The sequence below is a fragment of the Clarias gariepinus genome, chromosome 1, assembly GCF_024256425.1.
Source record: "Clarias gariepinus isolate MV-2021 ecotype Netherlands chromosome 1, CGAR_prim_01v2, whole genome shotgun sequence".
In the NCBI taxonomy this organism is placed as follows: Eukaryota; Metazoa; Chordata; class Actinopteri; order Siluriformes; family Clariidae; genus Clarias; species Clarias gariepinus.
This window is the reverse complement of record NC_071100.1, coordinates 32,480,001-32,536,111: the sequence shown is the minus strand read 5'-3', so window position 1 is coordinate 32,536,111 and position 56,111 is coordinate 32,480,001. Positions and strand designations below refer to the sequence as shown.

General features: G+C 36.4%; 3 protein-coding genes across 3 annotated transcripts; 2 read left to right on the top strand and 1 right to left on the bottom strand.

The window, feature by feature from the left end:
• Positions 1-17,796: 17,796 nt before the first annotated feature.
• Positions 17,797-21,362, top strand: serpine1 (serpin peptidase inhibitor, clade E (nexin, plasminogen activator inhibitor type 1), member 1). The gene is made up of 9 exons (XM_053496683.1): positions 17,797-17,914; positions 18,712-18,953; positions 19,057-19,281; positions 19,522-19,716; positions 19,866-20,064; positions 20,157-20,257; positions 20,360-20,446; positions 20,537-20,620; positions 20,713-21,362. Exons 1-9 carry the CDS (start codon positions 17,841-17,843, stop codon positions 20,757-20,759), a joined length of 1,254 nt encoding a protein of 417 aa, XP_053352658.1. The 5' UTR covers positions 17,797-17,840; the 3' UTR covers positions 20,760-21,362.
• An 819-nt stretch (positions 21,363-22,181) lies between these two features.
• On the top strand, positions 22,182-31,425 carry ap1s1 (adaptor related protein complex 1 subunit sigma 1). The gene is made up of 5 exons (XM_053500987.1): positions 22,182-22,359; positions 26,564-26,742; positions 28,791-28,899; positions 29,126-29,263; positions 30,221-31,425. Exons 1-5 carry the CDS (start codon positions 22,357-22,359, stop codon positions 30,266-30,268), a joined length of 477 nt encoding a protein of 158 aa, XP_053356962.1. The 5' UTR covers positions 22,182-22,356; the 3' UTR covers positions 30,269-31,425.
• Positions 31,426-43,487: 12,062 nt separating this feature from the next.
• On the bottom strand, positions 43,488-48,591 carry vgf (VGF nerve growth factor inducible). Its single transcript, XM_053478862.1, has 2 exons — positions 48,403-48,591; positions 43,488-46,764 (listed from the first exon to the last, which is right to left on the bottom strand). The coding sequence occupies exon 2, from the start codon at positions 46,730-46,732 to the stop codon at positions 44,777-44,779; it is 1,956 nt and encodes a 651-aa protein (XP_053334837.1). The 5' UTR covers positions 46,733-46,764; positions 48,403-48,591; the 3' UTR covers positions 43,488-44,776.
• Between the last annotated feature and the right edge of the window lie 7,520 nt (positions 48,592-56,111).

The window sequence follows — 56,111 nt, the reverse complement described above, 5'->3', positions numbered from 1 at the left end:
GCACAGGACATTCAAGGCATACGTTTCCTGTGTTGTTCATTGCAATGTTTTCCATGGGTATCCTTAGCTGAGGAGGTTTGGAAAATAGTCTCTTCCTCATTTTTTCTGTATTATTTAAAAGAAATAAAATTGCCTGTCCGAAGTTCAACTTTTAATCGTTCTTCTTAAATCTAATAAAACAGCTTTTTTTGTGTTATATATAGTAGTTTTTGTGTTAAGGTTGTGGCAGGTTTGATGCTAAATCTCACAGTGTTTCATCACAGTTCGGTTACAGGCCTGACCTATAAGTTCTTACCCTAGAGTAAGAACACCAAAAAAATAAGAGATTGTCATGGTATATACATAGCATCCTATATCAATTCTGTCTGTAAAACTTTACAAAAATGAACATTATAAAGAGTTTTTCCAGAAAAAATAACCCTTTAGGTTGCTAGATGGAAAAAGTATAAAACTGCTATTATTTCATATTTGACTCATTACTGACATGTGGTTTCTTATCAGCGACTTTGCATGATACATTGAAAGTGATTGTCAGGCATGCATGACTGCTCAGATTTAAGTTTTTCTATTTCAAATTAGGTATTTCTTCTGAAATCTTATTAAAATGGGTTTTTACTGTGCTTGTGGTTCTTTAACACAATCAAAAAGGAGTGCTAAAGATACTACAGCTGTGCTAATATTTAGTACAGCATGACCTCAAGTGTAATGTTGCTTTTATACAACAGTTCTACAAATGTCTTATCAACAGATTATAATTTCTTTGTTTATTTAGTCAGTAATTTTGCTCTGCCAACACATATCCTTCTTCGACTGGTCAAACTAACACTCCATGAATGGTGGAGCTGGTGACCATGGTGGCGCTAATGCTAATATTGATAACATTCACAAGACATTAGGACATTTGTTTATACTGTATATATACTTCTGAGATATCTATAGCTAAATGTCCTAATGAACCCTGTGCTAGTTTCTAGTTATTGCCCATCACTGGAAGAGTTTGTGACAGTTAGATGCAGACCTTTTTTATTTTTAATATATTATTTTTATTTAATTCACCACTGTTTTTATTATCGGAGTGTACATCCCACCTAGCGCTAATGCTAAGGAAACGCTATGGGAACTGTATACAAAGATCAGTGAACTGCAAAATACTGGACTGAAAATGGACTGTTTATTGTTGCTGGAGATTTCACCATGCAAATCTCAAGTCAGTGCTTTCTAGATTCCATCAGTATGTGGACTTTGCAACGAGAGGGGGAAACACGCTGGATCTTGTTTACACAAACATCCCCGGCGCATATCGAGCAGAGCACCGCCCCCACCTCGGCTACTCAGACCACATCTCTGTTATGCTAATTCCAGCATACAGACCACTCGTCAGGTGTTCAAAACCGGTTCTAAAGCAGGTGAAAACCTAGCCAGCAGGAGCCATCTCTCCTCTTCAGGACTGTTTTGAGAACACTGACTGGAACATGTTTAGGGAGGCTGCAACTTACAGCGACTTCACTGACTTGAAGGAGTACACGTCATCAGTGACCAGCTACATCAACAAGTGCACCGATGACGTCACTGTCTCCAAGAACATCATCTCACGTCCCAAACCGTGGATTACTGCGGATGTGCGTTTTTTTTCTGAGGACCCGAGACTCTGCCTTCAAAGCGGGAGACAAGGTGGCCCTTGGAAGAGCAAGGGCCAAACTTTCTCGGACCATCAGAGAATCCACAGAATCAGAGAATCTTCGCACACGCCCAGAGAATCCACAACCACTTCAGAGACAGCGGCGTCACACGGCGCATGTGGCAGGGCTTACAAGCCGGACTACATCACCTGCCTGTGACGGTGACGGCTCCCTCCCGGATGTGTGAACAACTTCTACGCTCGGTTTGACAGGCAGAATGAGGTAGCGGCGAGGAGGACCACCCCTCCTTCGAACGACTCACTACAGCTGCTGTGAGGAAAACTCTACGCAGAGTCAATCCACGTAAAGCTGCTGGACCAGACAACATCCCAGGCAGAGTGCTCAGAGAATGTGCTGAACAGCTGGCAGTTGTTCTCACTGACATCTTACATTTACATTTAGGCATTTGGCAGACGCTCTTATCCAGAGTGACTTACAAAAAGTGCTTTAATGTTTACATCATTGGATACACACTTACACTGGGTTAACTAGGTTAATAACTAAGTGCCATTAGTCCAACACAACTGGAAAGAGTTTTTTTTTTTTTTTTATCATTTAAAGATAGTCAAAGTCTCTGCTGTACGGACATCTAGAGGAAGTTCATTCCACCACCTAGGTGCCAGAACAGAAAAGAGCCTGGATGAATGCCGCCCTCGATCCCTGAGAGATGGTAGGATGAGGCGAGCAGTGCTGAAGGATCGGAGGGAATGTGGTGCAGTGCGTGGTGTAATTAGCGCAGAGAGGTAAGTGGATGCTGGGCCATTTTTAGCTTTGTAGGCAAGCATCAGTGTTTTGAATTTGATGCGGGCAGCTACAGAAAGCCAGTGCAGGGAGCGGAGGAGTGAGGTGGTGTGGGAGAACTTGGGAAGGTTAAAAAACGAGACGTGCTGCTGCATTCTGAATCAGTTGCAGGGGAATCGTGGACAGAGGCAGGCCTGCCAGGAGTGAGTTGCAGTAGTCCAGATTTGAAATAACAAGGGACTGAACAAGCACCTGAGTAGCCTGTGAAGAAAGAAATGGGCAAATTCTTCTGATATTGTAAAGAAGAAATCGACAAGAGCGAGTAAGGTTAGTGTTGTGTGGGGAAAATGACAAATGATTGTCCACGGTTACCCCAAGATTGCGGGCGGTGGCTGAAGGAGTGATTTGGTTGTTGTCCAGGGATATCACAAGGTTATGACCTGGGGATGAGTCACAAGGGATAAACAACAGGTCGGTTTTACTGAGATTGAGCTTCAGCTGATGAGCAGCCATCCAGAATGAGATGTCTGCCAGACATGCTGAGATCCGGGTGGAAACCTGAGTGTCAGAGGGAGGAAAAGAGAGAACAAGTTGGGTGTCGTCTGCATAAGAATGGTATGAAAATCCATGCGACGATATGACCTTACCAAGAGACCGGGTATAGAGGGAGAACAGAAGAGGACCAAGTAATGAGCCCTGCGGGACACCAGTAGAGTCTACGTTGGGCAGATGTAGATCCCCTCCATGTTACCTCATATAACCTATCTTCTAGGTAAGAAGCAAACCATTGCCACGCTGTTCCACAAATTCCAAGGCTTGTAAGAATAGATAATAAAATCTTGTGGTTGACCATGTCAAATGCAGCTGACAGGTCCAGGAGGATGAGGACTCTGGGACTCTGAGGATGATCTTCAACATCTCTCTGAGCAGCGCCGTCGTTCCCACGTGCTTCAGGGCCACCATCATCGTCCCTGTGCCCAAGAAGTCTACTGTGTCCTGTCTCAATGACTACCGTCCCGTTGCACTTACACCCACCATCATGAAGTGCTTCGAGCGGCTCGTCATTAGACACATCAAGGCCCTACTGCCCCCTCACTGGACCCACTGCAATTTGCGTACCGTCCTAACCGCTCAACGGACGACGCCATCTCCACTACACTCCATCTTGCCCTCATACACTTGGACAAGAAGGACACGTACGTTCGAAGGCTGTACATAGATTTCAGCCCAGCATTCAACACTATCATCCCCCAACAACTGATTGGGAAGCTGAGCCTGTTGGGCCTGAACACCTCCCTTTGCAACTGGATCCTGGACTTTCTGACCGGAAGGCCTCAGTCAGTAGGATCGGGAATTGCACCTCCAGCACCACCACACTGAGCACCGGGGCCCCACAAGGCTGTGTGCTCAGTCCCCTGCTGTTCACACTGCTGACTCACGACTCTGTAGTAACACACAGTTCGAATCACATCATTAAGTTCGCTGATGACACGACAGTGGTGGGTCTCATTAGCAAGAATGATGAGTCAGGAAGTGAGAGGCTAACGGACTGGTGTAATGACAACAACCTGTCTCTGAATGTTGACAAAACAAAGGAGATGGTTGTTGACTTCAGGAGGACACGGGGCGACCATTCTCCGTTAAGCATCAACGGCTCCTCTGTGGAGATCGTCCAAAACACCAAATTCCTGGGTGTCCACCTGGAGAAGGGCCTCAGCTGGTCCCTCAACACCAGCTCCCTGCACAAGAAAGCCCAACAGCGTCTCTTCTTTCTGAGAAGACTGGGGAAGAACCAGCTTCCACCACCGGTCCTGACCACCTTTTATAGAGGGACTATCGAGAGCATCCTGAGCGGCTGGATCACTGTCTGGTTTGGGAATTGTGCCATATCGGACCGCTAGACCCTACAGCGGATAGTGAGGACAGCAGAGAAGATCATCGGGGTCTCTCTCCCCTCTATTGAAGACATCTACACCACATGCTGCATCCGCAAAGCCACCAGCACTGTGGCTGATCGGACACACCCCTCTGACACACACTTCACACTCCTGCCATCTGGAAAAAGGTACCGAAGCATTCGGGCACACACATCCAGACTGTGCAACAGCTTTTTTCCACAAGCCATCCGTCTCCTCAACAAAAAGGGACTGGACTGATAAACACACACACACACACACACACATACACAAACACATACTTTTTGCACAAATTCCTCAATTCTTGCTGCTCTGTTAAGGAATGTTTACTGTTTCTCCACTACCTCAACACCATATTTTATGTTCTGGTATGTCGTGGTTGTCGCATTGTCCCTTTGTTGTTGCTCATTTGCACATTTGCACATACACTTTATGTTGTCTGTAAAACCTGTAGATAGTCTTCCTTAGTTAGTTAGTTTTTGTTAATTTATGTTGTAATTTATGTTAGGACTATCTGTCTTGTCTCTGCTAGCCAGCTAACTAGGCCACTTAGTTAGCTAGTTTAGTTTCTCTGTTAATTTATGTTTTAAGTTTATGTTGCATGTAGCACCTTGGTCCTGGAGGAACATTGTTTAGTTTCACTGTGTACTAACTGTATATGGTTGAAGTGACAATAAAGCCTACTAGAACTAATGCTGGAATGCTGTTTATCACCCCTCATGGAATTCCTCTCTTCCATTCAGATTACTCAGTCTGAGCTAACTTTTGCACAATTTATGTTAACACATATGGATAAAAACTAAATTTGGGTCAATTTAGTTGTTTTATGTTCAGTTGAAACAACACATATAAGTTAAGCACTGTATTGAAGTCATTAAAGGAATTTATCCACAGGCTCCACGATCAGATAAAAAATAATTAGAAAGTTCAAATTAAAATAGTAGTTTACTTATGATTTGTAGGTTTGTACATTCATGCTGGTGAACGTTGTTTCCTTAAAAGGGACATTACTGCATAAACCTTCCTTTGTTGTTCCTGGAACAGCATTCCTTTCATCCAACCACTACCACTAATGCCAACAATCTGTGCCCAAGACTCCTTCACTTCTGCGCTACTTCAATTTTCCAGTCAGATTCTCTGCAGAACACCTGGTACAGCTCTGCATTCAGTTTATAAATTAAAAATTTAAATTACATTAAAGTTACAATAGAATTATGTTAGATGCTGACAACATTTTATGCCCAAAACAAGTATTTATTTAATATGTGTAATTATCTTAAATTACCTAAATGCTTTAAAGTGTTCCCACCAAAACATACAGTTTTACAGATAAACAAACCATAGTGGTTTATTAAAAAAGCATATTTTGTTAAATGACCCCCAAAACACTGAAGTACTGTATGTAAAGAATGAACAAATAATGGATAGAATGCAGAGTTTAATTGAATGCAGAGTTCTTCCTAGTTGGAAAATGATACATTTTAGAAGAATGTAAGCAGCTCAGGAATGGAAGCAAAAGGAGATGAATACTAATGATGTCAGATGCTACTGGCTTGGTAAAAGGAATGTTGTTCCAGAACATGCATTATTTGACAATAATCACACTTCAGTCAGTATTGGATTTAAGCTAAGTTATCATGAGCTTTGTTTCTGTAATGCTTTTTTGTGAAAGTCTTCTGGAACTGCCATTGTATAAGCTGGGCTACTGGGATAAGCATGCATTTACATATAAACTAAACTATATGGCTATATGGAGAATTGACTCACAGGACTGAGGTTTTATGGGAGAGTAGAAACACATGGAAACATTTGATGCATGACATCTGTGAAGATTGCCAGTCATCCAGGTTGGGTTATCTGGAAGTTGAGTCATGTTAACTGGACTTCTTAGTTTAGTAAAAACGTTTCACTACTCATGAAGTGAAACTCAAGTAGCTTCTTCAGACTACTATGTCCAGTTGACATGACTCAACTTCCAGATATTTGACACAGAACTATGTCAAAATTTTCAATAATGGAAATAAAGCAATACAGTTACATTACAACCAACAGGACATCCATCCACAATGCACAAATGCACTAGATGCAAACCTACAGAATCAGTAAGGCTGCCCTGAAGTGTATGGCAACATCCAGAAATATTTGCCATCTACTTGTCACTTCTTGCACGTAATAGAAAAAAAGCATCTAAGTTGGTCTAGATGACCCAAAACCATGTGCCAAAATGTATTATGGTTTTATTAGTGCAATAGTTGGGCATTATTATTATGGACTGCTTCTCTTTAGCTGGGACTTATCTTATAGCGTCTCTGTTAGACAGCTAATGATGGAGAAAATGTTTCACTTTCAAGCACAATAATGTCCCAAAGCACAAATCCTAGTTGACAAAGGAATGGCTTGAATGGTTATGGTTTTGCAATAGACCAGTCAGAGCCCAGACCCAAACCGTTTTAAAAGCTTGTGGACGAGCTTAAAGAGGGCTGTGCACATGCAAACCCCATATCTATCTGTTAGATCTAGACATCATAAAATTTGAAAAAATAAATTTATGCTTTCTTAAATGATTTGTAGCTATTTCTTTAATAAAATAATTACACAACACACAATATTTTCACCTGAAATCATATTATAAATGTTACCTTTTTGGCAAACCTGAATAATTTTTTTAATTTATGACATGTTTTAAATGGTTTAGGGCTTTACTTTTAACCTAAGTTACACATAAAACAAGAAAACTAAATTTATATTAGAGGACTTTACATCGAAATGTATCATTAGCATATTGTACAAACATACAGTATTAGAGAAAACAATTAATTTCTTTTAGCAGTGACAACAAAAATGTGGTTAAATGTTCAAAATTCATAAACTTTCTAAACTAAGGTAAAACTAAAAACACAAGAAGTATGTGTGCATACTCAGTAGTAGGCCTTATTGAACTTCTATATTTTTCACGCCCCCTAAATAAAGTACAGATTATTTTTCTCACTCAATTTTAATTTTAAAAAATGTACAAATGAACCTGAATCTTGAAAATTATTACCTTATAAACATACACACATGACTTTTTGAAACATTATATTCATTTGTGTTACAACTGAAACACTGGCCAATTTTAGTGTTGGAGGTTTTTTGGCTAAATTTGACCAGCCTGATGGCCAATCTTTATTGATTGCACATTCCACCAGTAAGAGCAAAGTGTGTTTATTAATTTACACAAAAGACATGATGCACACATGCATATTCCAATTGACATGCGGGAAACCCAATTCACGTGCACGAAAAAAAATATTCACAAAAAAATCCTTGTGCACAAAATAAATATATATATTTATAATATACGTTTCACAAAAGCAAAACACAATTCACAGATGTAAAACTGTGTACAAACTTTTTGAATGTTTAAAATTCATGAGTGTATCATGGACTGTGAATGTGAAAATTGTTTTGCCTGTGTGAATATCCCTGGATTTGTGTGTATAGACTTTTGAGACTTTGCTGGCAGCAACATGGGTCACTCGTACTCTTTAGCCAATCAGATGCGACCTCACCATTCAACCAATCAGGGGCGCTGTAAAGGAGGGGTAAATGATGACGATTCTGGGGGCCCATGACTGAGAGGGTGCTGATTGTAAAAATTATTAACTTAAAATTATTCTATTTGCTATTTCCTGGTGTCAAAAAATGTGTTTGTTTAGGAAACACAATTGTCTGTGAGCCCCTCTCCCCCTCTCGATTATCATAAAATGGTTTAGTCCACCCAAATTGTATCCAGGCAACAGCTTGACTTCACTTATTGTGCCGGCAGAAGTGAAAATGCCTCAAAAATCGGGAAGCCAAAAATGGAAAGAGAAAAAAAAAAGACAAGTGAAAGAAGCAAAGGGTCGACAGTATGTTACCCAATATTTCAGAAGAAAAGGTGGGTTTGTAAGTAAGACTAAATTGTTAGTGGACCGCCCGTGTGACAATGATCGTAGCCTACGGCCTTGTTCGTTCTAGTAGTAAAGATAATTACCCTAAGTTTAAATGTTGCGGTTAAAAAGACTGCTGGTGGCCGTTCTAGTATTAAAAGTGCATGATAAGGAAACTCAATTTTCTCCCCATGTTAGATCAAGAAAACGCTGGTAAAAATAACAATACACAGTTTTAGTTAAACGTTCAATGCAGTCAAACGCACTTTGTGAAAATCATGCCTCATTCCAAACAGAGTCAAATGAACCAGCAGCAGCAACTGGTCCGGCTGTCTCCCAACCCCTAACTTCAGCATCCCGTGAATCAGCCCCTGCGCTCCCACATGAAGAAGAAGGTAAGCGGCTATTAGTATTAGTTTAATGTGCAGTATTACAGAGGACAAATTACGTTGATATATAAGAATGATAGTCAAAATCCCATGAAAGCGCATGATTTTATGTAAATTAGTATGAAAAAAGTCTCAGCTGTGATGGGGGCCCTGTCAAGATTCTTTTCATGGGGCCCAAAATCCTTAGCAGCGCCCCTGCAACCAATCACAGCCCCCCAGAAGCGCAGCACTCAAGTAGCTCAGCTTTGCGCAATCTGAGTTAATTATAACGAAAATTAAGCTTTACCTACTCGTACCAAGATGCACGTGTAAGTTATTATGTAATAGTAGTAATAGTAGTAATAGTATTTCATAATGTTTCATTCATGAACTTTGCTGAAAATAACACAGCTAACCACTTTATCATCTTTCTAAACACTTCACCCTCATTACATGTTTGTCAGAGTTTTTCATTTTCAAATGAAATAATGCAATAACTCAGCAAAATAAAAATAGCATGTGACTGACTATAGTCTTTACAATTTAAGTGTGGTGAATTGATCATTAATTATGACTTACTAAACTGGTGTTTGGTACAGTAGGTTCATTTGAACTTACAGTGGCATGTTGTACTTTATGTAGCAGCTATGTTGAAACAATGTGGTTTGAACAAGATATGCAGCATGATTCAAAACATTTATTTTAAACAATATAACTTACTGTCTGTACATTGAAATATTATATACAGTTGCAATATTTTTATGGAAGCAAAATAGTCTCATAAATAATTCACAAAAAGGCACGAGACACACATGCGTATCCCAATTCACATGTGGTAATGTGCGCGGAAAAAATATATTCACAAAAAAACAATTCACATGCACAATATATATATATATATATATATATATATATTGTGCATGTGAATTGTTTTTTTGTGAATATATTTTTTCCACGCATGTGTGTCTCATGCCTTTTTGTGAATTATTTATGAGACTATTTTGCTTCCATAAAAATATTGCAATGCACACAACATTATGGGTAATATATCAAAAGAGAACAAATTGTTGGTGCGTGTCTTGCTGGGGCATCTGTGCCCAAGACAGCAAGTCTTTGTGATGTATCAAGAGCCGCGGTATCCAGGGTAATGTCAGCATACCACCAAGAAGGACAAACCGCATCCAACAGGAGTAACTGTGGATGCAAGAGGAAGCTGTCTGAAAGGGATGTCTGGGTGCTAACCCGAATTGTATCCAAAAAACATAAAACCACAGCTGCCCAACTCACTGCAGAATTAAATGTGCACCTCAACTGTCCTGTTTTCACCAAAACTGTTCATCGGGAGCTCCAGATTATTATGATGCGTCCACCTTCACTGTTTTTCCCACATCCGGGAGAGTTACAGTGTGGAGAAGCCCCAAAGAAGCGTAGCACCCAGACTGTTGCATGCCCAGAGTGAAGCCTGGGGGTTGTTCAGTGATGGTTAACTCCTCAGGTGTATAATGAGATAAAAATGTAAGTTGCTCTAAATAAGGGTGTCTGCCAATTGCTGTAATGTAATGTAAAAGTACTGTAAATGTTTGGGCTGCAATATCATGGCATTCCCTAGGCCTAATACTTGTGCTACATGGGCGCGCCACTGCCAAAGACCGAACCATTCTGGAGGATGATGTGCCCCCAATAGTTCAAACATTGTATCCTGAAGGCGTTGCCATGTATCAGGATGATAATGCATCAATACACACAGCAAGACTGGTGAAAGAGTGGTTTGATGAACATGAAAGTAAAGTTGAACATCTCCCATGGCCTGCACAGTCACCAGATCTAAATATCATTGAGCCACTTTGGGGTGTTTTGGAGGAACAAGTAAGGAAATGTTTTTCCTCCACCAGAATCACGTAGTGACCTGGCCACTATTCTGCAAGAAGAATAGCTCAAAATCCCTCTGGCCACTGTGCAGGACTTGTATCTGTCATTCCCAAGACGAATTGATGCTGTATTGGCTGCAAAAGGAGGCCCTACACCATACCAATACATTTTTGTGGTCTAAAACCAGGCGTTTCAGTTTCATTGTCCAACCTCTGTAAGTCAGAGCAATTTCATAAGCTTATGAGAAGAAAAAAAATCCTAGTCAGAGCAATACTCTATACCTCCATCAGGTGGTCCAAATCCTTTACTTAAGTCTCTCTCTCTCTCTCTCTCTCTCTTACTCCCTCAGTGGATTACTCACACACACACACACACACATGTTGATATCCTCAAAAACACATTCAAAATTTCCTTGCCTCAGGAAACCCTTTGGTATAGAGCTGGAACATGGTGTTCTCTGTGTTTATTGTCTGTTTGGCACCAGTGCATGAAGCATCTAAAGGAATACCATTTACATTACACAGTCATAGCACAATGTGTTTGTGGAAATATCTCCCCTGGAAACTCAGCACAGTAGTGCACACAATTACAATGCTGACAAAGAAGATATTGGCTGATAATGAGTCAACAGAGATTGTTTACTGGGAACCATGCGAGTAACAATACAGAATGAGTTGTGCTAAAAAGATTCCTTGACTTGCTAATGGAACTTTCGGTTCAGTGAGAACTGCCAAAGAAATATGATGACGCAATAGATTTTGGTTCATGTTTTACATGTATTATAACCTAGACCAAACTAGTATTAACTAGTTAGAAATGTCTGCATTCCATGTGACATGCTTGTTCTTTGTGTTGCGAGGATACTGTATGTACATAATGCAAGACACATTTTGGGGACGATTTTGATTTAGATATAATCTTTTTTTAACAATAATAAAAACAACAAACATCATTTTTATATGCACAAATGATACTTAATCCAAGCTATTAGAAGGAAAACTATGTGAATTTTTTTTCTTCCCTGACCATCTGACATATCTGACTCTCCCATAACTGTTGCAATAAAGTTGGAAGGACACAACTTCTATAGGCCTTAATTTGCTGTATTTTTGGAATTTCCCTTAACTCTAACCAAAGGTCCCCAACATGTTCCAGAATGATAACACCCCTGTGTTCAAAGAAAGGTCCAAGAAGACATTCACTGCCAAGAGCAGAGTGGAAAAACCCAACCCTGCACAGAACCCTGACCTCAACTGAACAACCTTGTGATGAACATAAATGCCAGCTGCACCCCAGGCCTCCTTTACCAACGTCAGTGCCTACCCTCTCTCGTGCTCTTGTGGGTAAATTGGCAAATCCTTAGAGCCATGCTTCTAAATCACATAGAAAGCCTTCCCAGAACAGTAAAACAATTTATGAAAGCAAAGGGGGAATGTTGGGATAATTTAAGAACCTTCGTAAACTTCTTAGGATAAGCATGTTTGCTAACTCCTAAATCCAGTAAATTTAAATGTAAGTGGTAGTGAAGAATTTTAATTAAATACAATGATACAGTTCTCCTACATTTCTGCTTCATTCATGACTTACATTGATCGGAAGAGTGCTTCCAATGTGAGCTAAACGTGGTAAAAAAAAGGGTGTTATACCTGCAGGCTGCTTTCAAACTGTACAATTACTGACTTACTTTTCGAAAACGTTCAGTGATTGTAAAGTAAAATGTAGATATATAATGTAGAATGTAATGTACTTTTCTTTGGAGATAATGAGCAACAGATGCATGTTTAGTTGACACATGTACATAATATCATTATGATTTGTTTCTTATTTTGTGTTGTTATTCCAAAACATGTTCTTTACTCATATTCAATGTGTTATATAATATTTTCCATTTTGTACTTTGTACAGTTTTTTTTATTTGTCCCTGTAATAGCTCTATATTTGTCAAGCTATTTAATCCCACATTTTAAGTTGAAATGAGGCATTTAGGGGATTTATTTTAGCAAACTTTAATTGTGTGTTATTTTCTCATTGTGCCGCAAAATTACTTGTTTCAGTGGTAGACTTTTACAAATATCTCTCACGGTATTCCTTTTTTATTCTGGGAAACATAATAAATACTATTTAATATACTTGGCTGTGTGTGCTACATATTAGCATAGCCACAAATGTTATACACATAATGTCAGCAACTAAGCCTGAAGAAAGAAAAACTGAGAGATTGAACAGGAAGTTAAATGCCTCCTAGCTAACTCCAAGAATGGTTAAATATTTACTTGTGAATGCCTCAAACCATGACAGGGTATGATTTATTTGATCTGCTCCGTACTAGAATATGTTTCTACAGGTTTAGTTTTTTTTTTATTATTATTTGTGTACAGGGTGTGTATCTTGGTTCAGTGAGTCTCTAAGGTGCATGTCCAGACAACACAGAGCAAAGTATATTATGTAACTGTCTGGAAGTCATTAGGCCTGTGCACAATGTGCATCTCCTCATGTGCAACAGGAAAGTACCAAGTTTTTTAAAAATATAGATTTCCAAGCCATTAGCTTTGAAAGAAACAAAAGCTATTAAACAAAGAGAAAGAATTCAACTGTAATTTTTTAAATGTATTTATTTTTTTAATTCAATGTCTTTGTACTTTGCCAAAAAAAGTACCAGTTTGTATGTCTTTTCTCTGTGCCTATAAATGTCATGTGGTGGTAAGTAATAGCATGTGTGTGCAGATGACTGTGCTTTGATTAAAGGGAATGGTAGCAAGGTCTCTTTTTTTACCCAACTGTTATGTTTAATGCTAGTCAATGCAGAATGTTTGTGTAGTCATGCGTTCTAAAAAATACTTTAGAGTGTTGTAATACTTTATACAGAGTTGTCCAAACATATTCACAAAGGGCTTGTGTGGCTGCAGGTTTTCATTTCAGCCAGATGGGAGCCAGTCTAGTCTGATTAGTCTGACGAATTAAATAAGTAAAACCAGGTATTTCTCCTGTGGCATGAGAACTCTTTAACATAATAATCACAAGTTAAAGAAGGCATAATTAAACAAATCAGAGATAATTTGCATTAATTATTATTTTATTATAATCCTATTTCAGACTGCGATTGAACATCATGAGTTCACTTTTTCCTGGTCAGGGTTGTGGAGATCTGGATCCTATCCAGGGAACACATCCTTAATGGGACCACAGCGCACTACATACACACATACAGTGTTTACACACAGAAATTTCTTTCCAAAACCTCTGAACGAGTTCCATTGATAGTGGACTGAAAGCTATTTGCATACCTTACATAAAATCAAAATATATATTATATCATATAAGACATAATATATACATATATATTATAGGTTTTTATTTAACATGGAACAACAATGTACATGTAATGTGTTACTCACCCCTATGTGTCTGTCTGAGGTCTGGTGTGTTCATGTACAAATAGATGAGGGAGAGATATGGACTTCAGTTTACAGTTTGTGCAACCTCTTGCCTTAGTCACCTCAACCACAAAACAAGTTCATACAATCTGTACCCTTTTGGACATCCAGCCACCCATATAACAGTGTTAGTTGCTGAACTAATCCTTTTTTCATCACATGGGGAGATTGAACACCAGTCATGTGCAACTAGATGAAAGTCAGTGAAACAACAAGGCCAAAAGTGGATTAAACATTTCTGCTTAGTTATAGTACATTGAGGTTACAAAATTGCTGCTGAAACTTTAAAAAAGTATGTCCTAAGCAAGAATTCTACTTATTGTTACTTATTATTTAAAGTGTCTGATTTATAAAAGGTTGTTTGGTAAAGATGTACCATTAGTACCATGTTTGAAACAAACAACTTGCCAGTGTTAAGTTCAAGAGAGCCTACAGAGTCCAAATTTAATATTTCGTTATTTAGATGATAAATATGGACCCCATTATGAGACATTGTCTTTAGCAATATGTATTTTTCATAAACCTGCCATGAAAGGCTTACCTTGCTAAAAATCTGGGCTTGTGAAAGTGACATGGTCAGCTCACTCCATTGTCATACTAACAGATGCTGTTCAGTCTTAATAAGTAAAGCACATTTCTGTGGCAGTGTTGTCTGATTGAAATTTTTGGTTTGTCTGTGTATATTCACCACACATTTTAATCACTCTCACTATCCCAAAGCTAATATAATCACTTCAAAGAACATTCTTTGTTCCTGAATGGAAGTTTTTTTTTCTCTTTTTTTCCCATTCTTTTGCTCTATTGGTCACATCCTGTGCTGAATATTTTGACCATAACTGCATACTTCAAATCTGATTAAGCGTTAAGAAACTTTGGAATTACTGAGCAGTTACTGAACTCTGTGTTACTAGTTGTTAAATGTATTGGCTCTAGGTCCCATGTGAATAGTTACTGGTTTTACGATACGTTCAAATGATGTTAAACTTTATTTAGCATTATGATGTCTCTCGACACTTATGACACATTAGAAGCTTCAAATTGTGTTTTTGAGGAATACAGTGAGTATGAATGCATCATGGAAGATTGGATACATTGTAGTTTCATCAAGGTACCATGTATGCATAAAAAAAACCTACAGATAATTCCATTTACTGTATGTGAAAAAATTTATTAGGTTCCATCTTTTTCTAACATTGGTATGAAGAGTGGAAGTATAGAGTCACTGTCAGTTGACACATCTCTTACTCTCTGTCATGTTTACTATGGGGTCAGAGATCCAATAGAGTGCACATTGTACTGCAGACAGAAGTTCCTTCTCTCTTTCATAGCCTTGAACACACCCACAGTGCTTCTGCTTTCTCCCACTTAAGCTTTTGCTTGTCATTTTTACCCACTATCAAAGCAGATATAAATGTCCATTATTATAAAGGACATTGTATTAGTGTGTGTTATCACTGTTAAATCTGATAGCCACTATGTCAAGTAGGGTCAAAATGTCAGATGGATGAAAGCAAACAAAAGTGGCATCTGAGTGAACTCCTCATGTTGCTAAACAATTGTGAATAAGACTTTTGAGAAATGGAAAGTTGAGCTAAGGCAGGGAAAACAGTAAGAGCTTTTCAACTATATTTAAACTCTGTGTGTGTGGTGTAACACAAAAAAAGATACTATTTGTACTGGGTGTCCTTTAAGGTTTTGTCAAGGAAGGCACATTGGTTTATTCTTTTTTAGTCTGCCAAATACCTTAATAGTTTAAAATTGTCACCAAAACTTATACCAAACCAGATGGGTTCTCACTGAGCAATAAACTTTTATAATTTAGGCTGCATTTTCAGAGATTTATTGATTGTTTGCTGTACCTAGCTAAAAAAGTAACAATTACATTAAAATTTAATAATTAACAAAAATATTCTGATTTAACCTTGATCTTATTTTTAATCAGTTTATTTAGGTGCATATAAATACAGTATATCATTTGTGTAGGCAGTTGTGATTAAAATACATACATTTCTAGATGTTCTGAAGTTGTGGTTATTGTATAAAAGAGATTGTATAGTATATATCTAGTATAGTGGGCATTGTATTGTAACATTAACAATAATCTGATCCATGTTGTTCATAGTTTTAATGTCATTTTGTGACCCTTGTATTACAAGGTTCTATTTGGGTTATACAGTAAATCAACAGGAGAGAACTCATGAATTTGTGTCTTCATGAACAGATACTTTATTTTGTTTTCTGGTTCTATATGAACAGGGCATTGCCCAAAGTAACATTGTACATACTTGGTTCCTTGTTTATTAAGCCATTTATGTACCAGGAGTACCTGTACATCATACTATGTATTAATATTCCAAAATATAATAGTTACTGGGAAAAAAAATTATGTATTTTTTAATGTAATGTTTGTATAATTAGGTAAACACTGGAAACAAATCTGAATGCTTTCAGGAGTGCTTTTTGCCTAGACAACAAAGAATTTTAACTGTTGATGAAAAAACACAAGTTATATAGTAATGTAAAGAGCAAACTGAAGAGTGGTTTTATATCACGTAAAAGAGATTCTGTGTTTCCTCCAGAAGGTGGCTTAAGTTAATGGATTTTCCAGAATCCCCTAAGTTTTTGGCCCATATGGTAACGATGAGTCACAAGTTAGCGTTCCCATGTTTGTCTGTAATGTGAAATAGGTGGGCGATCTTTCTGGGGTCTGGACTTGTGGTCTATTTCCATTTGTAATCTGGAATGCTGCTATTTTGGAAAAACTGTGTACCTCAGCTAAAAATAGTTTATTAATGATATGGAAAGGAAATGATTGCAATAATTTGATATTATGCTCATGTAGGCATCTAAAATGTGTCATTGTGTGACATCACTCAATTAGAGTGTTGCTAATTTTATAATTTTATTTTATCATCTCATCTAACATGCAGTTATAATTAAAGTATAATACTTAACCATTTAATTATTACCCTGTATTTTTTTGGAAAAGCATTTTCTTCTATTTTAAATTACTCAGTGTGATTAAACCCCTCAAGAGGTTGGTTTAATAGTTGGCTCTAGTTTTAATTCCGGTATCCTCTACTCATAATTTAAAACTTAATGTAGAAACAAGAATATCAAGTCAGTTCAAATTATTATGCCACACATGGTTGCTCAAAACATGATACAAAGCACAGTTCTCTGCATTTTATATATCACCTGTTTTCTCATCATTGTGTCACCAGACACAACCAGATCAGTCATGTTAGTGAACTCAAGTATCTCATGAGCCTCTCCATGAGCATGTGGCCTGGAATGCTTATTCTCTAGGACATATAATAACAATACAGTGTGTCACCTTCACCGGAGGATCGAGCCAGTGAGATTAGTTTGGGACAGAATCTTGTGGTTATTTTCAGTATGAACTCTCATCTTAATGACATTTGAAAATTATAATGACAAAGGCTGATTTAATAAGAATATTGTTAATATATTTTCAAAACATTTGTTAAATTTGCTTCCCATCTTATCTGTGTTTGTGTCTAAGTAATACATGATTACGTAAGACTGATGTCTGAGGGTAAGTCCGCAGTCTGACTGTATAAGTCTGAGCCTGGCACTAAGAAAATATACTGTCTAATAATTTTGTGTGTAATAGTTAATGTGTAGTGAAGTATTTAGTAATTAAATTATGAGCCACACACACACACACACACACACAAGTCCACTGAATTTAATATCCTGCCAAATCCAGTGAATCTTTAGTTCAATTGACATTACTGAGGATTTTTTTTCATGTCTGTGTGAAGTAAAGTGAAAGCAGGGGAGGAGGGATAGGGGCAGACTGAAAAGGCAGACAGATATGACTTCACAACTTCCGTTAGCTAGATAGGAGGAGCTTTGAGTCCTTTAAATACGCCAGATATTTGCTGAGACTCAGCTCATGTCTGCCAGGCAAATCCAGAAGACAGTCTGCAAGATTAGTTCACTGAAGACACCTACAAGGCTTACTTTAAGGTAATGATTTTAACTATCATACAGTGTTTGATTCTGAAGTTAGCTGTTTGCATGCTTTAAAAATAAAGTGACTTACATGTATTGCCATATTTACTTTGCTAGTGAGTTAATAAATGATAGGGAAGGGACATAAGCACTTGTATTGTAAAGTTGATTTGTTTGGTAATATACACAAAAAGAGCACATTTAATCTTCATATATTTGTGTGATGTCTGTGGTAAAATTTAAAAGCAATTATGTTTACTAATAAATTTATAATATTATAAAACTTAACAAGTGGTTTATCTTGTAAGCCAAGAAAATGTGTCCAGCCACTTCAGTGGACCAAAACCACAATGTCATCTAGGTTTGGAAATAGATTTATAATAATAATAATAATAATAATAATAATAGTAATGTCCATTGTGGTGTAGTGCTTAGACTTGAGACAGAAAGTTTTTTCTTGGCATTACAAGCACAGCTCATGTAACTGGTTCAGTGTATTTTTGGACAGTTAAGAAAGAACCTTTTGAGAAAAAGAAAGGTGAGTCAAGGCAGCCAAATGGAAACATGGCATTTAAATTGTGTGTATATTATAACCTGTGGGAAAAATATATCAAAACAAATGTATTCAAACATAGGAATACACTAAAATGTTCATCAAGTTTGTCTTAATCAATAGAGAAAATATGTAATAGTGTCATATTATCCTTATCTGCTTTCAGTGGACATTATTTCCTGGGTTGTTTGATTCAGTTCAGTATTAGTTGTGCAATTACTTAAAAGCTAAATAGCATGTTTTGTCCCTCTCAAAACAGGATGCAGAGCCTATGTGTACTATTGATCGTCGCCTTTTGTGGGCCAGCTCTGGGTAATCGCCTGCAGGAGCAGCAGACAGATTTTGGACTCCGTGTTTTTTCAAAAGCTGCCCAAGCCCATCCACATCAAAATCTCCTTCTGTCTCCATATGGTCTCTCCTCCATGCTGGGGATGGCTCAGCTGGGAGCCAACGGTATCACTTTAAAGACTCTCAAACGACGCATGGGCTACTCTCTGAAAGGTAGGTCTCAGAACAACAGTCTAAAATATAATCAATTTGTGTATGTAGCATCAAAATCATTTTATGCATTTTAACTACTTCTTACATTTCCTTTCATGCATAGATCATGGAATGTCACATCAACAAAGGCTTCTTCAGAGAGACCTGGCAAGTGAAGAAGGAGTGGAAGTGGCAAGTGGCATAATGGTGGGCAGGAAGGTAATCTTGGAAAAAGACTTCAGACGTAGCCTATTAAAGGCTTTTCAGAGTGTGCCACACCAGGTGGACTTCAGCAATCCTGAAACAGCCGTGGATGTCATCAACTCCTGGATGTCAGACAACACTGGAGGTGTGTTTGTGTGTAATGTGAATTTGGGTGCTGGATTGAGTGTTGATTTTAAGTCATTTAAGTCTAATAACTCTTAAACGCAAACAGAAATATTCTAAAATTCTATAATATTATAAGTCCAAGCTGCATTCTAAAACACGTTTGAAATTGTAATGAATCTGTAATTCTAAAGAAGACCATAAAACAAGTCTTTAAAATTCTTGAAGTTCTCATTCCTCATTTATTTATTTTTTTGCTTAGGCATGATCCCAAATTTCCTACAGTCTGGAGCATTAAGTGACCAGACACGATTGGTGCTGTTGAATGGTCTTCACTTCCATGGGCTTTGGAAGAACCCCTTTGACCCTAAACTGACTGCAGAGGCAACCTTTCACGTAGCTAACGGCAGTACAGTGTCAGTGCCAATGATGAGATCAACGCAAAAGTTCAACTACGGTAAGGAAGAAAAATGCAAATGTATTAATGAATGTATGATTTAATATAGATATTTAAGTAGATAAGTGAATTAATAACTTAACATAACTGTTTTTTTCTAAGTAGTATCCAGCCAACATTGTTTTAAATATTGCTTTCGCTCCAACCAGGTGATTTTATTACAAAGGAGGGCATTGAATATGATGTTATTGAGGTGCCATATGATGGAGACTCAATGAGCATGCTCATCATATCATCTTTCGAGAAGGATGTACCTCTTTCCGCCCTAACCAACGAGCTAAGCAGTAACAAAATCCAGGAATGGAGGAAGCAGTTGAGGAAAGTTTCTCGAGAGTTGATGATTCCCAGGTAAAATTAACACATTACACTGCAGGTATTAACTCTTTGAGCTTTACATTATGTAAGCCTAATGCTGGTGTTTGTGTCAATACTTTGTCCAGATTTTCCTTAGACGTAGAAGTTGATCTGAAGTCAGCACTAAGAAAACTGGGTCTTGGCAACATCTTCAGTCAATCTAAGGCTGATTTCTCCCATATGACTTGTAAGCAAGGGAATGTTTGAATATATTGCTTTCACAATTGCTTTTGCTTTTTGCATTTATTTGCATTAATAATGTATTTTTTTATTTTCTCTTCACCTTTAGCTGAAGAGCCATTGTATGTATCTAAGGTCTTACAAAGAGTAAAGATTGAGGTTAATGAAGAGGGAACCAAAGGATCTTCTGCTGGAGGTACACATAACTTCCTTCTACAATAGTTGCAATGCTTTCTTAAATATAAAGCAAAGGTGTTTACAAATCACATTGTTTTATCTATTTTAGGTATCATCATCTACTCTCGCATGGCCATACCGGAGCACATTTTAAATCGTCCATTCCTGTTTCTCATACAACACAAGCCAACAGGTTAGATTTGTTTTCAGCTATTTGTGAATAGGACTTTGCTAGCAATTTCTTTCTTTTTTAAAAAAATCTGAATTCTCTGTTTAATTCCACAGATGCTGTGCTATTCATTGGTCAAGTAAACCAACCTCAGGATCATTAGCAATCCCATAAGCACTAAGAAGATTACTGTCACTGTCTTCTAACAAATTACTACTGAGTCAGTGCAGGTTTGGAAACAAGATAAAGTAGCAAAAATGCAACCCAGAGACCCCACTAAAAAGTGCACTTTGAAATGTTAACCTCAACAAATGGGTTAATAAGATGAGTATTTTGAAATTAATTAATTTGTTTGATTAAAAAGCCTCACTGCATTAACTGGAAATAATTTATCATTAAGGATTTTATTGCGCAATGTGTGTGGGGGGGATGGCACTGTAAAAATTATTTGTAAATGAAGGATGAGGCAAATGTTACTATTGTTGTAGGACTATATGGGCAATTTTTTAAAGGCTTTTATAAAGATTATGACTTTAAAAGAAGTATTTTGAAACAGTAGTTTTAAACCTGCAAGAACATGATGTCTAAAATTTGCTAAAATGTTTTGCTATCATGATGTTTATTTTACATATTATATTCAATGCAAATTGTATTTTTTTAAAAACCTGTATTTATTTATATGTGAAAACTTTTATATGTGTGAAAATGACATATTTGTACATTGAGAGTTATTATTAAAATGTAATAAACATACTTTTTAATGAAAAACTCAGCATGCTTCTTCGCTCCTTTTGGTGTTTCATTTGCAACTGAGGACACCTGGTGTTCATACTGAGAGAGAGAGAGAGAGAGAGAGAGAGAGAGAGAGAGCGTGCCATTGCTAAATATGGTCATCGGATGAGTATTTCAGTACAGTATTTCTCTACAAAACTTTTTTATGTGTGGTCAAGTATGTATGAGTCCCAGTTATTGGACCTAATTGGGTAAATCACTTGGACCACTGCATTGCATTGTGGGATTTCTATAAGTATTTTCCTTATGTAGTGTGTAGCACGACCTTAAAATGCCATATAATAATAAAATACATTAAAAATAATAATGTGCACTAAGGCATCATTTAAAAAGAGGTCTTTGAAACCTGAAAATGTAGAACTAAAATCATTAAGGAGTTTTGGACAGAATCCCACTAGGGATAAACAATAATTTGTGAATTACAGTTGGACATTTTGGTATATTCTCCCAAAATATTACTTTGCAAATGAAGTTGGCATTAACCCCCCCGCACCCCCTCCTCTTTTTTGCAAACGCATACGTAAGATCGTCCGAGTCCCATCACCATGGAAACCAAAATCAGCCTACGACTTTGTTATAGCAACAACATCTAATCCACGACAGGCTTACTAACATCTATCACAAAAAAGCTGATTCAAAACCACAACAGTACAACAGTGTCGCCTGCACACGGAATGACAATTAAATCGCATAAGTGACGGTGACAATTAAACCATCATAAGTGATGGTTACCGAGCCATGGCACGAATTCCCTACACGAAAGAAGCCTCTTTAAGCATTATCACGCAGTGCGCATGCGCACAGACAGACGATGACGCTTCCTTTCCAGCCTCAATGGGGCTTTTTTTGAACCCACTCAACTACTAAGAGTGTAAAATAGACATGAAAAACTAGTATCTTGCGTTTCTACGTAAAACATTTTTTTCGTATATTTCCATTGTGTCGGACACGCTTGAGAAGCCTAGAAAATGGTAAGTTAATTCAGTAGAGACTTTGTCGGCTCACGTTACCGGATGAGCTAAAGCGACCAGAGCAGCTTGTAGCTAGCTTGTTCAGATTCTAACAAAACCGCAATGAATTGTTCTAACAAAACCCCGTCATCGGTGACAACATGGTGTATAAATGAATACAAAATATTTAAGTAATTTATAATGCTGGAAGTTATTTAGCTCAGTGTGTTTTAATTGGTATGTAGGAGAGAGGTCAGAATATTTGATGTGTCGAAAGTGTCAGAGCCGTTTGTGTCGATAGCTTTGCGCAAGAACTATATACACCTTCCTCTAGTTTAACCTCTTAGCATAGCTAGCTAAGGAACTACTGAAATAAGAGCCAAGTTTTAACTTTTAGAGTTATTTATGGACAAATTTGAAAATGATCTATATCTACCTTCACCCAGTGAATAGCTATTTTTAAAGGGTGGATTATTTTCACAGCAGTTTAGTGGCATTTTAGTGAATGCTTCAGTGGTATGTGTTTATCTGTCACAGCTGTGGATTTTCCAATTGAACACCCAAAGTATCCTCCCAGTGTGAACCTGTTAGACAGAAAGCGGACCATTATGTCTGGTTAAAGACAATCTATGTTACACCTACAGTACACCCACAGATGTGCTGCCATACCTGCTGTAGTTTTTATCACTAAAATTTCAGGGTCACTGAGAATGTTCACAAACTCAAAACTCATATCTGACCAACTGTGGTCATCTGGCTGACTTACAAGTTAGTTGTATGTAAAGTGTCCCCAGAGTAATACTGTAGTACTGCTTTTAAAGAGCACTGTACTCTTATAGTGTGAGTAGCCCAGAACAAACTTGCCCTATTTTACTGCCCCAACACACACTATTCTCAGATATTTTAAACAAGTTTTTTTTTTTTTTTTTTTTTAAAGAAATCCTTTTAAAACACCATTTCAGGCACACAATTAATCATGTGCTTTTATTTCTGAGACCATTGCAGCTAGTTTGATAGTCATCCTTTGGCCAAGCAGTTATCAAAAACATGCTAGGTCTCATAAATGACTCCTTTCATTTTTTTTTTTTTGTCAGGATTTTCTTGGAGGATTTGATAGAAATGCATCAGTACACCTGCAGAAAACTATGACAGAAAGATCTAACATATCTACTTAGTTTGTAGATATGCTTGTTCTTGATGAGTGAATCATCCACAAAAAGAAAAAAATTGAATTATATGTCTTTGTTCTAGCCATTCATAGTCACTGCATCCTGAGTAGAAGACCTGCATTTGCTCTACAAATTTTAGGCTGTTTTCAAAAAGGCTGAAGCGCACTTAGTTTTGCAGGTAACTGTTCATATCTGAATTAGCTAATAAATATCAATTTCAGTAGGCAAATAGCAACATTGGTATCTCATCTAATTAATAACGTTTATTTTGTAAAAAAAAAAAAAAAAAAGGGAGGCATATACAGAACCAAAATTGTGCCAGATATGTTCCTCAGTTTACTCCGGACGCTGAGACGCATTAAGAGAATGTAAGCTATAGCTAAAATTGTAACTTGTGAATTTTGTCCTACGCAAATTATTCCAACAATGTTGAGTGAGCTTTAGAGAGAATTTTATCAGTAAACTTCCTGTGTTTTGACAAGTGCTCTGGCAAGGAAGTAATGTTCCATATGTTAAAGCCGATAAGGCTTTGTTCGTGGCTCTTCATCTAGTTTATTTGCACTTACATATTTAATTTCATCCAGCAGTTCTGAAAGTATCCAGTGTTAATATATTTATGTATTCAGAATGATTTGTCATACAAAATCTTTTATGCCCAAACAACCCAAATGATGATTACTGTTGAAAAATATAGCACTCATTATTCAGCCAGCTTAGAATATTATAGACTTTTTCACTCTGCTACAATATAAGTTCTTTTTGCTTATCTTAATGAAACTATACGTACACAAACCGCAACTAACATTTATCAAAGTAAGTAAGATAATTAGATTAGCTATACACTGTGGCCTGGCTATGTTTGTACAATTGTTTGTATATTAACTGTAACTGTAAATTATATTTTAAGCTGATGTTTTGCTTGCATGTTATTTTGACCCCAACTACTGTGTTTTTTTCTTGTGGCAGCAGCAGTTTATTTTCAGCCAGATTACACACTGGATTGTCTGTTGATTTCACGGATTGACCTTTATTTGTTTGTTTGTTGTGATTTATCCCTGTCTTTGTTTGTTTTTATTGCCAAAATTTAGTGAAACCTGGCAAATCTATATTTGGAATGAGAAGACGTACAGCTAATATTACACATGGGCAGATAGATGTAGACTTTCCCTTTCTGGAGAATGCTATTTTTGGCCATGTCCTCAATTAATCTTTTTCTCACATTCTTATCACACCAGGCTAAAGGAAAACGGGACCAGATAGGGGGCAAAAACAAAACAAGACGACACAAAAAAAATGGGTACTACATTCATTAGCTAGATTGAGTAGACACACAGCTGTGGTTTAGACAAAGTGTAGTCACATACTTTAGTCAAATTATCATATGTGTTTGCATATTATGTGTTGGATACGAATTGGTAATGCTTTGAATACAATAATGTAGTGGTTCTTTAGCCTGATCCTAAAAGACTCATGTTTCCATCACTGCATGTTTTAGTTATTTTATTTCCTGCTCTATCACTCACTCATCTTTTATACCCCTTTATCCTGTATTCAGGGTTACTGTGGGGCCTGGAGCCTATCCCAGGAGATTTGGGGCACAAGACGGGGTGCACCCTGGACAATCTATCGCAGGGCATAAAAACTTAACACAATTAACTTTAACTACATGTCTTTAGAATGTGGGAGGAAACCGGAGTCGAACCCGGACCCTGGAGGTGCAAGGTGACCACCAACGTGCCGCCCTGCTCTATCACATCTAGTTAAATTTCAGCAAAGGTTATTAATTAGTTAATTAGCTGATTAGTTAAATTAGGTGTGCTGGGAGCTGAGAAGACATTACATTGTGCAAGGCAGGAGCTCCTGAAGGACCATGTTTGAGAATAACGGCTGTAGTGTAATTTATTTAACATGGGTTGTTTTATATGTAAATCAAGTACTATTAAATTCTTTTATCTATTCTTCCCTGGTCCATTAAACCACATTAGTCATTTTTTAGTCTCACTGCATCATAGGCAAACTTTTTATGTACTACTAGGTTGAAGGGGCTAAAAGTATGCCAGTATTAAAGGTACTGATGGTTTTGTTATTGTGTGTAATATTTTGACAGGAGTGCTTTATACATGTTAATATTATATTCCAATCTAAATATCAGATTAATGTTCACCCTTATTGTTCTAGCCCAGGTTATTAATACTAATGCCTACTAATAATGATTAGACGTGCGTGATCGTAATTTCACATTACACACATTTTGTTTCATTTATTGTGTCTGGGTAATGTATGGTTATCTCTCATTTCTACAGTAGACGAGTGCACTGCTCCTGTACAGCCTCACAGTCAGTCTTTGCATTTTCTCTGTCTGGTTAATCAGGGCATCTACTGTCCTGGTTCACTTGGAAACATTGGTTGGTACAGAACAACCTTTTTGTATCACTCTGATTGATATTCTCATCCCTGGTTTACTAGTTGCAGATTGAGTTCAGTGGAGGATGGTCTATGTAGGCCAGAGCCACAAAGACTAATGCCACACTCTCCAAGTCTTTCAAATATTTAAAGGATGAGAAATATATCGACCCAACTGATGGTTTAATTTTGAAATGATGAATGCTGTTGAAATTGTGCTGCAGAAGAGCCAACGTTTTTGTAATAGCTTAAGCTGACCATTTTTACAGTATCAGCAGGTGTTTTTTCACGGCAGGTTTATTTTACGTTTTTGAGTTCTTTGGTTTGTTTAGATTGCAAGAATCAACTGTGATCTAATTCTGTGTCAGATCTTTTAAAATATTTTTTTAGAGCCCCCACAGAATAAAAAAAAAACTGTGACTGATTAAATGTTTGTTAATTGCCTTGCTCCCCCTTGTTTATCTTTCTATGAATGAATAAGCTGTTAGTAAGCATTTGCCCTGACTTTAATAGAACAGCTTGTTCTTTATTTACTCTAGCCTGATATTAGTCTGCTTCATTTAGTTTCACAGGAAATGTGCATTTGTTTTATTTAAAAGGTGATAATATCTCCTATTTGTTCATTGTCTTCCTCTTCCTCCTTCTCTTCGTAGATGCGGTTTATGCTGTTGTTTAGCCGGCAGGGGAAGCTGCGGCTGCAAAAATGGTACACAGCCACAGCTGAACGTGACAAGAAAAAAATGGTGCGAGAGCTCATGCAGGTGGTGCTGGCTCGGAAGCCCAAAATGTGCAGTTTCCTGGAATGGAGAGACCTAAAGATAGTCTACAAGAGGTGAGGTGACACAGTAAATATATACATGGTGTACCAGAAATAATATTTAATTTTAGATTTTTTGTAAGGATATTTTAGGAAAGCATATGTATATAAGGCATGTTGCACTTGTAAAGGGTTTTTCTGTTTAAAATATTATATTCTGTAAAAAGATTGCTAATATTTATTTTCTTTGTTTAAAAAAAATCCAATAAGTATTTGGTTGTTATGACCTTATTTTGAAATAGATACTTTTATAAATAGTTAAATAAAAGTATAATAATAGTTATTATAATTTTTTTTTTTTTTTTTTTTTCCCTGATAAGAAACTAATGATTTATGTGAGGGGTGTTCAAGTCAAACTGGGACTTCTGACAGTTTTACTGCAGCTAAGGGTCGCATCACTGTACTGTTCTTGAAGTCTTCTGTAAATATCAATCATTTTTACACCTTCATTTACCAGACATTTCAAAGTCCCGGTTTGCCTTGAATGATCTTCAGGTAATATTTCTGTATCAACAGAATGGTTTGTAATGCTACAAAAATCTATTATTTCTTCCAATAGCCTTTTAAAAGAAATCGGTAACTGCCTTTAAATAGTAAGACTGTAAACCGTAGACCTCCATAACATCTTAATTCATAAGCCATACCATACATACAAGTTTAAATTCATAATGCAGTGAATCGATATTTAATGATACTACTGAATCATCTATGATATAATTAGAATTGATTTCGTATTCTTAAACCATATGTATCCAACTTTGTCCAGAATCTAGGGTTGTGATCGAAGGGGACTGTTTTATGTATCCATGTTATCGGCAAATTCCCTTGCCTGCTTCATATCACTTATTTATTTATTAAATGAGTTGTTGTTTCCCCAAAATGCTCTTTTTTTACCAACATTTTTCTTTCAAACTGATGCAACAATCAAAATCTTCAGATTGTTACACCATTATTAATAAACATGCCATCTGTAACTTAACCATATTGCTTTATTTTGGATTTTAAAAATCAGTTTTGTTCGTGATGTAACAGTGAAATTCTTCCCGCCCATGTGTTTAAATATCAAGCCACAGGTGCTGCACGTACTCTAATAATACACTAGATCTATTACGTTGGCTATTGTTAACATATGCACACAAACCTGCTGGTGTGAATGAGTACGGATTGCGCAACTTCTTATAGGCGCAGCATACACAGACACACATGCGCACTAACTTTGCCTTTTGCTGAAGGTCAGCCACATGCTCATGGTGATAACGGCTGATTGTAGCTCATGCATATGCAGAGAGACAAGAATCTCCATGTATGTTCTCTCCAGTTGTGTAATCTGTTTAAATGTTTCAGTGTGAAACCTAGCACTTATGTGAGGTTCTGTTGACTGAGTTGACCTTAAATGTCAGAAGTTGCCACATCAGATGTTAGTGATGACTTACTATGTGCGTCAGCATGAAACCACATGTCACATCAAAACATGACAGCCATTACCCTTTACCTGATGTTCTGTGAGTAACATGAACAGTACAAATGTCAGTGCAGTCAGCCTCAGAATTTCTTTACCCTCATATTGTTTTATATTGAGCATCTGGTTTTCTGCACAGTACACGGCCCCTGATGTTGGATTTAATTGTATGGATTTAGTGGTGTATAGAGATGTTATATTGAGTATATTTATGTTCTGGCCACTAGGGGGCTCTAGCAGAAAGAGCTTCTTAGTGGATGCAGATCAATTTCTAATGTACAAAGTATGTTGCGTTAGATTTTTGTTGTTGTGTTGTGCATGACAAAGCTTTTAACATTCAAAAAAGTGGAATGATAGTAGACAATTTCATAGCAAGAAAGTTTGTACTTATTTATTCAGTCTATATTACTCAGTTGTTAGCATGTTTCTTGTTAGCTATCCACTTAAATAACACTTGCATACAATGCCTTTACGCTAGTCTATCAATGCTTGCTATGTGTATATATAGGTATGTGTTGAAGTTAGTAAATTGTACTTGGAAGTCTGTTTTCATTCTCACCCATGGTGTGTGTGTGTGTGTGTGTGTGGCTGGGCGTGTGGGTAGGTATGCCAGTCTGTATTTCTGTTGTGCAGTTGAAGAGCAGGACAATGAGCTGATTACTCTAGAGGTCATACATCGCTTCGTGGAGCTGCTGGATAAGTACTTTGGCAGCGTGAGTCATTCTTCAATTTTACCTCTTTCCTCTCTCCCTCTCTCTCTCTCTTTCTCTCTATCTCTCCCTCTCATTCCAACCCCCACCGACTTATCATTCCTGTGTTCTATAAGATTTTCTACAATTCTTGATTTTTTTATTTTTTGGTGAAAAGCTGTCTTTAGTATTAAAAAGAAATCTGAATTCTAAATTACTTTCCTGCCACACTTGTTTCTGACTCTTCTAGGTGTGTGAGCTTGACATCATTTTTAATTTTGAGAAGGCCTATTTTATCTTGGATGAATTTCTGATGGGGGGAGAAATCCAGGACACTTCAAAAAAAAGTGTACTTAAGGCAATTGAACAGGCAGACCTGCTACAAGAGGTGTGTATGTCTTTTTCATACAAAACATAATTATGTGGAAGTTTTTTAAAATTGTATTTGTTTGTATTCCTTGTCTGGAGATTTTGATTAAGACTGATATATATTTAAAGCTATTGCCAGATGTAAGGACGCACAAACAGATAAAAGTTGTTTTAAAATGTATACTGGGCTATATAAAAGCTTTGTTTTATATATAATTTTTTTCTTTGCTGTATATATGACAAAAGGGATGCTGTATGTGTGTGTGTGTGTATATATATATATATATATATATATATATATATATATATATATATATATATATACAGTGTGTGTGTGTGTGTGTGTATATATATATATATATATATATATATATATATATATATATATACACAGCATCCCTTTTGTCATTCAAATTTCCTGACCAGGTATCAGATAGCTATCTGATCTAGGACCACGCATGAATGTCATTCAGACAGCGATAAAAAAAAAATCAGATTTGTGTCTGATTTGGAAGTCATGCTAGTGAACGCAGCAAAAACGTATTTATGAAATGGGAAGCTCTTCACTGCTTCAGTTAGAGTTAACAGAATTGTTAACAGTATTTATCCAATTTTATAATCTCATACCCAGGCTCATAGAATTTGTTTATTTATATCCAAGTGGGGATAGATAATTTTTTTAATACCAGTTTTTCACTTCAGGTTGAATCTTATTGAATGCAGCCTAATTTGGCAACAAAGGTGGTGATTTAGTGTGAACATGACAGCAATGCACAAGAAGTGCAGCACTAAGGCTCTTTTGAAGCACCATTTTAAATCTGTATTATGTCTGAAATAATTTGTTCTTAAATAATGTAGATGTATGTATGGTAAAAGCTAAAAAAAAAGTGTAAAAAAAAAAAGGACCAAAATGTATTGGTGGCAGATTTTCCAGCACATCCCCCCCAAAAAAAGTAATTTTTATTGTCTGTTACAGGAGGATGAGTCTCCAAGAAGTGTTCTGGAGGAGATGGGTCTGGCATAGAATCCACTGAGGTTTAGGGACAGCATTAGGTACTACTACTGCATTTGGTGAGGGAATGGACTTTATTAGAGTGTATTTGGGGAGGGAGGGTCAGGAATGGCACGAGAAAGGACACACGGGATAGAGGGATGGTTTGAAAGTGTGTATACAGTTTTTATACTACTGAATTCCGCATGTGATTGTACTTTTTTCAACCCCATTTGTATTCATAATAATAAAATAGCTGCAGCTAATCAGGACTCTCTTTCTGAAGACACACTATACAGATTATAGTGTGGGATACAGATTAGACACTTGAACTCGATACACAGCCATTTATTTGTAATGAACTGAAAGTGCTTCAAGCCTTACCATGTTAACAAAAGGAGAAACGTGCACAATATGATTTTAGTCTATGAGGAGCAGTTATTTATTTCTGCAATCTCAAATTAATATATTCAGAAATACTTAGATTGTATTTTTGCTGCTCAGGAAAGATTGGCTGTAACCATCCATGCATGTCTATTTTTAAATGTGATGCAAGATTTAAAGTAGATGACCTATTAGACCTGAGCTGCTTGCTCTGCAATATAGGGACCACACAGTAAATCTGTATATGTGTGAGTGTATGTGTACAAAAGTGTGTGTATGTGTGTTTATAGTGAGTGGGAGTTGTATCTGTGTTATTCTATTGCACAGACTACCATTAAACCAGTTTTCCATGAGCCAGATTTAAAAATAAACTGTGATGTGTGACATACGAAATAGAAGAGAAATATTGAATAGGCCTTTGAGTTGGTAGACTATTGAATAGACTGCTGCATATGGTCTATTCATTCGGTTCTAGTTCTATGAACCACATCTGCAAAGTCTCTAAATGTTTATTTTAATACAAGCAGGAAATAATACCCACAAAAATGGTACCTAACCTCTTTCCTGTTTTGTCTCTTTCTATTTCCTGCTTTCCAAAGAAATGTGTCTGACTGTAAATGCGTGGTCTTGGAATAAAAAGGGAATAATATTTGAATAACTTCTTTAAAAAAAACAATACAAAAAAAGAGGGCTTTGGCATCATGTGTGACGTCGACTAGATAAAAAAAATTAAAGACAGCAAATTTTTTTTTAAATAAATATATATATATAAAATGTATTCTCCGAAATAAAAAATCTTTTGAGTAGAGTTGTGTATTTTTCTTTCTTAATACTGAGCTATTCTGTGATAAATTGCTGTTGCTCTCACCACCTGTCACATCCATGTCTTGGAGCTGACTCATAAGAACATGCGTAAAAATCTAGATTTTTCATAAACTGGATGAATGAATGTTAATCAAATGCAAAGAGAAATGCACATGACATTCTCTCATTGATATAATAAGCTCTATAAAAATATACCAAATGGCACTAATGGAACTCAAACCTGAGTGCAGAAACCATCAAGTCTTGGACTCTGACAGCATAATTATACAGTATGCAGTTACAGGGTGAAACTGGAGGTAGTTATATTTTATTTTTCCTGTTAATTTAATAGGTTAGTCCCTTTATGATGAGTCTGATTTTATACATTGTTCTAATAGTTTAGATAAAAGTTTTGTTTTCTTTCTCTGAACAAATAAGAATAATTGTAATCAATCCAAAACTAGTTTACTGTGCAAAATTGATAAATAAAACACTGTCTGTTTAAATTTCATCATTTTCTTTGTATGCAGTAATGATTTTGATTGCAAGTAAGTAAAAGTTTGAACAGCCACATTTTTATCTTTCTCCTGATACATATCCAAGTTGGTCTGAAACTTGTATGTTAATTCAATAACTAAACTAATTAATACAGCATGAGGATATGTGTGCTTGTCAGATTGTGTGTGAATGTAATTTTTAAAATGAAATAAAACCCCAATTTTCCTGTAAATTTGGGTCTGTATGGAGCATTTCTTCTGTTTGTTTTTTTAAACTGATAAATTAACTGACACTTCTTATAAAATTAGTGTTCGACAGGGAAAATAAAGACTGTTTCTTTATAAAAACCATTCCTTTGTTTTTATCACTGTTTGTATGGAGCAGAAATGTAGCACTGTTAGAGTTAGTGACTGAGAAAATGGGATCGAGAGAGATGGAGCATGTAAGTGGATGAGTCACCGGTCTTTTGTCACGCTGGTGCAGTGAAACTGACTGCACCGTCACGACAAGAAAGACATAGGATGAGTGTTAGAGGGGAAGCGGAGAAAATCTATTTTCACATTAAGTGAAACACACTGAACTCACTTTTGTACTACTCTTGGAGAAGGGTCGTCTAAATTTTTTGTCTTATTATCTGTGCATTTCTCACATTCTTGTGCAATTTTAACTTTTTTTTCCTTTTCTTCTTCGTCTGTTAATCTTTGGCTTAAATTATTTTTAACACAGCTAAACAAATGGCGAGTTGCATGCAGAGTTTACCTGACCTGCACAACTATGGAGAACAAAATGACTTTTTCAACACTTTAATGGAAAACTTTTGAATACAGATACAAATTTAAATAAGCTGGGTATATTTTAAACTTTAATTTGATTTACTTTCCTATTAACTCTGCATTCTATAGAATGTAAAAGTGATGCATTCGACACATGTTGCTTTCAAACAGATTGTGGATTACTTATTTTAAAAAAACAGTCAAACTATGCCTGAAAGAATAGGGAATTTTCATGGAGACTGGTTTAAAGATTCCATAATGTCTTAAACATTGAAATAGATTATCATTTGAGCAAAAAAAAAAAAAATAATAATAATACAAGATGCAATATTTACATATTAAAATGACCTTAGTGTTTTCATAGAAAGAAGCATTTGAACATAAACGCCTCAGATTTGTAATATAAGGACTCAACTCCTGTCACTCTCTTATAAATTGCAGCAGGTGCTTGGTGGTGATGCACTTGCACAGGATTTTCGTTAATTATCTGTAGGTGTACACATTTTGGCACAGCTGGGGTCCGTTCTTCGTACGTTGCTTGACACATCCGAGATAAACTGACACATAGATGAGATCATCGTGGTAATTCCGATCTGGCTAAGTTGTTTCTTCGAGCTCACCTGTTGTTGATGATTAGTACTGTATAGCTGGATTGAGGATTATTGCGGGTGAGGATGTACTGAAATGCCCCCCCCCACACACACACATAATCGCTATCAAATATTATATTAGAACATAAATTCATAGGTTAATGCTTTACAAATTACAGAGACAATAAAATAAAATAAGCAATATTAAAATAAATATGTTGTATATGAAAAAATAGAAAGATTAATATTTTTTTCAAATACATGTTTACTTTTATATTGTATATTTTATAATAAAATTAGTTCCGTCCAATTTATCATTATAAAATATTTATTTTTAATTTTTATAAATATTTATTTGCATATTTTATGACAACCCCCTGAAAAATAAATACTTTTCTTTTCCCACGTGAGTCAGCCCGCGTCATTGGTGCTCTTTAACCAATCAGATATGACCTCGCCATTTCAACCAATCATAACCCGCCAGGAGCGCAGGCTAAATTCTGTTGAAATGAATGCTTCCGAGCAGGTTCAAGCATACGGATATGTTGCTATGACAACAAATGCGAGAAGCGCATCGAAGAACGAAACGATCCAAGATCAGGACAAATCCACAACAATCAAATCCAGCTAACTGAGTTAGTGACGTACGAAGAACGGACCCCTGAGCCATATAGGCCTACTAGTTTACTTTAAAAAAAAAAACCCAAACAAACAAAGACATCAAATTTGTTCAAACATTCCCATGATCCAACTTAAGAACAGTGATGGTGACAATGTGTGCTTAGTAGATAACTGGAATTTCCCACTGTGGTATTTGTTTTTTTTTATATATATATTTAAATGCCACTGGTTAATAGTGTTATTAGTGAGGCCTGTATATTTATACAATCACTCAAGTATCAAAATATAACAAATATGAAATTTGTAAGTAACAAAAATGTATAATAAATTCTTTTATTTATATTTTCTAAAAACTTCAGATAATTTTTTTCTAAAAATATCACATAAAATAATGCTGTGTAGGGCCTCTGTTTGCTCTCTAAACACTCAATTCATAAGGTCATGGAATCCATAAGATACTGGAAAAATTATTTTGACATTTTGGTCCATGTGGACCAAAATGCAGGGACACGTGTACATTTAACTAACTATATGATTTTAAATTTGTAAAAAGTTTTTTTTTCCTGTGAGCAATATGATTTTGAGCTTACCACTGCCATCTCACTGGCAGAGTGTCTACTTGCGTGTAGAGTGTAGCTTGTGACTTTATCCCTGTGTACTTCCATGTTGGCATGTTTGCATCATGTAATACCTGCAGATTTTTCAGGTTTGATCTCCTGTTCTTCTTCATTCCAAAGGTGTTCTGTTGACATCAGATGTGGTCACTCGGATGGCCACTAAAGAACATTGCAGTCGCTGTCATGCTGATAAAACGTCTATGTGGTGGGTTATGCTTCATGCCATGGTGTGTTATCATGTTGACAGCATTCATTAGAAGATGGATAAATTGTGGCCGTGAAGTGATTCACATGGTCAACATCAATACCCAAATATTCTGTGACACTCAAGCAATAATTGATTGTAATTAACAGGCCCAGAATGTGACAGGAAAACACCCTATTCCCCACACCATCCTATCACCTCCACCAGACTGAACTGCTGAAACAAGACCTAAGCAGAAATTGAGATTCATCAGATCATTCACCAGACCTTGCCTGTTCAGTGTTACAGTACTAAGCCATTACCCATTGTAGCCTTGGCTTTCTGATCTTGGCTGTCAAACCTGATGTTGTCTTATGCTGTTGTAGCCCATCTGCTTGAAGTAATGTACATTCTGAAATGCTTTTCTGCTCACCACAATTGTAGAGTTGTTATCTGAGTTACTGTAGTCTTTCTGTCATCTTGAACAAGTCTGGCTATTTCCCTTTGACCCCTTTCATCAACATTTTCATGTACAGAATGCTGCTTACTGGATATTTCTTCTTATTTCACCATTTTTTGTAAGCAAAGAGATGTACCATGCCTGGCTGATTTAATAATTGCATGAATGTGTAAGTGTTCCTAATAATGTGTTTTGTGATTGTACATGCTGCATTTCATTTACTTAATACCTAAAACCTGACATTAATGTGGTTGACTTTAATTATTTAACAGCATGAAGTGTAAAACATGTCTAATACAACGAATATCTAATATTGTATATTATAAATATACAATTATAAACAATAATCTACCCTAAAATAAAGAAGAACTGCAAAACTGTTGGTGTCCTTCATGGAAAATGAGTGAAAAAATAAATTGCACTGGCACATGGAATGCATAATTGTATTTAATTTTGCAGCATAACTTTATCCTTTAAAAGCATTTTTTTGCAGTATATTAGTTTTCAAGATTATTGGTACATCCACAGTCTATATTTGGCAAAGGAGAATATCCTTTAATGGAGCTTTAGACCTTGCCAAGGGAGAATAACAGCACTGAGTCTATTCCTGTAATATCTATCAAGGTTAGCGAAAATTTATAAGGAGTTCCTGAATAACTTCACAGTAAAGAACATTTCATGTTTTTTTCCCATAGTTTTAGGCTTGTGTGAGTGGTCTGTCCTTTTTGTAAAAGTTATAGATACTTTAGCTGTCTAACATAGTATGATAGTGGACATTAAATAATAAACTTAAAAACAAGAAAACAAACTACAGATCTTTTATAGACTGTGGATGTTTAATTTGAGAAAATACTTGAAACTTAAAACTTGAATAATATGGACATCCAAATCAGGTGAAGAGTATAGGAATTACAGTATTTTTGATTATAAAGTTTATTCCAAGTGTGCCATGGATGGTGTTTCACAGTTAGATAGACAATGATTCTAAGCATATTTCAAAAGCAACCCAAGAGTTCTTCTAAAGTCCAAGAAGGGAGGTGCTCTGCAATAATAAAGTTAATCACCTGATCTGATTGCAATTAAGCATAAAATGCAGGAAATGAGTTCTTAGTGCTGTTTATGGGTTCCAGACATCAGTGGATCATTGACGGCAAAGAATTTAAATCCAAGTGATAAAAACAGTTTAATTTATGCTTATGTTTATGTTTATGCTTAAGGTTCTGAATGACAGTTGGGAAACATTGTGTGTCAATTCAATATAAATTCTATATTTGAACCCATTATTTTGCCAAAAGATCATTCTCTAACCAAATGTTATCAGAGACACCCTAATTACAAGCTGTTCTGAAACAGAGGCTTAAAACGATTTAAAGTAGGAAGTACAGTAAGTAATGGTTACATTGTTTCATCAAACATGCTAATGGATTAAAATTACGATGAGCATTCATATCGAACTTTAATGTCTGATAAAATTTCTAGTGAATGAATGCACAAAACTGAGTGACATTTACAAAAGACTTCAAGTATAGTATGGTGATGAGACTTTTAGCAACAGTAAAACACTTTAATGGTAAAATGTTTTTAAAAAAAAGCCATACGACTGTGAATGACGATCCTGGGCACGGTGGCATAGAAGCCACTGCAGTCCATTCAGGGAATGGTACGTTTGAGCATACTGCATACTGAGAAATCTTTCTGCCTTGATGGTATTCAAGCAGCAGTGAAATCCTGGGATAAGTCCATTAGGGTAGCAGGGGATTATGTAGAGAAATAAAAGTAGATTATTTCTGTGGACAATCAAATGTTTCAAGCCAATATAATAATTTTTATCACTTTTATTCTGGGACAACTTTTATAATAATATCAGGTTGTATAACCTCAATGGTCTTTACTGTAAACATACAGTATTGTTAGCATTGCTGTAGGTACTAAAACATATTAATTCAAAGCAGCAAACAAACCTTATGTGTCTATTTTGTCAGATTTTTCATTTCTGACATTAATCTGTTTAATTTAGCATAGTTAGAAAGATAAAAATCGATTGCTATCCTAATGTTTGAAATACATAAGTATTGTCACTATCACAGTTAGCATGGTCATGCTGGAACATTTTTGAAAAACTTACCTATACACATACCTATACCTATAGCTATACAGTATATGTATATGTTTGCAACTTTGTGGAAAAAGTTTGGGGAAGTATAATTGTAAAATAACATAATATTTTACAGTAATATCAATCCATACTTCTGGTCAAAAACAGCTAGTATTTGGGTTTACATAAGCAAAAACTTGATTTTGACTTGTATCAAGCATAATAATAATAATAATAATAATAATAATAATAATAGAATAAAAATCTGCAATTGGCTTAAGAACAGTCCAATGTATCAATAAATGATAGTGGTGAACTGCCACATTTGTGGAAGACAGCTGGAAAAAAAAAATGATTAGAGATCACTTAAATACTTGATGAAGTTTCCCTGAAAAGAAGGATTCACAAATACGTTAATGGTCAAAGTAAGTGCATTTTACATTGTTAGTATGATGACAAATCCCAGAAATGGGACTAAACAGCTGTGTGGCCATAAGAAAACCACTTGTTAGTGAGATTATTCTGTAAAAAAAAAAAGATAGAAAGGAAAGTGCAGGAAGAGATGAACTCATCATGCATAGTGTCTAGTGTACAAGCCTCTAAAGGCAGTGTTATAATTTGGAATTGCTTCAATTATTCAGGTCTCGGCTCAGCAACATTATGCAGCAATAAAATGAAGTTCACTGACTACCTGAATGTACTGAATGACCAGCTTATCACGTCTTTTGTGCATTTTGTTCTCCTATGCCATAGACATATGCTAAGATGACGAGGAAAAAAAGCATCATGCTCAAATTGCGAACAAGTAATTCTAGGAGCATGGGCAAATCTTGGTCAAAAAGAAATTTTGGCTTTTGAGGGAAATAAATTTACAGTGAAACTCTAGTAGCTAATTTCATTATAAATCTACACAAAATGTACCTAAATCTAAAGGGTCTTCAAAGTGTTTTAATACCAAAAAGCTGTTTTGAAGCCATCCTTAATATATAGCATTTACTGTATTTGCATGAGCCTATGACTGCACAGTCATGTAGTTGGATGGATGGATTCGCCTAATTCACAAATACAAGTTGACCCAACTTCTTAACCAATACGGTACATCCAAATCTCTCTCTCTCTCTCTCTCTCTCTCATTTACACACACTCAAAGACTTTATATGTGTTCTTTATACCAGTCTTGCCATGCCATGTTGTTCCACTTGTTACAATTATTTTGACCCTCTTTCTGTTCTTTCACTGTACAGTGTATGCTGTTTGTTGATAATTGATGATTTTTGAGTCATGTGTTTGTTTGGTTTGCCAAGAATTTAAAAATTCTGTTAAATTACATTTGCATCCTTTGTTTTTATTCTGACAGAAATGATTCAGTTTGCCCTTAAAATAGGTCTTAACCTTAAAATAATAACAAGGGTATAAAAAATGTGATTAATAAATAAAAGACTAATTAGCTCAACCATCATCTCAAAACATCATTAAAACATTTAATAGCAGCCAGTAGGAAGTTATTTTTACAATGCTCCATAGAGCATGTTGGCATAATAAGCTTTTGGCTAACAGTACTTTAAAAGTGGATAAAAATGTGGAGAAGATGCAAGCTCTTGCCCCATAAAGTCTTTTTTATTTTTTGCTTTTTTTGCTTTCCTTTTTAGTCTGAATTGCTTCCTCCAGAGTGCTGACCGAGCAAGCCTTCTAGCAATAAAAAATACATTGATCATACCGTTGCGGTAAAACATTAAAAGCCCACAGCTTCTTTGAAATCTAATCTGTGTTGGCATTTCAATGCCTCCACTGGGCTACTAACTGCTGCCAATAAGCTACTGGACATTTTTAATGTCCTTTTTTAGTCTTCATTACCGAACTTATCAACTACCACCTGTCTCTCAGCCTGAAAGCTCTTTTACTTTTTTACTTTTTGTTAAAGGAAACTAGAAAAAACTTTTTTACCTACAGTAAGTACAACAATTCGTTGGCAATTATTTAAATTGTTTTGTTTGGTAAATTTAAAGCTTATAAAATATCCTTATGTCAATTGTTTTTGTGATAAAAGTTCCTACTATGTTGTCCCATAAGAAACAATTTTACTTACTTAACTGGGAGGTAATGTGTATCATACAATGTAGTCATTCTATACACTAATACTACAGTGGTTTTAAAGAGCAAAATACACAACATTGTCAATTTAGTTGGAAAATGAGATGAAATCTGTTTCTAAAATGTCTCATGCATAAGTGTGCAAATTCCCAAGTCTAAATGTTTACTTAAGAGGTTTTATTAGCTTACTGGTATAAACCAGAGACTCTTCTGAATTATATTTTATAATTTGCGCTTGAAACCTACATTTTATGTGTAATAATTTTCTGCTGAGCCAACATCCTATAATATACAAATATTCATGAAACAACCGAATGGCTGTAACAAATGATACAGGGGGGGGAACTGTGATGGATCTCAAGCAGAACGTTGGTACTTTGTACCAGTGAAGTGTTTATCTTAGCTGCTTTCTATTTTTACTAGGCTGTTAAAACACATATAAAATCAACTTTCTATTTGTTACCGTGGTAAAAGATACATAACTGTAAAGCGACTGGTTTAAGACTTCATGATTCTTTACATAATTATTTAACGTACAGCATGTATACAGCTCATATATGTATATACAAACTGTATATGCATCTATTAATTATGACATTTCCCTAAAGCAACCTAGATTTTTATTTAGACAACAGAGCACTTTAAAATTCCAGAAATAGAGATCTGTATCTGCTTGCCTTTGCATTAAGATGAGGACTAATCTGGCAGGAGCTCAGCTCCAGTGGTGAGAGAGACTCTACTAAATTTCTCTGCCCTCTGCTGCTTTCACACATCATGGGGACTGGCTCCTCCACTCTCATCAGCATGAATTTTTAATGCCAGGGATTTACAACCTGCCCATATTATGTATATGGACTGTAAGTGTCTACAGTATCTCTGGATGGACATCATGATGAACACTTGCATTAACACACGTGCACCATATTGCCATTTCCCGCAGGATGCCATATATGGTTTCTTTTGGCAACTGGAGCTGTTTACAAGCATTCCAAACTGTGAAGTATTTGCCATAGGCCTGATGCTGATAAACTCATTGTTTATTGGAAGCTAGACAAATTGGCATTCTGTGGGTTTTTTCCATAATGCTTCTCTCTCTCTCTCTCTCTCTCTCTCTCTCTCTCTCTCTCTGGTGTTGACTCATACAGAATGTGAAGAAAAATCAATATTTGAAGTGAACAACGAAGTGCCTTTTGTTGCATGATTCAGACAGCATTTAATGAGATTGCCATTATATCCTTTAAAAAAACACAACTAAGTTTATGTGCCTTGATGTGTCTTTGTGTGACTGTAAGAGGTCAGACAAACAGGGTGGACGCATTTTCAAACTGCTTTGTTTATCAGACCATGAAGTAACACATGTGAATTGAATAGCCATCAGGCAATTGTTCTTCTTATAAATACTTATATTCATATTTACTTATATGAATATTAATACTTAAATAAATGTTACCTATCTTGCAAAATTTCTGGAAGGACCCAGTGCCTGCGCATCAATAAATACAACATAAGTACAAGCTTTATGTGTGTTGGTGGATGGGGGTTCTGCAGTAGAAGAAGTATGACTCACACCTCAACCACGTGACTTATGAATCACTGCACCTCCGTGGGCTGTGCTGTTCTCATCAACCTCGCCACCCCCACACTCTCGCCCTCTCGTTTTTTCTGTTTATTACTTGCTTTACTAGCTTTTCGTTTTTTCTTTCCATTTTCCATTATTATTTATTCCATTTTTTATTATTATGATGATGATGGTGATTATTATTATTATTATTATTATTAACAACAAAAATAATAATGTTTTTTTTTTTTTTTTTTTTTTTACTCTTTTTAACCTTGTATGTTTTCCCTGTGACATTTTGGTCTACATTTTTTCATCTTCCCTCTTAATGTTCCCTGTAGGGCCACCCTTGAACAAATCTGAGGAATATAATGGGAGAGGTCGAGCAAAGAGCGAATCTCACTTTCCCTTGCTTCCACACTTAGAACCGTGTCTTGGGTTGGTGTGAGCAAGTGTTTAGTGACAAACCACCCAGATAACCTGGTACGGCTCAGCTCAAAATGGTGATGTGCAGCCATCTTGTGCACTCACCACATGCAAGATAAAAGGTGGGGGTCAGGTGCAATGTCAGTCAGTTTGCAGGCATGTCATATATATGTTTATAGCAGTTACTTTATTGAATTAATACAAAATAATGCAATTGTTAATTTTATTAACCCCCTGGCTGGCTTCATTTTATTGCCACATAACATTGTTGGGCATACACCTGGCCAAAAGAAGCAACCCCTGATCGTGAACACTAAATCCAGAGGCTTGCACAGTGTGCATTTGTCAAAATGATTGCAATGCTTCATGCCTCTCTTCTAAACTGTGACATGGCCAGTGCTCTGGAAAGGGGGTCAATCTGGACTCAACGGACCCCATGAACTTTGGTCAAAGTCCATTCTTTATGCTTCCTAACAAATTTCAGATTGATCTCACTAAGAAGTGGTTGTTATGGCCACAAAGCAGTTTAGTACCAATCATATGAGTTCTCGTTGCACTGTGTGTGTGGAAATGCTTTTACTCTCACTACACTTTTTTTTTACACTCTTTGATTTCTATGGTCCATTTTTAAAATGGTCAAACATAATTATTTTTCTGACCACATTTATTCTGCAAAACTGACAGTTCAGCACTGTCTGGTTTTTAATGATTGGTTGGACAATTCTTAATCCAGTTTCAATAATTTTAGCAATCATCTTAGTTTGCTATTCTTTGCTTGTTGCTGACCAGTAATTTATCCCATCTGAAAAATTTCCCTTCTTTTTCTTTGACCCAGCAGTGTAACTTTTTAATCCCATTTTTTATATCGCAATTATATGTGCTGTATAAAGATAGGGAATGTACTTCACTCAGTATGTACAATCATATTTTAAAAACTAATTTACATAAAACACTAATTTTGTGGCATTATGTAGACCATTTTTTTATTTATTTTGCAATAAACCATATGTATTGTAACTTACAGTATACCTCGCAAAATACAGTGATATTATAAGTTTAAATGATATTTTAATGGTGTGTTCACACTTTTGTTTTCCTTCAAAAAGAGTATCACTAATGATCTCTGCTGTGACCATACTACAGTGCTGCAGGGTTTCTTGTTTAATAAAGTAATTATCCAAGCAAACTGTCTGAGCCACAGGACTCCTGAGCAAAATCAAAGAGTCTTAGCGTGAGAAAATGTACTAGGTAGAAGTGACAGACACCATACAAAGCAGGAAAAAAAGAACTCTGAGATGAAGCTTGCTAAACATTTCTCACAGAGAAATTTTGAATCTATTGAAATCTACTACATAAGCAATTTGGACTTTTTGGGAATATTTCTCTTATTTTTAGGCAATAACTATGAATTGCAATGTCTTTTCTTGTTTAAATTTATTGATCTGATGGCACATCTTTGAAACATTGTTTGTTTAAACATGTTTTAAGAAAAAAAATGTAACTAATTGAAATCATGGCATAATCTTCCTTTGGTCAACAAATTTGTAGCTGGCAAAAATAAAATGTGTAAAGGATGTCAAATCTACAAACAAAAGGTCATATTCACATTTTCCTCAAGACACAATTAAAAACCCAATATTAATAAAAAATAGTAAATTTTATTGAATTGTCTCTGTGTAGCAAAACTAGTCATCAACATGCGATTATTTACATCCAGCAAACGCATGTTTATTAAGATACATACAAGATACATCTAGAACTGACAAACAGTTGATTTTCTTTATACAAGACTTGACAGTTACTCTGGTATGCTAAACATTTGTCTTTTGTTTTTTTTTTATACTTTTTTTAATGCTTATAATGTCTTCAAAGAAGAAACACATTTTAGATGCAAGTTCACATAAACGTGCAGACACTTGTTTTTTCTATGACTATTATTCAATTCCCAGCTTGTTTAAATTAACTAGAATGTCAAGTGCCTCCCCCTTATTCTTTCCTTATCATTGTCTCACTGTCAGGTGGGTAAAGTATCACACAATTAGGGGAACTTAACATTTCAGTATTGAAGCTTATCACCAATTCTTTGTTTGGTTTCTCTTTGACCTTATGACTGGTAAAAGTTTGTTGTTGTTGTTGTTGTTGTTGTTGTTGTTGTTGTTGTTGTTCACAGTGTCTTTTGTTATCTCTAACGCATAGTTTAAAAATGCATCTATTATTTCATGCACCTTATCCAGTTCTGCACTATTAACCTGAATTTACATTCTGGTACCTTATACCCATATTTTTGGTAAAAGTAACTACTGATTGAAAATTTTATGGGACATTCTAATTCTTTTTTTTATTACACAATATTGTAAATTCTTGTTTTAAACTTAGAAACAATTTTTAAAGTAGTTAATTAGGTCATTTATATGTCACATGGACACCTCATCATTCTTAATCTATTTTTACCATTAAGTCCATGTATTATGTAGTCCAATTGAACATGAATTTTTCTCCAACAGCCAACCAGTTAAGTGGGATTAAACCTGTTAACCCCTCAATGAACAAATGCTGCTATAGTCATGAAAAGGGAAATAAGGCAATAAATGACTGTCATCAAAACAGCTTATATGAAAAAGCTTTTCCTAGAAATATTTGGAATGTATGAGCATTCTTTGCACCAACTATCAATTTTCTGTGTAGAAAAACGATATTAAATACAAAAAGAAAAAACAAAACAAAACAAAAATGTCAGCCTACAGGCAGTTAATTTTATGTACAGAACCAAGTGTGTCAGAATACTACTAGGTATATTTAAAACATTCATTTGGTGGAATAAACCAAACTTGTTAAGGTTATGGCACTTAATATTTTATCATAACTGACTGGAATAAACATGTGTTTATGCATGCATTCTTTAAAGGTTTTGAATTTGAATAGATTTTTCTTGTTTTTGTCATAATTAGAGAAAATGACTACATGGTTTAAACAATTTTTGAATATTATAAATGATTTAAAAATAATAAAATATAAGGCTTACAAAAGATGTTCCAGTATATTTTTGTCTTCCTTTTTTTAAAGGCCTTTTGGAAGTGTCACGTTTTTTTTTTTTGTTTTTTTTTTAGGATTTTAGTTGAGTATTTGAGTCATGTGTGTACCCCATGATTGACAAAAGCACCCTTTGTTCACCTCATTTCCACTGTCTATCAATATATGTAGGGAAGGAGGGAAGGAGGGGAATACATGAAGAAGGAAGAAACACCACTTGAAATGGCAACAGTCACCAGTCTACTGGCTTTTTTTTAGTTTAACTGAAGAGGGAAGGACGGGTAAATTGGACTGGATATACCTATTTCTGAAAATTAAATCAAAATATTGTTGTGTGGCAAAACAGTCTCACAGTTGTACCGTCCTTGCTCACCTAAATTTCCTCTTTCTTTCTCTCTTTATGTACACTGTCACTGAAACAAGCGGGGACGTTTCAGGAAAACCTTTTCAATAAAGTTTCCCAGCTCCTCATTGCTGTCTGGCAGTGGTTGTTCCACTTGGCTGTAATAGCCATCCTGTGGGGCAACTACAGATGCTGTGGGTGAGTAGTAGAAAGCAGGGCGATGAAGCAGGGGTGAGCGTGGTTTGGGCATAGGTATGGCTTTAAAAGTCCGAGGATGAGGGACAATGTAGTTAGGGAAATAGAGGTTGCGCCGGAAAGCCAGAGGAGCCCTTGAACGACTCTGTGCCCATGGACGATACCTTTGCTTGAGAGGGTAATCAAGCTCATAGTCCAATGAATTTCCTAGTATGCCATTAAGAGCGTAGGAAGGTTTGGCATAGTAGCGGGGTTTAGGCTTGGGAGGTGGGATGTAGATGGTGTAATAACTACTGTAGGGCTTTTGATAGCGCTGATAGGAGGGGTATGTCCAAAGAGGCCACTGTTTCTTCATCCAAAAATCTGGCTGATTGGCCCTAATGGAAGCCCTGTCTTTGAACCATGATTTTAGCACATTTGTGTTAGGTTTGGGTGGTTTTGAGGGTGGCAATGTTTTCAGGACTGTAGATGGCACATCAGGGGCTGGAGGTGGTACAAGAGGTCGTTGCCATTGCAGAGTTTCAGGGGCATCCTTTTTTTTCTTTTTTTCTACATCACTGATTATATCTACCACATCATCAGCAGGCAAGTGCAGCTTACTTGAGATCTCTATCAACTTGTCAATAGTTTGTGGGTCAATGTCATCATCGTCATCATTGGCACCATCTTCCTCTGAGCGTTTGTCTTCTGCAGCATTACTGTCCCGATACTTATTCCCATCTTGCTTGACCATGTATTGCAAGATCATGTCTGATGCAATATCTGCAAGCTTCTCTTCCTCTGCCTTGGCTCTTTGGGCTTCAGCTGCTTGTCTGCGCACCTCTTCTTGCTCAGCTTTAGCCCTAGCTTCTTCCTCCTCTGGACTCAGCAGTTCCTCTTCATCCTCTCCATTTTCCTCTTCTTGATCTTCAATATTATCATTAAAATCGTTCATGAAGTTTCCTCCCTTATACAATGGCCGATTCTTGTTCTTTTCCTGCTCTTGCTGCCATTTAAGTTTCTTCTTAGACAGAGCTAAGTCATAGCCCTTAGGTTTGGGCTTGATTTCATTGTTCATGAGGCCATTACGATCCAGATAGTCAAAGTAATCACCACGACTCTCTCTCAGGCCAAATGATGAATCGCGTTCTCGTTTCATGGCTGTACTGTAGCTCTGAAACTCCTCTAACATGCTTTCAAGGTTCTTCAACTCTTCAGGACTCAGCTGCTCATCCTTATCCACATCAGCAGTGTCCTCTGTTTCTTGTTGCTCTTCCTTGCTTGCCTTATCCTTCGTAACTACTTCTTTTTCTTTTACAGGCATTGTTTGACTGGTGGTGTGACTTGTCACCTTTTCTGTGAGGCGTTCTTCTTCCTCTTCCTCCCGCTTCCTTTCCTTATCCTCTTCCCTTTCTCTCTCTTCCCTGCCCTGTGCCTCAGTAGCTGCTCGCAACAGTTCCAGCTCCTGATCACCATTTCTTTCTGTGTCAAAACTCTGCATCTCCCTGTTCTCTTCTGCTTTGTCCTTCTCTCCTACATTCTTCTTTTGCTCACTCATTACCTCCTGAGGCTTATTGAGGGCTTCTAGGAGCACTGCTGCTAAGGTTTTTGGGTCCACATCTTTGAAAAGTTCATCTTCCTCTTCATTCTGTGTGCCTGGCAGAACATCTCCAGTTCGGGTAAACTGAAACTCTGCTTGTGTAAGTTCAGGAGAGGAGGGTTTATATTGATTGCCCACTTTGTGTTCAGTCACAGGGATGCTGCTTGTGGGCTCAAATGTAAGCCTGAAGAGAAACAGCAGAAGCACAACTGGCGCTCTAGAGACTTGCTGGCACAGAATCATGACCATGCAGATTAGGAGGGAGGAAAATGGAGAGGCACCTAACACAGACATGAAGAAAAAATTATATTAAGAATAGGTGATACATTGCAGCATTCATTTTTATACATACCAAGTCTATACTGGATGAATGCTTCAACAAGTTCAAACTGTCAAGATCATACAACTGAAAAATATTAAACCATGAATATTTGCATTGGATGTTTAACAGTGTTCATTTTCATACGCACACACACACAGTGCAAAACAAAAACAGTTAAGTTTGTCTTTTATTTAAAAGCGGTCTTATCGTGTTTTTAATGTTTCAACAGATGTTTTGCGCAAAATTCCTTCTGGTAGATCAGGAACATACTTCAGCATCACGCGCCATCATGAAGCAGACGGAATGAATTTCGGGGGTTAATTTAGGTGTAATTATTATAAGCTCCTGCAGTTTGTCCTGATATTGCAAGGACATGGAATTAACAAGAAAACTTGCGTAGATGGCGTTGGCGGCACAAATAACCACCAGCACAGGAAAAAAAACAATTTAAGAGCAAAGAACTTGGGGGCGGAATGGTAGTTGAGGCAAACGTACGTAAAAGTGTGTTTATTTTTCGATAGAATACATCAAATAATTCTGAGTAAAACATCGCTAACCTAGCCACAAATCTATATTAAATAAATTATATATATATTTCTTTCAAAACCTTAAAAGTTGACCATTATCACCTTTGTTACGCCAGTCTTTATTGCACATCTTTGCAGATTAAAGCATTCTTTTTTCTACCGTTAATTGTGTGATTGCAGCCGAGGTATGCTTTGAACTTGAGTAAACCGTAACGTGAGAGTATTATATGCATCTTGCATTCCTCCTTGCCTCAATTCTGATCCACTCACTAGGTGCTAATGCACTTTAGTGAGCCGCCCTTAAGACGCAGTCTCTTCACGTAATCACCTACACTAAGCCACTCTATTTTAAAGACTGGGGAAGCCCTTGCGCAGTCTCTAAAAAATGAATATCACTTCACATAGCATATTATCACATGAAATTGAACGCTTTCACATAAACATGTAACGTTATTTTTTCACTTCGTCAAAAAAAAAAAACAAACTCCGATTTTCCGATTTTCAAATATGTTACAGAAATATAGCCAACATTCAGCACATTTTTTGCCAAGTATATCTAACTGGAATCCAGAACTGCTGAGAAAATGTGCAATGATGATGGGAAAACAATTTAATGGAGGGGGGGGGGGGGGGGGGGGCGCTGATAGTTTGTATTCTGATAATGTTATTGATTATCATAATTCCCACAACTGCCATCATGATATGCATCAGCAGTCAGTAATGGCGTCATTTACAGGCACATCAGTGCTCCATCAAAATGAATACGAAGATGATGCATCAGTTCCGACTCCACCCAAGTTCCATATTCAAGGATTAGTTAATTTTAATAGAGTTGTTGAATTTTTTTTGTTTGTTTTACTACTAAGTATAATTGGGGTTTTCCTTCACATTTTTTGTAAGGAGCAGAATTAGGTTTCTTTAATGTTGGGAAATTCCCATTGCTTTGACATGTAGCTGATCCGCATAATAATCCATAACAACACAAATCTCCGCTACCCCTTGCAGTGTTTAGAATCTAGACTAGCTTTCTCTACTTTGCTCTAATAGTATTGTATGAAGCGAGGACTTACCGGGATTCCAGGCGTGACGTGGTGCGACGCACTTTTGCTCTTTGTTCTCCGAACTTCGCGATTGGACACTTTCTTCACTCTCTTTATTCGTACATTTGCTTTCTTTTTTTAAAAAGTAAATGCACACATCGAATTAACTTGCTTGGTCAATAGGAATACGACTCGTTTTATTCACGTCTTAGCCTCTCGACTTCGTGACGGCGCTGTAGATATTTTCAGGACCACGGCCAGCTCTTCATGTTTATCGGCCCCCTTGAGCCCACGTGACCGCGCGTCACCGCTGCTCATTGACGTCAGCACCCCATTGATAAGAATTTCGGTGTGGCTCTAAGCCCGAGCGCGTGCTACGCTGCAGTGCCCTGATGAATGAACGGAAACGAGATGAATGAAATAAAGCATTTTCCTGCTGGAGGGTGGCCTGCAGATAACACTACGGCTGGAGGAGAGGGGCCAGACCCTCCCGGATGAAGTCGTTGCAGTACACAATATATGATTTGTTACTCCTAAGTTTAATTTATTTAGCTTTTCCAGTGCTTAGTTGGCCACACTTTAAGACTCCTTAACAAATGGAGTGGGTCAACATAGTTTAACAAAGTTTTAAATGGAATAAATCAGGGGCAATGATCAGTAAGTGTTATTTCTCTTTGCTGGACGAAAGAATGCTGGTACAGCATGTGTCTGGTTTACTGCTATTCATTTTTTAACCGTCTCGTAGAAGTACATCTAGTATATTGAACCTCTCTTTAACCCTGACCACATTTCTTTTCTGATCGGCTATGTATGGGGTTAACATCAGCGTACTGATTGCCAGTTTTGTTATTGACATATTATTAGGCCTGATTGCAAGCTGTTTATGGCGCACTTGCAAGTGGTCATTACATATTCTACCACTTGAGTGTTGTCTGAAATAAAGAATAAGGGATATATGAGGATTAAATCTGTATCACATTATTTTGCATATTATTTTATAAGTCAGCCTTTTTGAAGAAGTGTTTAAGCTTGTGCCATGCTGCTACTATCCCACCTAATGCTATATCCTAATGCTAAATGAATCGGACATAAAAAATTATTTCAAGAATAATGTTCTGATGGCAATAATAATATTTTATTATTATATATAATCTTTTTATTTTTATTATAATCTTATATTTTATCTTTTTCTATTTGATCTTTTGTTAGGTGCCACTATAGGCTATCAATGGTTTATGTAATATTTAGTAAAGCATGTGCCTTCATATAGGTTGGTGTGTACCTGTTAACCCACAAGAGAAAAACTTTGTAACCACAGTTAAACTTAAACAGCAACAATATTGTCTGTGTGTTCCTGTAGAAGAAATAAGAGATGCCAAACACTTTTTATATATTATAGATTATAAACTTCCACTCAACATTAGAGGAGAAGCTATCTTCAGTTCCCATTCACTCTCAGTGACTCATCTCCCTCTCCCTCTCACACACACTCTCTCTTTCAGTCCTTACATTTGCACAGGAACACACAATATTGTGCATTTGCTGGAGAGAAAATGAACAGAAGATAAGTGCATAACTTCAAGACCTGAATACAGGCCTGTCAGAATATAACCTGGTAATGGATTTTCTTTCTTTCTATTTATTTTAAGCTTGTATCTGTTATGAATGTGAATGTGGTATAGGTTGACATTTAAGTCAATATTTTGAGCATTGCTTTTTCACATTAAATTGTCTTATTGGGAAAGGAGATCCATGCGTGATAAATGGCATTAAACTGGTTGTGAAGCAGTTGCCTGTTTTTGCCAGCGCACACAGGAGTATTGATTTAATGTTTCTGACTGGAGGGAAAGGCTCAGCTCCAGTGCAGAAGTTTGGTCTAGGCTGGTCTGCTCTGCTGTTTAGTATTTTTTTTTTTTAAGAGTGTTTTAAAAAACTTGTAGACTTGTGTATTTCATGTGTAAAAGTTTTTGCCCCCCTCTTTTAATGATCTCTTTTAATCCTTTTTGTTCACTGTGTGATTGTTTATTTAACAGAAAGGATACCTAAATAGGAAAAAAAATGCAGGCAATACTAAGTACCCAATGAATCAATATTGTGTAGATGCAGCAATAACTTGAAAGAACCATTTTATATATGACTTTATCAGTCTCTCACATTGTTTTGGTACATTTGTCTTTACAACATTGTCTCAGTTCATTGAGGTTTTGGGGCATTCACTTATACACAGCTCTGTTAAGGGCAATGGGCAAAGCTTTTTTTTGACCAAGATTTAGCTGTCAGACAGATGGCCTAAAATTTAATGGCCACCAGAATATTGGGATATACAGAGTTCATGGTCGACTCAATGACTGCAAGGTGCTCAGGACCGGTGGCTGCAAAAACAAGCCCAAATCATTACCCCTTGCTTAAAAATGGGTATAATCTGTGTGTGCTAAAATGCTGTTTGGTTTTTGCCAAACATAGCACTGGGCATTAATGCCAAACAACTCCCCTTTGGTTCAGATGGAGTTTAGAAAACCTCAGTCATGCTTTCTTGTTCTTTTTAGATAAGTATATATAGGTTTCTCCTTGCAAACCTTCCAAGAAAACCATATTGTTAAGTCTTCTTCTAATTGTGCTGTCATGGTCTGTAACATTTACCATGCTCTGTGAGGTCTGTAGGGTCTGAGATGTAGCTCATGCTTTTTGTATTTTTCAGAGCATTGCACTTGCGTTTTTCACTTGTAAATAATCTTTATTACTGTTGAAAGTTGAATTCTAATTTGTTGAAAATGGTTTTATAATCCTTTCCAGATTGATGTGCAGAAACAACTGCTTCTATAAGATCATTGTTTATGTCTTTTTATTTTTGGCATTGTGTTAACACACAACCTGAATGCCACCAAACTGCCAAAACCTCTCTTCCTATAGAGGTCTGCACAACTGTTGATGATTAATTTATTAATGGCTTATGGTTAGCAGCATCTGGCTGCAACTTACCTTCTTAAATCTGGTGGAATCAATAAGGGAGCACTTGATTGCAAGTATTGTATTGCCTTGTATACTTTTTGTATTATAAAATTAAATAAATAATGGCATGGTAAAAATAGCTAATTTCTTTTGTATATTTATAGATAATAACTGCTCAAATAATATTTAAGCCTGCTAGCTTTCACACCCGATGCTCACCATGTGGCCATATTGATATCCGTCTAAAGACTACAGTAAATCTTAATCCACACCTAAATTACTTAATTATTTACTGAAACATATTGATGTTTTTTCTAGTGAAACTGAATAGAATATGACCAATTAGCCAAAAAAAAAGCTTTCTAGATAGATCACATAAAAACTAGCTTAATGTAAAATGGCTGGGGTAGACCTCCTATAAATGTCTAAATCTCTACAGAAAGCTTTGTCAAATCAAATGTTATATTTTTATATGTTTATATTTTTTGGAACTTGTGTTTTCTACAGTAGATCTATTACAAATAATGTGGAATATATCAAACCTTTTTTGTTGTTTTAATTTGGAAACCTTTTTATTATGGCTTACAGAAAAAGGATCAAAAAAGGATTTACAAAAAAGAAATGTCTAACTTCTAAACATAATGTTAATTTATGTACTCAGCACTTGGTCGGGGCTCTTTTAGCATGAATTACTGCATCAGGAGGTAATTCACAGAAGTGATCAGACTGCAACACTAAGATAGCAGCCTTTTAGCCCATCTGCACTGTTGGTTGAGTGTTTTTTATCTTCTTATTGTCAATACCTCAAAGATTCTCAATGGTGTTTAGGTTAGGTAAGTTGGCTGGCTAATTAAGCACAGTAATATCAGGTAATTTTGGAACTGTGGGAGAAGTCTTGTTAGACCTTAGAAAAGGAAATCGGCATCTTCATAAAGCTTTTCGGCAGATGAACGCGTGGAGGTAGATAGCTGTGTTGGCTTTGGACTTAATAATACATAGTGGACCAATAGCAGCAGATAACATGGCACCCCAAACCATCACAGACTGTGGGAACTTCACATTGGACTTCAAGCAACTTGAATTCTGTGCCCCTCCGCTCTTCCACCAGACTCTGGAACTTTGATTTCCAAATGAAAGGACTCTGGGCCACTGAGCAGTGGTCCAGTTATTTTTCTTCTTGGCCCAGGCAAGACACTTTTGATGTTCTCTCTGCCAACCCTTTCAGCAATGATCTTCTGCAGCTTTCTCTTCTTGTGGAGGATGTTGATAAATGTCTGGACAACTTTGGTCTTTCTCTAACTATTTATATAATTAATATAAATAAGGTGGCTTGCATTCTATAAAATTAATGATACAAGCGAAACATGGCTATGATTTATACAATCATCTGCTGTTAGCAAAATAGAGGAAAGGGCATTTAAAACAGAGGCCAATGTTGAAATAAATCCAGAGGATTGATCCTATGCTGAGAAAAGTGATTTGCAGAAAAATGCTGAAAAGGATATTAATGTAAAAAAAATGCCTAAATAGCATGGTTCTTGCCAGAGTAGAATGGCATGCAAAACTTGCCCAACCCAATACCACAAAGTAGGAAAGCATGCAATTAAATAGAATGTCATTGTATGCTTTAGCATTACAATTTTCCTTCAATGGAACTAGCTGACCTAGCCATTTTCCACATTGACAGTGTCACTGTGCACAAATCAAGATCTATAAGGAGCCAAGGTTGGTCTGGACAAAAGTTTGTGGCCTGCATAAGAGCTCTAACCTCAAACCCACTAATCACCCTTGGGATGAACTGATGCACTGACTGACATCAATTCCTAACCTGATCCAACAGCTGGTGGAATACCTGCCCAGAGGAGGGCATTTCAGCAAAATATCAGCAAAATTTGTGTATGTGTGTGTGTGTACATGTAGTGTATGGGTCAATTTTTACCTGTTACATAAAATCATGGATGTATTTATAACATGTGGACATGACTACAAATAAATTATACACATTAAAATAAACATAAATACTGTACACACATGCTAGGAAGAGATAATCAAGCACATATTACTGATGTGAAAGACCACAGATAAAATGCTCTAAAATGTGATTCGTAAAAGTTAATTTGTAATTTGTTGACAGAAAAGTTGGTAAGCAAAGTCAAATGGTATTGTGAAGTTATAATATATATTTTATGAGGGCTTGGAGGTGATGTAGACACATGTAAGAATTATGTAGGGCAAATTTTAATTTGCAAGGATAATAAAACATTTACACTTAAATTATGTTGAGTATTTGCCATTCAAGTTTTTGTCAGTGAGAATAGGTAGAGAATAAGTAGGCATACTATAGAAATCATGTAAGAATAAGCCTATTAATACAAGCCTTTGTGCTACATTAAATTTATACTTACCTGAACTATTCTTTTGGCTGTTCGAATGCTTGTGATTCAGTGGGTTACAAGCTTTACATACAGCACACCTGAATATTCATGTGTTAAAAAGATTTAAAATGATTTTTTTGTATATTTACTGTATGTTTAAAATTGTTAGACAAATTTGAAGTCATTATTACAGTTCTGTATTTTGGGGTATTAAATCCCAAACATCAAATGAACTCATTCATTAGTTTGTTTAATCCATGGGGGTATACAGTAATAATGGGAGATATCATTAGTTTATTTTTGCATATGCATGTTCAAAGCTTAACACAAAATAAGTCATTGATGTCAGCCGTTTTAAAGCTGTACTTTATTAGATTTTTGTATCCCAGGTTCAAACCCCAGCACAACTAAGTAGGTCACTGAGCAAGGCCCTTAACCCTCAACTGCTCAGCTGTATAATGAGATAAAATGAAAGTCGCTGAAAATACTGCCAAAATACTGTAAACTTAATAATATATTCCATAATGTCAGTGTACTATATTAATAATATCATATGTTTAAAATTTTCTATTTTAATAAGTTTGCCTATTTTAATGCCATTAATGTGTCAAGACTGGCTGCCTGTGGATTGTTATTTAAATGGTTAAATAAGAAGGCATATACAGCATTACATGTGAAGACTAGTTAACTGTGTAAGAAAACCTTCTCTTTGACTCTTTGAATTATACAGTATACTCACCAGTAAATTTAATAAGAATGGCTGTAGATTGGGTATAAATCTAATTTTGGTTTAAGAAGCTGAATTTTGATGGCAAGATCTTTACTGTATTACTATATTGACCATACTGCAAAACTAACCTTCACAACCTAATACCAGACTTAGTATGATGGGTGGAATTTATGAAGTTAACTACTGTAATCAGTCAATTATGCAACATCGCACAATGTAAAAAGTAATCCTGGTACAGGTCATAAGCTTCAGCGGCTATTTAAATCAAACATCAGAATGGGGAAAAAAGTTTTTTGTGACATTAACCATGGCATGGTTGTTGGTTCCAAATGGGTTAGCTTAAGTATTCCAGAAACTGGTGATGTTTCACACACAGTATTCTCTATATTTTGACCAAAATTGGGAATTCCTCCCAATATATATATAATTTAATAATAATAATAATAATAATAATAATAATAATAATAATAATCTTGTAACCAGAAGGTCTTCAGAGTGAAACACCTTGTTGATGAGAGGGGTCTGAGGAGAAAGACTAGACTGGTCTGATCTGACAGGATGTCTATAGTAACTCAAATAAAAACTGTTATTAAAAAGATAAGCATCTCACAATGCAAAACACGTTACACGATGGACTACAACAGTACTGTAGGTTCCATAATTAGGTTCTACACCTGTCAGCCAAGAGCAAGGATCTGAGGCACAGATTTAGAGCTGCAGTATTTCTGAAATATTCAAACCAGCCCAACATGTACCAACATCCATGCGATGATCAAACTCACAGAGTTTTCCCCACTCAATAAGCTATTGAGCTAGCCTAAATCTATAAGATTTTGTGCATTGCACAGCTACCACATGACTGGCTAATTGGATAACTACATGAATGGGTTTACCAGTGATGCTAATAAAGTGGATGGTTATTGTCTAGCCTGTGCTTTGAGGAAAGCCTTGGGGAAAAGGGGATTAATTGGATTTTGGTCATACAGGAAATGGCTGACAGTGTTTGTTAGGAACGATTGGTCACCGAGAGCCCCTCATTTGTTCACCTACAGGTCCTAAAACTACAGAGAATTGACGGCCATGTGTTTGTGGAGCATTATATTGCCATTATACGCCCTCGTCATTTTCGCTGCGTTGGCGGGTTTGACGCTGGAGACTGATCAGCAGCGCTCGCGCCTCTGACTCGGAGTTAATGAGGCGGTGTGCTCTTACTGCCAAGATCAGTTTCTTCCTCTCAGCAGCCATCTTTTCACCCTCTCCTTTAAATGAACCAATTTATAATCGAGGCAAGCCCGTGGGATGCTCGTCCTTAGTCGTTTAATGCCACCCGCCTACACGCGAGAAAAAGCCAGCAAACAAAAACAAGTAGAGTTTCCAGGGCTTCCCTTAATTCCCTCATACTGCGCATGTGCATATTATATGTAGGCTTACATTATATAACAATGGGAAAATCTTTTTTGGTATTATAAGAAACCTACGGTATGAATGAACACTTTTACAAAATAAATTGCTTGTACAGTAGATAATGACAACCTCCATCTTAATCTAGGTACATGAAATTAATCAGAAATCTATCTGATAGGCCTATTACCCAAATGAGGATGGGTTCCCTATAGAGTCCGGTTCCTGTCAAGGTTCCTATTGCCATCTCAGGAAGTTTTTCCTTGCCATCAACATTCTGTATT

Bases quoted from the DNA above. Each gene is read 5' to 3' on its own strand.
- serpine1 (XM_053496683.1), top strand. From the start codon at position 17,841: ATGTCTGCCAGGCAAATCCAGAAGACAGTCTGCAAGATTAGTTCACTG. The intron at 17,915-18,711 runs GTAATGATTTTA...CTCTCAAAACAG, and splicing joins CCTACAAGGCTTACTTTAAG to GATGCAGAGCCTATGTGTAC. The intron at 20,621-20,712 runs GTTAGATTTGTT...TTAATTCCACAG, and splicing joins CATACAACACAAGCCAACAG to ATGCTGTGCTATTCATTGGT.
- ap1s1 (XM_053500987.1), top strand. The intron at 26,743-28,790 runs GTGAGGTGACAC...GCGTGTGGGTAG, and splicing joins CTAAAGATAGTCTACAAGAG to GTATGCCAGTCTGTATTTCT. The intron at 28,900-29,125 runs GTGAGTCATTCT...TGACTCTTCTAG, and splicing joins TGGATAAGTACTTTGGCAGC to GTGTGTGAGCTTGACATCAT.
- vgf (XM_053478862.1), bottom strand. From the start codon at position 46,732: ATGGTCATGATTCTGTGCCAGCAAGTCTCTAGAGCGCCAGTTGTGCTT.